Source organism: Denticeps clupeoides, chromosome 4 (assembly GCF_900700375.1).
Source record: "Denticeps clupeoides chromosome 4, fDenClu1.1, whole genome shotgun sequence".
NCBI lineage: Eukaryota > Metazoa > Chordata > Actinopteri > Clupeiformes > Denticipitidae > Denticeps > Denticeps clupeoides.
In genome coordinates this window covers 23,511,422-23,576,561 of record NC_041710.1, presented here as the reverse complement: position 1 = coordinate 23,576,561, position 65,140 = coordinate 23,511,422, and the positions used below count along the sequence as shown (strand labels likewise).

At 40.5% G+C, this 65,140-nt stretch overlaps 4 protein-coding genes, 2 non-coding genes and 1 pseudogene across 9 annotated transcripts; 4 read left to right on the top strand and 3 right to left on the bottom strand.

Annotated features, from left to right (window-relative positions):
• The first annotated feature begins 13,068 nt into the window (after window positions 1-13,068).
• Window positions 13,069-26,578, top strand: LOC114787527 (serine-rich adhesin for platelets-like). The gene is made up of 17 exons (XM_028975125.1): window positions 13,069-15,339; window positions 15,452-15,573; window positions 15,657-15,718; window positions 15,851-15,909; window positions 16,047-16,107; window positions 16,214-16,368; window positions 16,461-16,582; window positions 16,665-16,726; window positions 17,887-17,981; window positions 18,066-18,153; window positions 18,246-18,296; window positions 18,380-18,537; window positions 19,069-19,190; window positions 19,270-19,331; window positions 19,421-19,521; window positions 19,710-19,858; window positions 25,719-26,578. Exons 1-17 carry the CDS (start codon window positions 13,224-13,226, stop codon window positions 25,812-25,814), a joined length of 3,681 nt encoding a protein of 1,226 aa, XP_028830958.1. The 5' UTR covers window positions 13,069-13,223; the 3' UTR covers window positions 25,815-26,578.
• A 1,975-nt stretch (window positions 26,579-28,553) lies between these two features.
• On the top strand, window positions 28,554-32,666 carry LOC114789205 (zinc finger protein 182-like; annotated as a pseudogene).
• A 111-nt stretch (window positions 32,667-32,777) lies between these two features.
• Window positions 32,778-38,629, top strand: LOC114789203 (zinc finger E-box-binding homeobox 1). Of its 2 annotated transcripts, none has more exons than XM_028978368.1 (8): window positions 32,778-33,445; window positions 33,529-33,653; window positions 33,779-33,887; window positions 34,002-34,099; window positions 35,496-35,607; window positions 36,958-37,052; window positions 37,181-37,271; window positions 37,623-38,629. In XM_028978368.1, the coding sequence occupies exons 1-8, from the start codon at window positions 33,145-33,147 to the stop codon at window positions 38,504-38,506; spliced, it is 1,815 nt and encodes a 604-aa protein (XP_028834201.1). In that variant the 5' UTR covers window positions 32,778-33,144; the 3' UTR covers window positions 38,507-38,629. The 2 variants fall into 2 exon arrangements, with proteins under 2 accessions (XP_028834201.1, XP_028834200.1); XM_028978367.1 differs by having other exon boundaries at window positions 33,987-34,099.
• Window positions 38,630-42,493: 3,864 nt separating this feature from the next.
• trnak-cuu (transfer RNA lysine (anticodon CUU)) lies at window positions 42,494-42,566 on the top strand. The gene has a single exon. It is a non-coding gene; the product is annotated as a tRNA-Lys (tRNA).
• A 260-nt stretch (window positions 42,567-42,826) lies between these two features.
• Window positions 42,827-42,898, bottom strand: trnam-cau (transfer RNA methionine (anticodon CAU)). The gene has a single exon. It is a non-coding gene; the product is annotated as a tRNA-Met (tRNA).
• A 1,151-nt stretch (window positions 42,899-44,049) lies between these two features.
• tmem132a (transmembrane protein 132A) lies at window positions 44,050-51,363 on the bottom strand. 3 transcript variants are annotated; one of them, XM_028978705.1, is made up of 12 exons: window positions 51,004-51,360; window positions 50,581-50,675; window positions 50,265-50,479; window positions 49,971-50,180; window positions 48,679-49,190; window positions 48,448-48,600; window positions 48,161-48,356; window positions 47,933-48,076; window positions 46,523-46,725; window positions 46,122-46,347; window positions 45,736-45,927; window positions 44,050-45,267 (listed from the first exon to the last, which is right to left on the bottom strand). In XM_028978705.1, the coding sequence occupies exons 1-12, from the start codon at window positions 51,006-51,008 to the stop codon at window positions 44,455-44,457; spliced, it is 2,964 nt and encodes a 987-aa protein (XP_028834538.1). In that variant the 5' UTR covers window positions 51,009-51,360; the 3' UTR covers window positions 44,050-44,454. The 3 variants fall into 3 exon arrangements, with proteins under 3 accessions (XP_028834538.1, XP_028834537.1, XP_028834539.1); XM_028978704.1 differs by having other exon boundaries at window positions 48,448-49,190; window positions 51,004-51,363; XM_028978706.1 differs by lacking the exons at window positions 50,581-50,675; window positions 51,004-51,360 and having other exon boundaries at window positions 48,448-49,190; window positions 49,971-50,113; window positions 50,265-50,392.
• A 4,915-nt stretch (window positions 51,364-56,278) lies between these two features.
• Window positions 56,279-64,082, bottom strand: vps37c (VPS37C subunit of ESCRT-I). Its single transcript, XM_028977497.1, has 5 exons — window positions 63,623-64,082; window positions 63,212-63,320; window positions 62,398-62,569; window positions 58,792-58,874; window positions 56,279-58,691 (listed from the first exon to the last, which is right to left on the bottom strand). The coding sequence occupies exons 2-5, from the start codon at window positions 63,302-63,304 to the stop codon at window positions 58,008-58,010; spliced, it is 1,032 nt and encodes a 343-aa protein (XP_028833330.1). The 5' UTR covers window positions 63,305-63,320; window positions 63,623-64,082; the 3' UTR covers window positions 56,279-58,007.
• Window positions 64,083-65,140: the final 1,058 nt, after the last annotated feature.

Genomic DNA, 65,140 nt, shown 5'->3' with positions numbered 1-65,140 from the left:
CAACAACGTCTGTTTCTCCCTTCATCCACTTCTGAAGCAACAACACAGCTCAAAACAGCAGGAACTGTTGAACCTACTATATCTGAGACAACCACGGCATCTGCAACAACTTCTGTGTCTACACAACAATTGACTTTGACAACACCTTCTACTTTAGGCACTACTACATCTCAGTTGACTACAGGTGAATCCACAACTGTGGTATCAGCTACAAACATTGAAGATTTGTCTACAACAGAATCAGTTTCCACGACAACATTAGTTTCTCCTTCAACTACGTTTGAAGCAACAACACAGCTCAAAACAGCAGGAACTGTTGAACCTACTACATCTGAGACAACCACTTCATCTGCAACAGCTTATGTGTCTACACCATCATTAAGTACAACTACAGCTTCTGTTTTAAGCACTACTACATCTCAGTTGACTACAGCAGGATTTGCAACGGTGGGACCAACCACTACAACGGAAGCTTTGGCTGCAGCAGAATCAATCAATACTACAACAACCCTTTCTCCTTCAACCACTTCTGAAGCAACCACACAGCTCACAATAACAGAAACTTTGCAACCTACGAAAACTGAGACAATCACATCAACTGCAACAACGTCTGTGTCTACAACACAATTGAGTTTGACAACACCATCAACTTTAGGCACTACTACATCTCAGTTGACTACAGGTGAACCGACAACTGTGGTATCAGCCACAAAATTTGAAGAACTGTCTACAACAGAATCAGTTTCTACCACAACATTAGTTTCTCCTTCAACTATTTCTGAAGCAACAACACAGCTCAAAACAGCAGGAACCGTTGAACCGGCTACATCTGAGACAACCACGTCATCTGCAACAACTTATGTGTCTACACAACAATTGAGTTCGACAACACCTTCTACTTTAGGCACTACTACCTCTCAGTTTACAACAGGTGAATCGACAACTGTGGTATCAGCTACACACATTGAAGATTTGTCTACAACAGAATCAGTTTCTACTGCAACATTAGTTTCTCCTTCATCCACTTCTGAAGCAACAACACAGCTCAAAACAGCAGGAACTGTTGAACCTACTATATCTGAGACAACCACGGCATCTGCAACAACTTCTGTGTCTACACAACAATTGACTTTGACAACACCTTCTACTTTAGGCACTACTACATCTCAGTTGACTACAGGTGAATCCACAACTGTGGTATCAGCTACAAACATTGAAGATTTGTCTACAACAGAATCAGTTTCCACGACAACATTAGTTTCTCCTTCAACTACGTTTGAAGAAACAACACAGCTCAAAACAGCAGGAACTGTTGAACCTACTACATCTGAGACAACCACTTCATCTGCAACAGCTTATGTGTCTACACCATCATTAAGTACAACTACAGCTTCTGTTTTAAGCACTACTACATCTCAGTTGACTACAGAAGGATTTGCAACGGTGGGACCAACCACTACAACGGAAGCTTTGGCTGCAGCAGATTCAATTAATACTACAACAACCCTTTCTCCTTCAACCACTTCTGAAGCAACCACACAGCTCACAATAACAGAAACTTTGCAACCTACGAAAACTGAGACAATCACATCAACTGCAACAACGTCTGTGTCTACAACACAATTGAGTTTGACAACACCATCTACTTTAGGCACTACTACATCTCAGTTGACTACAGGTGAACCGACAACTGTGGTATCAGCCACAAAATTTGAAGAACTGTCTACAACAGAATCAGTTTATACCACAACATTAGTTTCTCCTTCATCCACTTCTGAAGCTACAACACAGCTCAAAACAGCAGGAACTGTTGAACCTACTACTTTTGAGACAACCACGGCATCTGCAACAACTTCTGTGTCTACACTACATTTGAGTTTGACAACACCTTCTACTTTAGGCACTACTACCTCTCAGTTGACTACAGGTGAATCCACAACTGTGGTATCAGCTACAAACATTGAAGATTTGTCTACAACAGAATCAGTTTCCACGACAACATTAGTTTCTCCTTCAACTACGTTTGAAGCAACAACACAGCTCAAAACAGCAGGAACTGTTGAACCTACTACATCTGAGACAACCACTTCATCTGCAACAGCTTATGTGTCTACACCATCATTAAGTATAACTACAGCTTCTGTTTTAAGCACTACTACATCTCAGTTGACTACAGAAGGATTTGCAACGGTGGGACCAACCACTACAACGGAAGCTTTGGCTGCAGCAGATTCAATTAATACTACAACAACCCTTTCTCCTTCAACCACTTCTGAAGCAACCACACAGCTCACAATAACAGAAACTTTGCAACCTACGAAAACTGAGACAATCACATCAACTGCAACAACGTCTGTTTCTCCTTCATCCACTTCTGAAGCAACAACACAGCTCAAAACAGCAGGAACTGTTGAACCTACTATATCTGAGACAACCACGGCATCTGCAACAACTTCTGTGTCTACACAACAATTGACTTTGACAACACCTTCTACTTTAGGCACTACTACATCTCAGTTGACTACAGGTGAATCCACAACTGTGGTATCAGCTACAAACATTGAAGATTTGTCTACAACAGAATCAGTTTCCACGACAACATTAGTTTCTCCTTCAACTACGTTTGAAGCAACAACACAGCTCAAAACAGCAGGAACTGTTGAACCTACTACATCTGAGACAACCACTTCATCTGCAACAGCTTATGTGTCTACACCATCATTAAGTACAACTACAGCTTCTGTTTTAAGCACTACTACATCTCAGTTGACTACAGCAGGATTTGCAACGGTGGGACCAACCACTACAACGGAAGCTTTGGCTGCAGCAGAATCAATTAATACTACAACAACCCTTTCTCCTTCAACCACTTCTGAAGCAACCACACAGCTCACAATAACAGAAACTTTGCAACCTACGAAAACTGAGACAATCACATCAACTGCAACAACGTCTGTGTCTACAACACAATTGAGTTTGACAACACCATCAACTTTAGGCACTACTACATCTCAGTTGACTACAGGTGAACCGACAACTGTGGTATCAGCCACAAAATTTGAAGAACTGTCTACAACAGAATCAGTTTCTACCACAACATTAGTTTCTCCTTCAACTACTTCTGAAGCAACAACACAGCTCAAAACAGCAGGAACCGTTGAACCGGCTACATCTGAGACAACCACGTCATCTGCAACAACTTATGTGTCTACACAACAATTGAGTTCGACAACACCTTCTACTTTAGGCACTACTACCTCTCAGTTTACAACAGGTGAATCGACAACTGTGGTATCAGCTACACACATTGAAGATTTGTCTACAACAGAATTAGTTTCTACTGCAACATTAGTTTCTCCTTCATCCACTTCTGAAGCAACAACACAGCTCAAAACAGCAGGAACCGTTGAACCGGCTACATCTGAGACAACCACGTCATCTGCAACAACTTCTGTGTCTACACAACAATTGAGTTCGACAACACCTTCTACTTTAGGCACTACTACCTCTCAGTTGACAACAGGTGAATCGACAACTGTGGTATCAGCTACAAACATTGAAGATTTGTCTACAGCAGAATCAGTTTCTACTGCAACATTAGTTTCTCCTTCATCCACTTCTGAAGCAACAACACAGCTCAAAACAGCAGGAACTGTTGAACCTACTATATCTGAGACAACCACGGCATCTGCAACAACTTCTGTGTCTACACAACAATTGACTTTGACGACACCTTCTACTTTAGGCACTACTACATCTCAGTTGACTACAGGTGAATCCACAACTGTGGTATCAGCTACAAACATTGAAGATTTGTCTACAACAGAATCAGTTTCCACGACAACATTAGTTTCTCCTTCAACTACGTTTGAAGCAACAACACAGCTCAAAACAGCAGGAACTGTTGAACCTACTACATCTGAGACAACCACTTCATCTGCAACAGCTTATGTGTCTACACCATCATTAAGTACAACTACAGCTTCTGTTTTAAGCACTACTACATCTCAGTTGACTACAGAAGGATTTGCAACGGTGGGACCAACCACTACAACGGAAGCTTTGGCTGCAGCAGATTCAATTAATACTACAACAACCCTTTCTCCTTCAACCACTTCTGAAGCAACCACACAGCTCACAATAACAGAAACTTTGCAACCTACGAAAACTGAGACAATCACATCAACTGCAACAACGTCTGTGTCTACAACACAATTGAGTTTGACAACACCATCAACTTTAGGCACTACTACATCTCAGTTGACTACAGGTGAACCGACAACTGTGGTATCAGCCACAAAATTTGAAGAACTGTCTACAACAGAATCAGTTTCTACCACAACATTAGTTTCTCCTTCAACTACTTCTGAAGCAACAACACAGCTCAAAACAGCAGGAACCGTTGAACCGGCTACATCTGAGACAACCACGTCATCTGCAACAACTTATGTGTCTACACAACAATTGAGTTCGACAACACCTTCTACTTTAGGCACTACTACCTCTCAGTTTACAACAGGTGAATCGACAACTGTGGTATCAGCTACACACATTGAAGATTTGTCTACAACAGAATTAGTTTCTACTGCAACATTAGTTTCTCCTTCATCCACTTCTGAAGCAACAACACAGCTCAAAACAGCAGGAACCATTGAACCGGCTACATCTGAGACAACCACGTCATCTGCAACAACTTCTGTGTCTACACAACAATTGAGTTCGACAACACCTTCTACTTTAGGCACTACTACCTCTCAGTTGACAACAGGTGAATCGACAACTGTGGTATCAGCTACAAACATTGAAGATTTGTCTACAGCAGAATCAGTTTCTACTGCAACATTAGTTTCTCCTTCATCCACTTCTGAAGCAACAACACAGCTCAAAACAGCAGGAACTGTTGAACCTACTATATCTGAGACAACCACGGCATCTGCAACAACTTCTGTGTCTACACTACATTTGACTTTGACGACACCTTCTACTTTAGGCACTACTACCTCTCAGTTGACTACAGGTGAATCCACAACTGTGGTATCAGCTACAAACATTGAAGATTTGTCTACAACAGAATCAGTTTCCACGACAACATTAGTTTCTCCTTCAACTACGTTTGAAGCAACAACACAGCTCAAAACAGCAGGAACTGTTGAACCTACTACATCTGAGACAACCACTTCATCTGCAACAGCTTATGTGTCTACACCATCATTAAGTATAACTACAGCTTCTGTTTTAAGCACTACTACATCTCAGTTGACTACAGAAGGATTTGCAACGGTGGGACCAACCACTACAACGGAAGCTTTGGCTGCAGCAGATTCAATTAATACTACAACAACCCTTTCTCCTTCAACCACTTCTGAAGCAACCACACAGCTCACAATAACAGAAACTTTGCAACCTACGAAAACTGAGACAATCACATCAACTGCAACAACGTCTGTTTCTCCTTCATCCACTTCTGAAGCAACAACACAGCTCAAAACAGCAGGAACTGTTGAACCTACTATATCTGAGACAACCACGGCATCTGCAACAACTTCTGTGTCTACACAACAATTGACTTTGACAACACCTTCTACTTTAGGCACTACTACATCTCAGTTGACTACAGGTGAATCCACAACTGTGGTATCAGCTACAAACATTGAAGATTTGTCTACAACAGAATCAGTTTCCACGACAACATTAGTTTCTCCTTCAACTACGTTTGAAGCAACAACACAGCTCAAAACAGCAGGAACTGTTGAACCTACTACATCTGAGACAACCACTTCATCTGCAACAGCTTATGTGTCTACACCATCATTAAGTACAACTACAGCTTCTGTTTTAAGCACTACTACATCTCAGTTGACTACAGCAGGATTTGCAACGGTGGGACCAACCACTACAACGGAAGCTTTGGCTGCAGCAGAATCAATCAATACTACAACAACCCTTTCTCCTTCAACCACTTCTGAAGCAACCACACAGCTCACAATAACAGAAACTTTGCAACCTACGAAAACTGAGACAATCACATCAACTGCAACAACGTCTGTGTCTACAACACAATTGAGTTTGACAACACCATCAACTTTAGGCACTACTACATCTCAGTTGACTACAGGTGAACCGACAACTGTGGTATCAGCCACAAAATTTGAAGAACTGTCTACAACAGAATCAGTTTCTACCACAACATTAGTTTCTCCTTCAACTACTTCTGAAGCAACAACACAGCTCAAAACAGCAGGAACCGTTGAACCGGCTACATCTGAGACAACCACGTCATCTGCAACAACTTATGTGTCTACACAACAATTGAGTTCGACAACACCTTCTACTTTAGGCACTACTACCTCTCAGTTTACAACAGGTGAATCGACAACTGTGGTATCAGCTACACACATTGAAGATTTGTCTACAACAGAATTAGTTTCTACTGCAACATTAGTTTCTCCTTCATCCACTTCTGAAGCAACAACACAGCTCAAAACAGCAGGAACCGTTGAACCGGCTACATCTGAGACAACCACGTCATCTGCAACAACTTCTGTGTCTACACAACAATTGAGTTCGACAACACCTTCTACTTTAGGCACTACTACCTCTCAGTTGACAACAGGTGAATCGACAACTGTGGTATCAGCTACAAACATTGAAGATTTGTCTACAGCAGAATCAGTTTCTACTGCAACATTAGTTTCTCCTTCATCCACTTCTGAAGCAACAACACAGCTCAAAACAGCAGGAACTGTTGAACCTACTATATCTGAGACAACCACGGCATCTGCAACAACTTCTGTGTCTACACAACAATTGACTTTGACGACACCTTCTACTTTAGGCACTACTACATCTCAGTTGACTACAGGTGAATCCACAACTGTGGTATCAGCTACAAACATTGAAGATTTGTCTACAACAGAATCAGTTTCCACGACAACATTAGTTTCTCCTTCAACTACGTTTGAAGCAACAACACAGCTCAAAACAGCAGGAACTGTTGAACCTACTACATCTGAGACAACCACTTCATCTGCAACAGCTTATGTGTCTACACCATCATTAAGTACAACTACAGCTTCTGTTTTAAGCACTACTACATCTCAGTTGACTACAGAAGGATTTGCAACGGTGGGACCAACCACTACAACGGAAGCTTTGGCTGCAGCAGAATTCAATTAATACTACAACAACCCTTTCTCCTTCAACCACTTCTGAAGCAACCACACAGCTCACAATAACAGAAACTTTGCAACCTACGAAAACTGAGACAATCACATCAACTGCAACAACGTCTGTGTCTACAACACAATTGAGTTTGACAACACCATCAACTTTAGGCACTACTACATCTCAGTTGACTACAGGTGAACCGACAACTGTGGTATCAGCCACAAAATTTGAAGAACTGTCTACAACAGAATCAGTTTCTACCACAACATTAGTTTCTCCTTCAACTATTTCTGAAGCAACAACACAGCTCAAAACAGCAGGAACCGTTGAACCGGCTACATCTGAGACAACCACGTCATCTGCAACAACTTATGTGTCTACACAACAATTGAGTTCGACAACACCTTCTACTTTAGGCACTACTACCTCTCAGTTTACAACAGGTGAATCGACAACTGTGGTATCAGCTACACACATTGAAGATTTGTCTACAACAGAATTAGTTTCTACTGCAACATTAGTTTCTCCTTCATCCACTTCTGAAGCAACAACACAGCTCAAAACAGCAGGAACCATTGAACCGGCTACATCTGAGACAACCACGTCATCTGCAACAACTTCTGTGTCTACACAACAATTGAGTTCGACAACACCTTCTACTTTAGGCACTACTACCTCTCAGTTGACAACAGGTGAATCGACAACTGTGGTATCAGCTACAAACATTGAAGATTTGTCTACAGCAGAATCAGTTTCTACTGCAACATTAGTTTCTCCTTCATCCACTTCTGAAGCTACAACACAGCTCAAAACAGCAGGAACTGTTGAACCTACTACTTTTGAGACAACCACGGCATCTGCAACAACTTCTGTGTCTACACTAACAATTGACTTTGACAACACCTTCTACTTTAGGCACTACTACCTCTCAGTTGACTACAGGTGAATCCACAACTGTGGTATCAGCTACAAACATTGAAGATTTGTCTACAACAGAATCAGTTTCCACGACAACATTAGTTTCTCCTTCAACTACGTTTGAAGCAACAACACAGCTCAAAACAGCAGGAACTGTTGAACCTACTACATCTGAGACAACCACTTCATCTGCAACAGCTTATGTGTCTACACCATCATTAAGTATAACTACAGCTTCTGTTTTAAGCACTACTACATCTCAGTTGACTACAGAAGGATTTGCAACGGTGGGACCAACCACTACAACGGAAGCTTTGGCTGCAGCAGATTCAATTAATACTACAACAACCCTTTCTCCTTCAACCACTTCTGAAGCAACCACACAGCTCACAATAACAGAAACTTTGCAACCTACGAAAACTGAGACAATCACATCAACTGCAACAACGTCTGTTTCTCCTTCATCCACTTCTGAAGCAACAACACAGCTCAAAACAGCAGGAACTGTTGAACCTACTATATCTGAGACAACCACGGCATCTGCAACAACTTCTGTGTCTACACAACAATTGACTTTGACAACACCTTCTACTTTAGGCACTACTACATCTCAGTTGACTACAGGTGAATCCACAACTGTGGTATCAGCTACAAACATTGAAGATTTGTCTACAACAGAATCAGTTTCCACGACAACATTAGTTTCTCCTTCAACTACGTTTGAAGCAACAACACAGCTCAAAACAGCAGGAACTGTTGAACCTACTACATCTGAGACAACCACTTCATCTGCAACAGCTTATGTGTCTACACCATCATTAAGTACAACTACAGCTTCTGTTTTAAGCACTACTACATCTCAGTTGACTACAGCAGGATTTGCAACGGTGGGACCAACCACTACAACGGAAGCTTTGGCTGCAGCAGAATCAATCAATACTACAACAACCCTTTCTCCTTCAACCACTTCTGAAGCAACCACACAGCTCACAATAACAGAAACTTTGCAACCTACGAAAACTGAGACAATCACATCAACTGCAACAACGTCTGTGTCTACAACACAATTGAGTTTGACAACACCATCAACTTTAGGCACTACTACATCTCAGTTGACTACAGGTGAACCGACAACTGTGGTATCAGCCACAAAATTTGAAGAACTGTCTACAACAGAATCAGTTTCTACCACAACATTAGTTTCTCCTTCAACTATTTCTGAAGCAACAACACAGCTCAAAACAGCAGGAACCGTTGAACCGGCTACATCTGAGACAACCACGTCATCTGCAACAACTTATGTGTCTACACAACAATTGAGTTCGACAACACCTTCTACTTTAGGCACTACTACCTCTCAGTTTACAACAGGTGAATCGACAACTGTGGTATCAGCTACACACATTGAAGATTTGTCTACAACAGAATTAGTTTCTACTGCAACATTAGTTTCTCCTTCATCCACTTCTGAAGCAACAACACAGCTCAAAACAGCAGGAACCATTGAACCGGCTACATCTGAGACAACCACGTCATCTGCAACAACTTCTGTGTCTACACAACAATTGAGTTCGACAACACCTTCTACTTTAGGCACTACTACCTCTCAGTTGACAACAGGTGAATCGACAACTGTGGTATCAGCTACAAACATTGAAGATTTGTCTACAACAGAATCAGTTTCTACTGCAACATTAGTTTCTCCTTCATCCACTTCTGAAGCAACAACACAGCTCAAAACAGCAGGAACTGTTGAACCTACTATATCTGAGACAACCACGGCATCTGCAACAACTTCTGTGTCTACACAACAATTGACTTTGACGACACCTTCTACTTTAGGCACTACTACATCTCAGTTGACTACAGGTGAATCCACAACTGTGGTATCAGCTACAAACATTGAAGATTTGTCTACAACAGAATCAGTTTCCACGACAACATTAGTTTCTCCTTCAACTACGTTTGAAGCAACAACACAGCTCAAAACAGCAGGAACTGTTGAACCTACTACATCTGAGACAACCACTTCATCTGCAACAGCTTATGTGTCTACACCATCATTAAGTATAACTACAGCTTCTGTTTTAAGCACTACTACATCTCAGTTGACTACAGAAGGATTTGCAACGGTGGGACCAACCACTACAACGGAAGCTTTGGCTGCAGCAGATTCAATTAATACTACAACAACCCTTTCTCCTTCAACCACTTCTGAAGCAACCACACAGCTCACAATAACAGAAACTTTGCAACCTACGAAAACTGAGACAATCACATCAACTGCAACAACGTCTGTGTCTACAACACAATTGAGTTTGACAACACCATCTACTTTAGGCACTACTACATCTCAGTTGACTACAGGTGAACCGACAACTGTGGTATCAGCCACAAAATTTGAAGAACTGTCTACAACAGAATCAGTTTCTACCACAACATTAGTTTCTCCTTCAACTACTTCTGAAGCAACAACACAGCTCAAAACAGCAGGAACCGTTGAACCGGCTACATCTGAGACAACCACGTCATCTGCAACAACTTATGTGTCTACACAACAATTGAGTTCGACAACACCTTCTACTTTAGGCACTACTACCTCTCAGTTTACAACAGGTGAACCGACAACTGTGGTATCAGCTACAAACATTGAAGAATTGTCTACAACAGAATCAGTTTATACCACAACATTAGTTTCTCCTTCATCCACTTCTGAAGCTACAACACAGCTCAAAACAGCAGGAACTGTTGAACCTACTACTTTTGAGACAACCACGGCATCTGCAACAACTTCTGTGTCTACACTACATTTGAGTTTGACAACACCTTCTACTTTAGGCACTACTACCTCTCAGTTGACTACAGGTGAATCCACAACTGTGGTATCAGCTACAAACATTGAAGATTTGTCTACAACAGAATCAGTTTCCACGACAACATTAGTTTCTCCTTCAACTACGTTTGAAGCAACAACACAGCTCAAAACAGCAGGAACTGTTGAACCTACTACATCTGAGACAACCACTTCATCTGCAACAGCTTATGTGTCTACACCATCATTAAGTACAACTACAGCTTCTGTTTTAAGCACTACTACATCTCAGTTGACTACAGCAGGATTTGCAACGGTGGGACCAACCACTACAACGGAAGCTTTGGCTGCAGCAGAATCAATCAATACTACAACAACCCTTTCTCCTTCAACCACTTCTGAAGCAACCACACAGCTCACAATAACAGAAACTTTGCAACCTACGAAAACTGAGACAATCACATCAACTGCAACAACGTCTGTGTCTACAACACAATTGAGTTTGACAACACCATCAACTTTAGGCACTACTACATCTCAGTTGACTACAGGTGAACCGACAACTGTGGTATCAGCCACAAAATTTGAAGAACTGTCTACAACAGAATCAGTTTCTACCACAACATTAGTTTCTCCTTCAACTATTTCTGAAGCAACAACACAGCTCAAAACAGCAGGAACCGTTGAACCGGCTACATCTGAGACAACCACGTCATCTGCAACAACTTATGTGTCTACACAACAATTGAGTTCGACAACACCTTCTACTTTAGGCACTACTACCTCTCAGTTTACAACAGGTGAATCGACAACTGTGGTATCAGCTACACACATTGAAGATTTGTCTACAACAGAATTAGTTTCTACTGCAACATTAGTTTCTCCTTCATCCACTTCTGAAGCAACAACACAGCTCAAAACAGCAGAAACTGTTGAACCTACTATATCTGAGACAACCACGGCATCTGCAACAACTTCTGTGTCTACACAACAATTGACTTTGACAACACCTTCTACTTTAGGCACTACTACATCTCAGTTGACTACAGGTGAATCCACAACTGTGGTATCAGCTACAAACATTGAAGATTTGTCTACAACAGAATCAGTTTCCACGACAACATTAGTTTCTCCTTCAACTACGTTTGAAGCAACAACACAGCTCAAAACAGCAGGAACTGTTGAACCTACTACATCTGAGACAACCACTTCATCTGCAACAGCTTATGTGTCTACACCATCATTAAGTATAACTACAGCTTCTGTTTTAAGCACTACTACATCTCAGTTGACTACAGAAGGATTTGCAACGGTGGGACCAACCACTACAACGGAAGCTTTGGCTGCAGCAGATTCAATTAATACTACAACAACCCTTTCTCCTTCAACCACTTCTGAAGCAACCACACAGCTCACAATAACAGAAACTTTGCAACCTACGAAAACTGAGACAATCACATCAACTGCAACAACGTCTGTGTCTGCAACACAATTGAGTTTGACAACTCCATCTACTTTAGGCACTACTACATCTCAGTTGACTACAGGTCAACCGACAACTGTGGTATCAGCCACAAAATTTGAAGAACTGTCTACAACAGAATCAGTTTATACCACAACATTAGTTTCTCCTTCATCCACTTCTGAAGCTACAACACAGCTCAAAACAGCAGGAACTGTTGAACCTACTACTTTTGAGACAACCACGGCATCTGCAACAACTTCTGTGTCTACACTACATTTGAGTTTGACAACACCTTCTACTTTAGGCACTACTACCTCTCAGTTGACTACAGGTGAACCCACAACTGTGGTATCATCTACAAACATTGAAGATTTGTCCACAACAGAATCAGTTTCTACCACAACATTAGTTTCTCCTTCATCCACTTCTGAAGCAACAACACAGCTCAAAACAGCAGGAACTGTTGAACCTACTATATCTGAGACAACCACGGCATCTGCAACAACTTCTGTGTCTACACAACAATTGACTTTGACAACACCTTCTACTTTAGGCACTACTACATCTCAGTTGACTACAGGTGAATCCACAACTGTGGTATCAGCTACAAACATTGAAGATTTGTCTACAACAGAATCAGTTTCCACGACAACATTAGTTTCTCCTTCAACTACGTTTGAAGAAACAACACAGCTCAAAACAGCAGGAACTGTTGAACCTACTACATCTGAGACAACCACTTCATCTGCAACAGCTTATGTGTCTACACCATCATTAAGTACAACTACAGCTTCTTTTTTAAGCACTACTACATCTCAGTTGACTACAGAGGGATTTGCAACGGTGGGACCAACCACTACAATGGAAGCTTTGGCTGCAGCAGATTCAATTAATACTACAACAACCCTTTCTCCTTCAACCACTTTTGAATCAACCACACAGCTCACAATAACAGAAACTTTGCAACCTACAAAAACTGAGACAATCACATCAACTGCAGCAACGTCTGTGTCTACAACACAATTGACTTTCACAACACCTTCTACTTTAAGCACTACTACATCTCAGTTGACTACAGAGGGATTTACAACTGTGGTATCAGCTACAAACATTGAAGATTTGTCTACAACAGAGTCAATTTCTACTGCAACATTAGTTTCTCCTTCAACCACTTCTGAAGCAACAACACAGCTCACAATAACAGAAACTGTGCAACCTACAAAAACTGAGACAATCAAATTAACTGCATCCACTTATGAGTCTACGCCCCAATTGAGTTTGACAACAACTTCTACTTTAAGCACTACTACATCTCAGTTGACTACAGAGGGATTTACAACTGTTGTATCAGCTACAAACATTGAAAATTTGTCTACAACAGAATCAGTTTCTATTACAACATTAGTTTCTCCTTCAACTACTTCTGAAGCAACAACACAGCTCAAAACAGCAGGAACCATTGAACCTAATGCATCTGAGACAACCACATCATCTGCAACAACTTATGTTGATTTAAGCACTACTACATCTCAGTTGAACACAGACGGATTTACAAATGTGGGACCAACAACTACAATGGAAGTTTTGGCTGCAGCAGATTCAATTAATACTACAACAATCCTTTCCCCTATAACCACTTCTGAAGCCACCACACAGCTCACAATATCAACATCTTCTACTTTAGGCACTACTACCTCTCAGGAGACTACAGCTGAATCTTCAACTGTGGAATTAGCCACGACAAGTGAAGATTTGCCAACAACAGATTCAGTTTCTACTGCAAAACTAAATTCTGCTTTAACAACTTTCCAAGCAACCACTCAACTCACAACAACAGGAATTGTGAAACCTAGAACACCCGAGACAACCACATCAACTGCAACAAATTTTGTTTTTACACCAGAATTGAGTTCCACATCTTCTACCTTAGACAGTGTGACTCATCATTTTACTACATATGAGTCTACAAAAATGGAATCAACCACAACTGAAAATTTAACAAAAACTACTACAAAACTACTATTTTCAATTTTAACCGCTTTCCAAACAATAACACATCTCACAAAAACTGTTGATCCTACAATTGAAAGTATTACAATTGCACATCAGTTGAATACTACTACAGCAGAGTCTGAAACAGTGGAACAAGCAACCCTAACAGCTGAAGCATCAGTTACAACTGACTCTTCAACAACACCAGAAAAAAAAACTAATTTCACAGCATCAGAAACAGTGACACCTACAACTGGAAGTCAAGCAATCCAAATTCATACTAGGACTAAAATACCTAGAAGTACAACAACACCAACTACAGATGGCACTCATACAACAGAATTAAATACTCTTAAAGGTTCCTCTGTACACACTACAGCAACTTTGTTGAATGTAATCCCAGCAGAGTCTACAGCAATTAATCCAGAAACCGCAACTGAAACCACAATAGAATCAGGGACTACAACTTTCATCCATTCATCCACATTTCTAACCCCAACACAGCAATCTGCAGTAAAATCAGCAACAACTACAAGTAGAAGTCAAGCAACCCAGCTACCTTCTACTACATCACAATTGACAACTAATAAATTATCGACAATACTGGAACCAACCACTTTAGCTGAAAATTCAACAGTGGAATCAATGACTACATCAACTGAACTTTCAACTTTATCCTTAACCACATTGCAAGTGACAACCACAGAATTTATAACATCTACAAGTGAAAGACAAACAAACCAACACCCATCTGCACATTCAACCAAATTGTCTACAACAGAAAGGAGTACCACTGTAGCTTCTTCCAGGGAAACTACAACTTTGTTCACTACATCTACAGCAGTGGTGCACTGCCAGTTGATCTTCAACGCTTCCACACCCTTCCTTAGTGAAACCACAGCAGTTAATGCTACACGGTCGCTTCTATTTTCTTTGTCTGCAAACTTCAGTCAAAAAATTCAGGTTGAGAATGTGACATATGAACGTAAGTCAACTATCAGCTGGCAGAGCTACAAATTCTCAGAACTTCATTATAGATTGCATCAAAATGCTTACATTCATTTAACTGACAAATTGATATTTTGTTAACTTCACAGAAGTATCAGACACTTCATATGCAGTCATTATCAGTTTAAGGCTAAACAATGTCAGCATGCCAGAGAAAAGTGAATCTGCAAACGACACATATAGCCAAATTCAGAATACTATTAACAACATGGTAAGTACAGTTTAATGGATGGTACTTATTTGGAAAATTCCTGTTGAAATGCACTTTTTAAATGACATAATATTCCCATGTAGCTGAACACAGTCTTCAGAGAACAGAGACAATATCTTTTGATTTTTCAAAGCGCAAACTTCATGTGAGTCTTGACATTTATTTTTTATCTTGAAATGTCTTTGTTCTTCGTGTAAGCACTATAAACATCTTGCCAAGACAGTTAAATAGGTAATGCCTTTAGATCTTAAATAGCACGATTTTGTTCTCTTATCAGGATAAATTCAGACCATATTGAAGCACACATGGAGTACATTGTCAAGGAAAAGGAAACTGGTAAGTAAAATGTAACAATATTTTTTGGAATTATAGAATTATTTTGTTTGATTATCGAATGTACATGCTATATTGGACATTAAGCATGAGTGAAATTAGCAGAAATAATAATTTTATTTAAATTCCTGTTCTTGCAGGTATGATCAATAACACTGTAGTGCCCCTGACTACAATGTCAATCATCCCTCAAGTCAACATGTATGTAAAGTTACAGACTGCAAAGCAAACTACAAAAATATATAGGCTTGTAAGCCTATGTTCATAATTAATCATAAAACAATCACTGTTTATATTTTATTTAAAGAATGGGGTCAGCTCTTATCTACAGTCGTCTGGTCTTCATCTCTTCCACATCCATCCCAAGTGAAACCACAGCGGTTAATATTACATGCATGCTTCTGAATTTGTCAGTTTCAAATGACAGTCAAACACTTCAGGTGGAGGATGTGATGTATGAACGTAAGTCTTTGAGTTGTCAGGGCTTTTTCCTAGCCTTTCTTGTATCAAAATGATTTAATTGATTAACTTAATTATATTTCATCTGTTATCAGAACTTTCAAAGAAGTCATATGCAATCATCATCATCTTAAGGCTAAGGAATGTGAGGATTCCAGAGAAAAGTGAATCTACAAATGACACATATACCCACATACAGAACACCATAAATTATAAGGTAAGTGCAATTTAATGCATGCAAACTGTTTAACATATTTTAGCTAAAAAATATTTATAAATAACATTAAGTTCCCATTCAGTTAAATGCAGTCTTCAATGAACCTGGACAGCCTCTTTTGGTTTTCCAAAGTGCGAACTTCAAGTGAGTCCTATTATTTCATAATTTATGTTTTATTTGACAATGGCATATAAATGTTTGGGCACCCTTGCTTAAAATGTATGTGACTGTGAACAGTTCACTGAGTGGAAGAACAACTGACCTCAAAAAGGAGTTCCTTAATTAACTCATTTAGCTAGCTTTAGCTTTTCGTTTCAGTTATTTTTCATATGTTGCATGTTTGTGCCTCATTTGCATGACACAAAGCCATGGTGAAATCAATATCCATGGGCTGCTTTTAGCAACACCCTATTCTGAAAAACAATTCTGGGAAACCAATTTCTTTTTTCAGAAATAATATTTAACAACCCCTTGAGTGGTGATACAATGCACTAATATGCAGCAACATCTGATTGAAAAAAATCTTCAGGATATAATCTAAAAAAATCATTCCTATCTTCTGTGAAAATCAGTCTTTTGAATGATGAAAATAGAACCTCAAACAAACAAACTCTTTACTGGATCTATTTCCCTCTACAATGTTTCATTCTGTTTCTCTCAACTTCCTCCCCTTCATCACATCCATCATTGATAAGTCCATATCATCTGGTCTCGTCCAAACAGCCTTGATGGTGGAATTAACCTCAACTAGATGTTAGAACAGCTGAGTAACTAAAGACCTTCAAACACTAGCTAAAACCCATCATTAGAATACTTAGATCAAAAGGGCTTACTACATTTATATATATATATATATATATATATATATATACACACATACATATATATATATATATATATATATATATATATATATATATATATATATACACATACATATATATATGTATATGTGTATATATATACATACACACATACATATATATATATATGTATATGTATATGTATGTAAAACTACTATATATATATATATACACACATACATATATATATATATATATATATGTATATGTATATGTATGTAAAACTACTGGGTTCTGAGTTATTAAGATAATGATATTTACAGATTGGTTCCTAGTGAACCAAATAAGGCATTTCTTTGATGAGCATTTTTAAGCACTCATGTAAATTGCTCAGGATTAACATGTCTTCCAAATGCTGTAAATGTAACACTATGAACACTTGTCTAAAACAGTTAACTTTAGCCCAAACATTTCATAAGTATTATTTTATTGACAATTCAGATCAAATTCAAACGAGATTGATGGAAACATGGAGTACATATTCCAGGAAAATGACTGGCCAGCCCATTATGCAAAACTAATTAAGAATACAAATGGTAAGTTGCATTTGTATCACTTTATATATACTAATTATCTAGCTCATTATATACATGTGATAATTTTCTCATTTTTATTTTAAGACACAACTTTTGCACCTACAACCACAATAGCATCTACAACCTCAGCAAGATCAACTACACCAGAAGCTGCTAGTACAACCATTACAATGTATGTATTATAATGTAGACATACACAATGTAAGACAACTAAAATACTTTGTTTCAGGTAACTGATTATAATTTTTTTGCCTTCTGTCTCAGTCCTTGGTCAAGCGCATCAGTGCCAGAAACCACTACTGTCCCTCAGACAGTGTATGTATGAGATAACTTTTTAACTAGCTTTCGGTGCATGTAGAATATTATGACATTAAAATATTCTGTTTTGTAATTTGTAGAATTGGTACAGTTTTGATCTACATCCAGCTGGTGTTTCAAACTTTGGGTCCCATTCCCAGTGAGAGTGCAGTCCTGAATGCTGCTAACACCTTATTGGACTCTACAGTCAGAACCACCCTGTATACTCCAGTAAAAATCACAAATGCTACTTATGAAAGTAAGTGAAAGTGAAGTGATTGTCATTATGATGCATAGCAAGCAAGCACATGATCACCTGATACTTCCACTAGCATGAGCAAGGGGGAAAATGATCCACTAGTGCAAATTGAACTGAATAGGCATGTAGGATGCCATGACATGATGAATGCTCAAAACCCAAGGTAATTCAAAAAATCTAGCTGGACAATTTCCATGACTCAAAAAGTGGACATGTGTGGAGGAAAAGAGGACATCCTGCCACCCTACATAAGGACACTTCACCCAAAGTATCAAGAGTTTTGGAGAGAGAAAGTGGCGAACAAGTTAATTAATGTTAACCTCTTCTCTGCACATGCATATCTGTGGTCCAGCAGAACATGGGGACAGTGATTTAGAGGAAATGTCAAGATATCTATCATGTATTGCAATATACCTTATAAATATCACAATATAATTTTTAGGCTGTATCACCCAGCCTTAGTTCAGTAGCCAATTTGTAACTACAAATTACCACACCAAAAAAAGTACATTTTTATCCATTTTTTTCCAGGAATAAACAGCACTGCATTTGCGATCAAATTTGGATATTGCATCAGCAATGTGGTAATGTCATCACATTTTGCACTCAGAAATGACACGTACATCTTAATCGAGAATTCTGTCAATAGACTGGTGAGTTATGCATTTTAAATAAGTGACAAAATAAGAATTTCAATGGTTTGCTTTTCTAACTTGTAATTTTCATTCTCAGCTCAACATAATTTTGAACAACAAAAATGCAGCTCCATTTACCTTTGGACAATTAACATTTTTGTAAGACACATTATAGGAAGCATACCTTTTTTCTTTGTACTTTCTCACATACAGCATTTCTTATGTTTTTGATTATGTTTTCCTTGTAGGGATAAGACAAATGAAATTCAGGCTGATGTAAAATATGTTTTTAATGAGAAAGACTTCAAATCACCAAGTCTGTTCCTGGAGGAGATTATCGCACTTAGCGGTATGTTTCTTAGCCGTACATTCCTAACATCAGTTCCTTGAAGTTATCGTGTTATACATGCATATAGTTCATTGGGATCAGAATTATTTTTTTTCCAATCAAACAGACAATCTATGTCAACAATACTGTTTCAAATGAAAAATTATGTTCATGGTTAGCTTGTGGTTTTTCTCTCACTTACTTTCCAGGACTACAGCCAACCACAGCAACTATTACAGAGATGACAAGCAATAATACTACAACAGCAGCATTAGGAGGCTTCCCTGGATGGGCTTTAGCCATCATAATACCCTGTGGTATTGCAATAATCCTTGTTCCACTCTGGATTCTCCTTTGTGTAAGTCACATAACTTTCAATACTGAAAAATTTGCCAAAAAAATTGCCAATTGCTTCTTGATTTTTCTCTTGATATTTTCCTGAGTCAATATTCATTACAACCCTGCAATATGGAGTCTGGGGAATTTGGTTACTTTCCTGCCATATTTAGCAACACTTTTGTAAAAAAGACCATGTGGTGTGGGAGAAGAGAGTGTGTAGAAAAACTCTTTCTCCCTCCACACAAAAACACTGTATTCAACCACTCCAATTTGATGTTATCTGGCAGAAAGAAGCATGGCACAATAGAGGTTAAAAATGAACAGTTTCTAATTTATTAACACCGGTAAATAATTATTGTAGTTACAATAGCTTTTGTAGCTTGTAAGCTTGTAGAACTTGTGTTGAACATTCCCTGCAGATTTGCTCTAGGTGACATTCATATGGCACATATCACCTCAGTAACTGTTGAATACCATATATACCCTGTCATGGGAAGAACAGCTCTGAAGACAATCTGACTTGTCACAATACACAAATATGTTCTGGAAGTATTTGACCCTGGGTGCTTTTTGGAAAGAATGTTGTAATCAATATAAGCATAAATCACGATACGGCGAGTTTAAGGTATGATTCATGAAACGTGTACCTGTACTTGAAAAACTAGTCCGTCATCAGTGCATTTGCTGATGTAGCTGTTGACTGATGTCGTGTTGATGGTGTAGGCTGTTGGTTGCAGCCTACCCGAACATATGCCAGTCAGTGCACTCAAAACAGTATTTAAGAGCAGAGATGGCTCTTGCTGGCCAGAACCGGAGTGGTCTGTATGCTTAAATTAGCATAACAGTAATGTGGTCTGATTGTCCAAGATGGGGCCGGGGCTCTGCCTGGTACGCACTGGCAATAATTGTGTGAACAAGATCTAGTGCAATTTCTCCTCTCGTTGCAAAATGACTTTTTGAATGGTTGAAACTGGTTGAAAAAGTTTAATATTTTTCTGATATAGCACCTAACAATTGTCACAAGCCTGGAATTATCTTCTGCATGGGGAAACCACAGGGTTCTGCAATGCTGCTCTTAATGGCACTCATGCCAATTGTCTGGACTCCTCCCTTTCTTGTGAATAATTAAAAAACAACTGAGATGTCATTACATCAGTTTGATCCAGTGTCTCTTTCCACATTGAGGAAGTGATTTCAATTTCTGAAATTATAACCTGGTCCTACAGATGTTGTCCCACCCCTGTCTCATTAAAGATAATTTTATGGTTTTGAGTCCCTGTATTCAGAAATATATATAATTTTAATTGCATTCACCCTTCCAACCAAGGAAATAGGCAGCTTCCACCATTACTGAATATTTGCTTTAATTTTTTCCTGCAGGAAATTAGCTTTCATGTGAGAGGTACACTTCCTGGTTACTAGGAGAATTTGTTAACCGAAATCCTGAAAAGCAAAGGTGGTGGAGCAAGCATGAAGGAGGGTCATGCTCCACTGCTATGCCTGTAGATGGCATGGGGCATTTGCATGGAGGTGGACTGGTGGCTGCCAGAAAGGGTGGAAGCTCTCTGCTATTGGACTTTGTGCTGTTGGGGAACATCCAAGCAAAGGGAATGTGTGTCCGTGACCGCACCTGGATTGGTGGGTTCCCTGTTGGGCAGGACTTCCCGTTGCCCTCTTCCACCAGTGTACCCCCGCATAGCCATCTTTCTCCTCCTTAATGAGGGACACGAGCCCAGTGGCCTGTAGGCATCCAAAAAAAGACATGTATAGAATCTGATGTAGAATTATAATTTTAATTGCATTCTATTTCCCTTCCAACCAGGGAAATAGGCAGCTTCCACCAGTACTGGCTGTTAAGAGAGAGTTACCACTTTACAGGTACACCGTATTGCCCAAACAGGACAATTTGTTAACCAAAATCCTAAAAGGCAAATCCAGTAATGGTTAGTCAGCTATTGTGAATAGAATAATCTAACTTTTATCCCGATTAACTCTATAACCAGAAAATGTTCAAAGTTAGTCTACAATTTGTGTGGAATGCTAATATTCGGTTTTGTGAGGTAATTGTCTGAATGCGCTGGGTAAGGGCACGTAGTTCAAAGGACCATTCAGTGTTGGCGATGGCATACTGAGCAGCAGCAGCATTCGTGGTTACTGTGGTGTAGCTGTAGCTATAGAATCATATTCAGGCGTTCCTTGATGGCAAAAGTGGTAGGGCTGGGCAGAATCGTGGTCAGGGGACAAGCAACACCTCAGGGGCAGAATGGGGACTAGACAAGAGCAAATGAAATTGCAAGGTTGTTCCAAGGGTCAGTCAGAATAGAAAGCAAGCAGCAACAAATGATAAATCACAATGATGTGCAGGCCCTGGAAAAGATGGCTGTCGGATATTCATATGGGATGCCCAGGGTTCCTATGATCATTAAAAATCTGGAAAAAGTCATGGAATTTGAAAAGAGAATTTAGAAATTTGAAATAAACGTACAAAGTTTTGAAAAAATCATTGGAATCTGATTGACACATGAATGTATAAGGACGTACATAATTCACATAAGACTGCATGAGATACATTTACTACATTTACAACTACAACGTTTGTCTGTAGTACCTTTGATGTCACACTGGAGCAACCAGGAGTTTGGGGGGGGAAACATTCCATAAACTCCAACAGTTTTGCCAAGTTGTCAGTATTGCCTATATGACCTCGGTTTAAAAAAAAATGTCTAGAGCCCTGATTATCTGGATCTTTATCCTTTTTGGGAAACAAAGCATTACATCAGGCACACATTAAAGTGTTTCCTCTGCTTTTAAACATCACCCTTGATGAGCAGTGGGCAGCCATTAAAGGCGCCTGGGGAGCAGTGTGTGGGAACACGGTGCTTTGCTCAGTGGCACCTTGGTTGGATCGGGATTTGAACCGGCGACCGTCTGATTATGGCGCTGCTCCCTTAACCGCTTTGACTGTCATGGTGCATGGGGACATTCTAGAGGAGCAGAAGGGGCTGGGATCAACGAGCTCACTGACTGCTTATTGTATGGTTGTTGCCCTCAATGCTGCTAGCCTTTTCCCCTTGTGCCTTGTCCTTGCTTTCTCTTGACTCTTGTTACGACCGCCTGTTTATTCGACTTTTCTCTCCGGATTATCCTTGAATTGCCTCCATGTCAGAAATGCTGCCGACCCACCGCTCTGCAATACCACAGCGAGAATGCCTTGCCCTCTGATGGAATATCTGCTGACGTGAATGACCCACGCCATCCCCAATTTCTACAGCCAGCTCTGGAGGGGTAACACTTTACCCCTCCTAAAGTACCTATCTTTTTCGTATGATTCGGCATATGATTTGTTTCTGTGATTGGTAAAAGTGTTTCGCATGTTTTAAACCCGCTCATCTTGCTGCACGTATCCTTTCTCTCTTCCCTCTCAGCTGCACTTGTCGGGTCAGATTCTGTCAGGCACAGGCTAAATTTTGTCGATCCAAGCTTCACTTTGCATTACACTAATGTGAAATGTATGTAGCCAGTGGTCTCGTCATCATACAACCTCAAAGTAACACTGTTTTTTAAAAAAAGACCTGCTTATGAACCCTTCCCCCAAAACAACAAAACGAGCTTAACCAATAGGAGAAATTCTGGTCCCGGAAATCACAAGGTGCCACTGAGCAAAGGCCCGTCAACACACACGTCTCCCGGGGCACCTGTCATGGCTGTCCACTACTCACCAAGGGTGATGGTTAAAAGCAGAGGACACACATATCGATCCAATTTGGATAATAAACTTTAAAACAGTAGATGAATGAGGGTCTATGCGGACATAGAACTGAGCAGAACAACAAAAAGTGTGCGCATCAGCACCTTATCCAAAGTTTTGTTTGGTAAAGCAGAGAACTTCTCACAGGTCTGTGAAAATATATTCGGCACCTCTGTATGTGACTAATAATTTAGACAGAAGTCTGAACTTTACCATCAGGCTGTTCCCGCCTTAGCGTTGCATTCGACAACTGTGGAGGGTAGGTTACGGAAAAACTGCATCTTCTTTCCCTATTAAGGGCTTTGCAACCAGTCCAAGCACTTTGTGGAGCAGTGTAAACACAAACACTCATGCATCTTGCATCTTGTTTATGCCGCAGGCTGTCAGGGGAGCTCTGTGGTTCTCCAGGGCCTGGAGAACCATCCTTCTCCATCCTTCATCGTTTGGAGACAACATACTTTCTTTTGTGTAGCACAAGTGTACTTAATCAGTACGATCTTGTTCTGAAAATAGGCAATTTTGAAAAAAGTTGTAGAGCTGCAGTAATACGCGTCTTACTTGATCATCGTCAAGTCTCTCCAATTGTCGAGCTGGTGGTAGACTTCCGCAGGCACAAACATTTACATTTACATTTACAGCATTTATCAGACGCCCTTATCCAGAGCGACTTACAATCAGTATTTACAGGGACAGTCTCCCTGGAGCAACTCAGGGTTAAGTGTCTTGCTCAGGGACACAATGGTAGTAAGTGGGATTTGAACCCGGGTCTTCTGGTTCATAGGCGAGTGTGTTACCCACTACCCACTAGGCTACTACTAAACATCCTCCACTGCAACCACTGGACATCCAGGGTATGGCCATTGAGGCAGTGGAGAGCTACAAGTACCTTGGTGTTCACCTGAACAATAAACTGGACTGGACTCATAACACTAATGCACTTTATAAAAAAGGGCAGAGCAGGCTGTACCTGCTGCGGAGGCTCAGGTCTTTTGGAGTACAGGGGCCACTCCTAAAGACTTTTTATGACTCTGTAGTGGCATCAGCCATCTTTCACGGTGTGGTCTGCTGGGCTAGCAGCATCTCCGCTGGGGACAGGAAGAGGCTGAACAGGCTGATCCGGAAGGCCAGCTCTGTTCTAGGATGCCCTCTGAACCCAGTGGAGGTGGTGAGTGACAGGAGAATGGTGGCTAAGCTGTCATCCCTGTTGGACAACATCTCCCACCCCATGCAGGAAACTCTGACAGCACTGAGCAGCTCCTTCAGTGGCAGTCTACTGCACCCACGATGTGGGAAGGAGAGGTTCAGAAGGTCTTTTCTTCCAACCGCTGTCAGACTCTATAACAAAGACCTCACAGCTGATCACACATACACTGACAAACACACACTTTGGCACATTCTGTTAAATTGTTAACTGTTTAAATTGTAAATTTGTACATATATACAGATACATATTTATCTTGTTTTTTGTGCTGCTATTACCTCTGTTTTTTGCTGCTATTACCTTCTGCTTCTATCCACTTTCTGCCGTGACAAGTGCAATTTCCCACTTGTGGGACTAATAAAGGTTTATCTTATCTTATCTTATCTTTTGTTAAACTTTGACCTCACACTTTGACACACTGACGTACAACAACAAAACACTATGAAGTATCAAAAGAAGCTCTGAAATTAATATGGAGGAAACATTGATAATTTAATGTAATTTAATTCAACCATATCATCTTACTGAGACAGGAAGGTGGTATGCTGGAAAAAAAATATTGGATGCTGCACATCTGCCAGGTGTGTTTTGACAGTGAACGTTGCTTGTGTAGTGTAGAAATAGCATGTGATACCTATATAGCTACGTTTCAGTTTGTTAACGGAAATTATAAAGTAGAGGTGTCCTATGGTTCAAACGTTCTTGCACAGAAACTGGGTCTTGCATGTTTCATAGCGATTCATCCTTACAGAAGTGCCAGCTCATTTTTTCTCACCAATTGTGCTTGGCTTCTGTCCTAGAGGCTGTGTCTGTGATGAAATTATTGACAGATTGTTTTCAGTGGGAGAAGTATCTGGAATTTAATGGTTAATCCAATCAATCATTTATTAGTGACAGATAATAATATTAACTTTGTCTTTATTCTGGCAGTGTATGCTGTGTGGGTGTTGTGCAGCGATCAGGAGACGTTGGAGAAGACGGCAATCTTACAATGTTCAGTACACTACACGCAATGGGCTATTCTAAGTGTATTTAACAATATAATGGATGTATTATTTGAATGTATGGAATAACTGTCCACTGTGTATGATCTTTCTATGATCTGTACAGACATTTTATAGCTTAATCAATCATTTTATTGCTTAATCAATCTGCTTATATTTATACATATTTACTAATTGTGCTTACTGTATTTGTTAATGTACACAGCAGTTTCAGAGAACTTTGTATGTCATATTCTGCAATTAAATTATCTGCATTATAATTTCTTTACACCAATACATTGCTCATTTTCTTCACATCACTGCAGTGGTTAGCCCAGCAGGTAATGAAACAGACTGGTTTACCCACCATCTATAACAGATTTCACCTTTAATGCCCCAAAGCTGAAATGTTATTTCAGAAAGAAGCATTATTTATGTCTGTTACAATATTACAGTTATAAAATGTGTATCATATAGTCTTTTCTATTATAAAAAACATATAAACAGTATATATAAAGTTATGCACTTAAAATGCTGCCTAAAAACACATATGCATGTTTAAAATGAATACGTTTCATTTATTTACCTCTGTTTCTGTCAGGAATTAGGACAGCTTTTAAAAGGCACTGTGCAGCAGCCGGTTGGGGTTGCGACATTCTTTGACCTGGCAACTGTTTGGTAGTGTTGTTTTGAGTTTTGGCAATCGCCACACGCCTGTGGACTAGTTTAAGTTCTCCCCTTGTTTCCCCTGTTTTCGGCCCTCGCGCCATTTTGGTTTCTGTATTTAATAAATCATTGTTTTCATTATGTCCCGCCTCTGCGCTTCCTTCCCCCGTCAGCTCGCCGACATGACAGATTCCAACATAACACAGGTAACTTCAATAAGTTTATAAAATCAAAAATACAGATCAATACAAAAAAATATTGCATGTGTTCGCATCTGTTTGTGCAGGTAGACCAGATAAAAATGTGACCCAACACTGATAGACCATAACTGAACTACGTAATTTCATTTGTTTAGTTGAAATTTATAGTACGTTCGAAAAGTTAGTCAGGGAAATTATCATCCAGGTCCAGTTACTACGAATCAACTGGTGACATACGTGTCACCCGTGTTTGTGTTTCCTGCAGATGTTCATGGCAGCTGATTGGTCCATTTAAGACAGTTGGGAGGCGGACAGTTGTGAGGCGGACAAACAAGGTTCCACTCAGAATTCGAGACACAATCTAAAATGCAGCAGCACTCAGGAGGCTGCGACTTTTGACTCGCTGAAAAGAATCAAGCAAGTCATCGTGATGTGATCCTGCTGGACCTTTACCTGCTGGTTATGGTCTTTTGGGACACATCCATGTTAACCCATGTCGGGTCCCATTTTAATCTGGTCTCATTGTAATCTGCACATACAGACACAAGTACATGCGGTATAAAATATGGTGATGGACACACTGACAGCTCCTTTTTCATTGGGTTGTAAAGATTTTGCTGTTAAACCATACAGAGAATTTCGTATTCCTGTATCAAGGGTATGTCCGTCAGAATGGATGGCTCTTAAGGCTCATATAAGACTCATTACAGCTCTATTAATTATAAGGTGTATGTGGGAAGGAATTGGTGTGGGGAAGGCGGTACTGGCTTATCTTGGACACAGACAGGGCAGCTGTTTTATATTCTAGTTTCTTCAAAATATCCACCCTTTGCTCTGATAACTGCTTTGCACACTCTTGGCATTCTCTCGATGAGCTTCAAGAGGTCGTCACCTGAAATGGTTTTCCAACAGTCTTGAAAGGAGTTTCCAGAGGTGTTTAGCTCTTGTTGGCTCCTTCACACTGCGGTCCAGCTCAACCCCAAACCATCTCGATTTGGTTCAGGTCCGGTGACTGTGGAGGCCATGTAACTCCACATGTGTTCATTCATAGTTGTGATGCCTTCAGTAAGAATCTACCAATGTAAATGGTCATGAAAATAAAGAAAACACATTGAATGAGAAGGTGTGTCCAAACGTTTGGCCTGTACTGTATATATACAACATTAAAATCCCATAAGAATGAGAAGTATAGACACTGCACACTTTAACTTTAAGTAGTGAAAGGTCATAAATATCTTAAAATTCACTTGTGAGGTGAGACCATTAAGAGGATTTTGTAGTCAATCCTAAATTTATTGGGTAGACAGTGCAGTGATTGTAAGACCAGGGTGAAGTGATCGTATTTTCTGGCTCTAGTTAGAACTCTGGTGGCAGTATTCTGAACTAGCTGGAGTTTATTCATGCACCTACCAGAACATCCAGATGGTAATGTGTTGCAGTAATTTAATCTTGATGTAATAAAGGCGTGGACCAACTTTCCCGCATTATGTTTTGAGATCATATTTCTTATCTTTGCAATATTTCTAAGGTGAAAGAATGCCATCTTAGTGATATGACCTAAATGTGAGACCGAAGTCAATAAGGACACCTAGATCCTTTACTTCTGAACTTGTTGGGAGAGTTATGATGTAGTCAGACAGCATATGTCTGGCTGCATGAGGCCCAAGTACAAGAGCTTCTGTCATATCAGGGTTATCAGAGTTTGTGAACATCCACTGTCTAATGTCCTTTAGACAATTCTGACATTGCTGATGGTGGGGCAGTGGTGGCCTTGCGGGTAAAGAAACAGGAGGTTGCCAGCACATTAAACATTGTGCACTGCATTTATTCAGCACTAAATAAACATAAAACCTGTTTGTCCGCCAGACCACATGGCGGCAGCAGCCCTCCATTCACAACTAAACACAACTACAAAATTGAAAGGGGAAGAAAAGAATAGGAAACACATCCACGATCAACGCTCAGACGAACTCTTGATGATCAAACGTGACCTTCTCGTGTGAGACATCATCTAACAGGGCGAATATTTAATTCCATGTATTTGAAGTTAAAGGACGCGGGCTGGGCAAAATGTCAAACTGCCTAGCATTTCGCACTCAGATCGCCTCCATCATGGAGGTGTTGGCAAACGCGGCCGCGGCGGAAATCTGCAAGCTTGTGGACGACGGCTACGCCGTAGGTTCGCTCGGAACTCTCCCAGAACCAGAAGGAGAACCGAGCCCTGAAGCGGAAGGTGCAAACGCTGGAGCTGCGGCTGGCCCGCGACCGCGCCGAGAGGACGATGCGGGAGCGCTTAATAAGCAGCCGTGGTGGGAGCGCCAAGACTCAGGAGCGGAGCAAAGCGTCCAAGGGCAAGGACACTTATGGTGGATACTTACGTGCAGTATGCTTGGTGTTGGTTTATGTTACGCATACAGGTAGCCTATTGGGCCACACACTCGCCTGTGAACTAGAAGACCCAGGTTCAAATCCCACTTTCTACCATTGTCTCCCTGAGCAAGACACTTAACCCTGAGTGTCTCCAGGGGGGGACTGTCCCTGAAACTACTGATTGTAAGTCACTCTGGATGAGGGCGATCTGATAAATGCTGTAAATGTGACTTACAGTCAGTAGTTACAGGGACAGTCGCCCTGGAGCAGCTCGTGATACACAGCAGCACAGCACATAGTGCACACTGAAATTTGTCCTCAGCATTTAACCCATCACACTGAGTGAGCAGTGGGCAACCATGACCGGCGCCCTTCTGATTAACCCTAACCCTAGGCCACCACTGCCCCCCAGATTAGATTTACTCCTTCATCAGCCTGTATATTGGACTATGCTGAGATGTGCTGTCAGACTCGTCTGTCTGCTTTTCCAGAAGGCGCTTACTCGTTGATGCGAGAGAACGGCTTCGATGGACATGATGGCGATGTGTGGCGAGACGAACACCAGATCAGATCGAGTCATTTAGTAGGACAGACAGCAGCATTGGAGAAGGTAAGTTGAAACATCATAAATTGGATCGTTTGTTTAATATTTGCTTGGCATTCTAATCAGTTGTTCTTCTTAGATCACAGAGGTTGAGGGGGAAGGCCCTGTGCCTGTACTTGTTAAGCAGGAACTTAATGAAGACCAGAGGATGGATAGCAAAAGTAAGAGTCATTCAAATTTTATTATTCAAATTTTTATTCTATGTCTGAAAATGTACCACCACATTGTCCCCATTTACTGTGGCTGTGTTAGTTATTCCTTTAGTTACTTCTTTTGGGGCAGTGGTGCCCAGTGCGTTCAAATACCGAACCGCTAAGGTGCCTCTGAGGTGCCCTTGAGCAAGGTACCGTCCCCACACACTGCTCCCCGGGCGCCTGTCATGGCTGCCCACTGCTCACCGAGGGTGATGGTTAAAAGCAGAGGGACACAATATATGCAATGACAATCACCTCACGTTCACCCACTTTACTATTTTATTATCCAATGCATATTTTTTATTTGAAGGTTATAGGTTTCAGTATTTTATATTAATTAACCTTAGATTAAATTTCTGTGATTAATTTTTGCCTAACTGCAATATTTGTTCAGGAGGACATGTTACTGTTTCAAATGGATCTGATGCTCAAAGAGTTACCTCTGATCCCCAAACTGATCAGCAGAGGAACAGAAAAGCTGTTTTGGAGGTAACTAATCTGACAGTGGGGCCACATGTCTGTGTGTGCTCACCGCCTAGGAATGATTAAGAAGTGAGTGACTGAGAAGTAAAATGCAATTTCAGTCACAGAGTCAGTTTCGTCTGCTTTTTTTCGTTGATATTAACTTTTTTTTTTGTTTGTAAGACCATAGATCTAGTTGCTGAACCAGCCCTTGTGAAGATTGAAAGAGCAGTCGAAGCACCGTGTACCATTTCAGTTTGTGCCATATCAGATATTAATGCGGTTTCACCTCCTTCAAGAGCAAACAAGGAGAGCACTGTCCGTCGCTTTTCACACTGTGTCCTAAATGTAAGTGTTTCAGTGATGTACATTTGGTATTTTATATTTTCTGTAGATTAAATTTAAGTACACAGATTATGCATCCTATTTTTGTGCTGATTGGGTTTCAGTAGGTTGAAGAAAAGTATTATCTGTTGCAGCCTATGGTTACAGAGAACAAAGAGCCTAATTCTTGTGACTTGAAAGTTGAAACAGAAGACACTGAATCAGAGCACTTCGAACTAAATGGACTGATTTCTGAAGGTGAGTAACTTCTTCTTTATTTATTTATCATTTTTCCTTACAAATTTCAGGACTATATAGACTCAAACTTTGCTGTGCCTATTTATAACTCATTATTAGTATGGGTGTTAGAAAATATTGATACTGCAAAAAATCATTATCATATTGTACGTGGTGATATTGTATCAATATTTTTGCATACTAATTTAGTCCACTGGGTGGTGCTGTCGATCGTTTTCTTTAGTGAGGTCAGCAGAGGTGTGCGACTACAACCTCTGGTTGGTGCTGTACAGCTGGGTACTTTGAATTACTGCTTGGCACTTAAATATGTTATAAAATAAACTTTTATTTTAACGTTTTTGGTGTCTTCTAGTTCAGTGTGTTACAATGCAAAGTTAAAACTTGGCGAGTTATGTATCTTTGGCTGAATTATTAATGTATAGAAATAACTCAGCCACTGGGGTCGCATGTGACCATGCATTTCTTGGTGCAGTTCCCTAGCTCAGGTAAATGGGGAAAGGAAGGGCGTCTGGAGTAAAACTTTTGCAAATTTTTTTGTGCGGCCAATCTGTCCGGTTGATTCACTGTGGCAACATTTTTTTTTATTGCATCTGCTGAATGACTTTCATAAAAGAATTCCAGTTTATGTAACTTGCTGTTTGTGAATACCTCTCCATAGATGGGCGATGGTCGGGTGCTGGAGAGTGGGGTGCCATTGGAGAATCTGACATCACTTTGCCCAAGATGACTGAGAACGATGGGAACAGGCCAGAAGATCTGGAGGACACCGCAGCAGAAAAAGTCTTCAAGTTACAGACGGAACACATGAAACCGAATACCCCAATCAAAGGGAATGGACTTGACCAGCTAAGCCAAAAGATGGACTGCAGTATGGAGTGGGTAATCAATGCAGACACGGACTGTATGTCTTCATCCAGCTCTTACATGCAGCCTGGCAGTCTCTTGTCGCAGTCCTCTCTCACGGGGCCGTGTAACAGGGTCAGCCTGTCATCTTTGGGAGCTCAAACCTGGCAGCCAGACTCTTTGATAGACCATGTCAGTGATCATGCGCCTGATACACATGTGATGGCCAGAACAACTTCACATGCTCAGTGCCTTCCTGGCACTTCAGGAGCCAATGGATGGAACACTGGGAGCAAAGATATGAGTCCGGAACCAGAGGCTGTGCCAAAGAAGCCATTCTTCTGTTCTTTTTGCGGTCGACCATTTAGGTTTCCCAAACAGGTAGAGATCCACCAACGGGTGCACACAGGTGAAAAGCCCTTTAGCTGCACCTTGTGCCAGGCGAGCTTCACTACTGCTGGCAACCTCAAGAGGCACCACAGGGTCCACACCGGGGAAAAACCATTCAGCTGTCCTCAGTGCGAGAAGCGTTTCTCTCTCCACCATCAACTCAAGAAGCATTTGAGATTTCACTCAGGAGAGAGACCATTTAGCTGCTCATATTGTGGCAAGAAGTTTGCTGAGAAGAGTTACTTGCGGCTTCATCTACAGAAATCTCATGCCGTTTTAATGTGATTAAAGTCTTAGTTCTCATGAATGGAACTGCAGTCTATAGACTTTTAGGTGTAAAACGTGCAATTGGAACTTTAATAGTTGATACCAACAGTTTTGGGCACATATACTCATTAATTTATTAATGTGGAAATGTTTTTCATATTCAAGATTGATGTTATATATTGCATCCTTTCATTTTATACAGTATTAGAACATTTTCGTGCAAATAATATTTAAGTTATGATTATGTTTAAAAGTAAATTAGTTGTAGTAAGAAAGATTATAATCAATGAACAATAAAGTTTGTTGTTTGTCCTTTAGCAACGTTCATACCTATCTGTGTGTAGTGTAGCCATCGTTTTATGTTTTAAGTGAACGCCGCTTCATCAGCGCTTGAATTGTTTTTCACTGTCAGCGTCCACGCGTGACGTCATCATGACCCCGAGACAGAACGCCGACTGTCCCTTTAACCTCACTCACAGGTGGACAAGCTCTCAGCGGTCACCAGAGCCTAGTAAAGGCCCTTGTGGGAGTGAAAACGCCCGGTCGCGAACAGAGCAGGGACGCCTTGGACTCCCGACTGCCATTGAAGAACGGCGCACACGTCACCACGGCTACCGGACAACCGGAAGTGGAATCATTTCACGGGACGATCGCCTACACTGTTGTCATTTGATCGCGCCTGGAATTAAGGTGTACAGTTCGGGGTTTTGCTCCGTTGTGGTCAACCCTGGGGTACAGAGGAAGGGATCGAGAGACGCGTTATATTTGTAGGGACCGTCCGACTGCGGCCGCAGCATGTCGAGCCGCCTCGCGTTTCAGACCCAGCTAGCCTCCATCATGGAGGTTTTGGCGAATGCAGCCGTAGCGGAAATTTGCAAGCTAGTGGACGACGATTACGCGGTTATACATTTGCAAATGTCTCAGTGCCAACGAGAAAACAAGGCTTTGAAGAGGAAGCTGCACCTACTGGAGCTGAGGATGGCGCGGGGTTGCGCCGAGAGGAGGATTCGTGAGAACAGCCTGAACAGCCGTTTGAGCAGAGTACATGTGAACGCGAACATAAGCTTTAATGAGAAGTACCGGGGATCCTCCACCGGTAAGCGCGACGGCGGGCGGGCGGGCGCATGGATGCGTAAAACCACTCCTTTCCTTTTAAAACCTGCTATCTGTGTGTTTCAGTCTCGGAGCATTTCGTTAATGAAGATGATGTGTACGACAAACGTGTGGATGCTGGCTTGTGGGATGATGGACAATCGTCTCGTGAAAATCCCAATGCTCGAACCAGCGTGGCCACGAAAAGCAAAGTATGTTCGTTATAATTACAATTGTCATGGCAAATACTAATTCTATTATTAATGCTAATAAAACATAAAAACCTGCCAGGCTGCCAAACTTTTAGTTACGGCAAGTAATATGTACTTCTATCCAGTATATAGATTCTCAGTCTGGCCAGGAGACACTGCTGGTCAAAGATGAGATTGTGGAGAACGACCAGGACGATGGTTCCACGCAGGACGTCCTAAAAGATAGGGCTGTTGGTAAGTGGAGCTAGTGCAACTAAGGCTCAGGTTCTGAAATTAAATATGCTTCTCAATTGAGCCATGAACATACTTTGTTCTCTTATCTTTAATTCCAAGGCTTTCTTGAACTAGGTACTGAAGGAAAGGGCACATTGGGCTTTGAAGACATCCAGGCTACATCTTCCAAGAGCTTAGAAGAACACAGCAGGATACAACACCATGTAGTGGAGGTCAGTGGATCACCCACCACCCTTAAGTCTGAGCCAAAATTTGAGGTCATTGAAGGGGTATCTGCTTACCCCTCCGAAGAAAGGGATGAGGCTGAGTTTGGTTTTGGTGAGGGTGAAAGTCCACTGGGTACCTTCTTTAATCCTTTAAACAATGAAGGGGGACTGCTATCTTCTTCATATGTCATCCAAGAAAGCAATGGCTTGAAGTCGGGTGCTCCTTCAGGCCAGTCAGAAGTCATTGAGGTTGACTCTGATGAAGAAGGTGTTGGGGTTTCTAAATGGAACAGTGGTGAAGCATCAGTTCATGGTCCAGCACGACAGCAATACCAAGTGGAGTCTGAGAAGGGACAGGATGCAGTCTGCTCAAATACGTTTTCCATAACTCCCCAATCTATGATGACGGTTGGTAACGTATCAGCATCTGCTGCTGTGGCCATGCACGGATTGGAAAGTCAGAGCAACATAAGCTTTCATCCACCACAAAGAGCCAGCAACAAGGCAAACCGTGGGAGAGGTCATGAAAAACTTTTTATATGCACATTCTGTGGCAAGGCTTTCAACCGTCCCAAAAAGTTGGAGATCCACCTACGCGTGCACACAGGAGAGAAGCCCTTTCGCTGCAACACTTGTGGAAAGTGGTTTTCTGAGTCAGGTAATCTGAAAAAGCACCAACGAGTCCACACAGGGGAGCAGCCCTATACATGTACCCTTTGTGGAAAACGTTTTGCTTGGATCCATTACCTTAGGACTCATCAGCAAAGGAGCCATCCGAATGTGTTCAGAAGATGATCTGCCAGGAATTAATCCAAATTACTCTCATCAGGTTTTCGTAATAACTTGTCTTTGTTCTTGGAAGGTTAATAAAGTTTTTTGAGCCTATTTGTAATTGTGATTTATGTAAAGAGACTGTAGTGGTAACACATACAAATACTGTACGTTTCTAAATATATAAATAATAATGATTTTGTGCTTTTAGTTGAACTGCACAGCTGCAAAACATAATCATACCATTATTACATTATTATGTACCTCTCTAAATAAAACAAATTCTTTATTCTGAGCTTAATTTGTGTGTTTCTGTGGGTTTTTGGGGGGGATTTATTAGTCAACATATAAATAATGACCACTAAAAAATATACATAAAAACAAAATACATAGCAAAATTCTATTATATAATTCTTTTGGCACTTTATATTGATTATGTAAAATAGAGGGAAAAAATGATACTTGTCAGATGTGGATGATGTCTAGTAAAAGTACTACACAGATGCATTTCTAGTTCCTCATAAACCTTCTATAGGACATAAGGCCCTGTATAACACTACAGAAATTCTAATTGGAATATAATGCTTTTCCTGTTACGTTCTGAAGTTTTCAGCACGTTTGTGTCCCACAGCCTGAAGATGTGGAGGATGGAGATCCCGATGTGCTGTTCATAAAAGAGGAGAATCTGGAAGAAGAAGAGCTGAAGAAAAGAGACATGCATAGAGGGATGAGTGTGCAGGAGGGTGAGTGAAGATTGATTTTTATGCCTCATCTTTAAAGCTTGTATTTCCAAAATAAAGCCTGTCTGCAATGTGGGCAGAGATTTTGGTATTTGTGCAGTACAGCATAATCTGACAAAATACTTGTTGACTGTAAATATACAGTCATATATACCTTGAACGTGTTAGCCACTGTGCACTGCTCATAGAGTGTATGCCAGAATTCAGAAATCAGTCTCTAATCATCCTGTCCTTATCACCTCCTTTTGTCCATTTGGAATAAGGAGCTTTATTTAAACGTCAGACTGTTCACAGACTTTAATCACTGAAATGAGCAGTATGCTCTGAAAGTACCACAATGGATGGCCACAATGGATGATAAGGGTTTTTGCTTCCTGCAAAACTTCCTGGTGTCTTTCATGCTTTGCTAATCAATTGTAGACAAGTATCCCATGTAAATTGTAACAGTATTGCTGTCTTCCAATATATATTCAGAGTGGGGACTGGCCTAAAGTATTCTGGTCTAAACTGGGACTAGATCTGACATCCATAGGACAAAACATTACATTGTCATAGTTTGCAAAATCAGGATCGTTTCCAGTGCTTCCAAACATATATCACATCTACAACATCTGTTTCTTGTGATCTTGTCCATGTTTGATAGCCTTCACGATCACCTTGCAGGATTATCTGTGTATATTCTATGTTGTTAAGATCAACCTGTGTCACCACCACATTTGTGGCCAAATGGCTCTTTGAGCGATAAAGGTTTCGGACCCCTGGTATAGATGTAGATTACTAACCGACCACTATGGAGTATTTAACGCTTAGTGCAATATTACTGTTACTATGGGTGTTAGAAAATATGGTTACAGCCATGTAATGCAATATTTTACGCGCCAATATTGTATCAATACAAGGACATCAAACATCGATATTTATTGCATACAAATTTAGTTCAAAATTCAGTTCTGCATTATGTTCTTTTGACTGAATTATTAATGTAAGGTGATCCACACAGATTGTATACAGCAACTGGTATATCAGCTCTGTTTTTACATTTTCAGTGAACTGTAAAATATTGCAATGTGTACAGCATCACAAAATATCATGATATAATCGAATCGTGATAATCGTATAATCATACGTCTCGTATTGTGAGATCCATGCAAATACACACCCATATCTGTCACCTATACTACATTCCTCATATCCTTGCTATATAAAGACCTACTTTTTCAGTGTTGCATGGTCACAGGAGAGACTGTGCATTTGCTTAGGAGGTTAAGTGACAACATTTTACTTATAACCCTGTTCTCAATGCTTTCGGGATTCCTTTTCAGTTGTCAGTAGGTTTTTCGTCTCTTTTCTCAGAAGTGGTAGAGTCCAGTACAAATGATTGTATGGCAGGGATCACCTCAGACCAGAACTCACCATCTGAACCAGTAGTGGCATGCAGTACACGGGAGGTGAGTACCATCATAATATTTTAATCTGCTTAAGAATTTCTAGCATATTTGGAAAAAAGTTTTAAATAAATAAAAGAATAGTAATAGTAATTTTAAAATAATGCAAACTTTTATACCACCATCAATAGTTTTTGGACCAAGAGCATTCCAGAGCGGACGAGGAAGATCAAGATGAAATCAGCATAATATCTCAAGGAGGAGCAGTAATCAGAGCAGATGGTAAGTGTTGAAATAAAAACATAACAGAAAGAGTATGAATGGTGTTGTCTTAATCCAAAATCAAGTAAGCATTCCGTTTATCTATAATTCAAATGTAGGCCATTTCATGCATGCAGACATGGTGTTTAACACTATAACACTATACATGGTGTTTTAACACTCTATATGATTGTATTCATCGTTGGGGGTCCTAATGAACCAGAACTGATCACTTCATCGATGGTAACTTGAAAGCACATTGTAAGTCCCTCTGGATAAGGGCGTCTGCCAAGTGCCTTAAATGTAAATGTAAATAACACAGTATTAGAGAGAGTCTTCCCAAATCTAACTCAGAGCTTCACCATTTTGCAGATATTAAGGACACCATGTGTCCCCAGGAGGGCACACCCAGAACATGTAAGTCATCAGTTACACAAGAACCTGTGTGGGACCTCACAGAGACAGACAACACCCCAAAGGAGACACAAAATAATGAAAGTGTGCATCGCAGGACTAAAGGAAACCACAGGGCTGCTTTGGATTATTCACTTTACGAAAGACCTGGGAAGACCACTTGCTGGACTACAAACAGCCCAGCACCACCTGGTCAACCCTCTTGCACCTACAATTCTTCTAATATAGAGCAAGACCAGGAATGTCTTATAGTTCATGCAGGGACACAGCCACGGGCACAGCTAAGAAGAGTAGATGATGTCTCTTCTTCCCGTCCACTGGGAATCACCAGAAGCAATGTACCTGCAGCCAGACTCAGTGGGTGGAGCAGAACATCATTTCTGAGTGGTAGCCACACACACATGCAGGGCTCTGACCAATCAGAGCAGATTCAGTCAGAGGGTGCTACTACCACATGCCATCCTTCACAAAACACTCAAAGGGTTGCATTAAACTCCCTACCTGGAGTGGGCAGCTTTGCCCAGTTCAACTCACCATCTCTGATGACACCACTGCTTCAACACACTGACCGCGTTAAGACCAAGAGGTTTGTTTGCCGATTCTGTGGGAAAGGCTTTGCTGGCCAGTCAAACCTGGAGTCACATCAGCGAGTGCACACTGGGGAGAAGCCCTTCCGTTGTGCAACCTGTGGAAAGCCTTTCTCTGAGGCAGGCAATCTGAAGAAGCACCAGCGGGTCCACACCGGTGAGAAGCCCTTCACGTGCACACGTTGTGGCAAGCGCTTTGCATGGATCTGCAACCTACGCACACATCAGCAGTCGGTGGCCTGTGGAGGACTGTGACATTGTTTGTAGCAGGAATTTCAGGGACTGTTCCACTTCCTTTCAGCGGAACAGTAGTATATCATTTTATCAGAAAAATCAATGTTCAAATTAATATATTTAATAAAAGTCCTGTTAAAGCTCTTGAGCTTATTTTGTTATTTCAGTAGCATGTTCAGTTTCTCATAAATGTGAGAACTCCCCTCACATTTTTGTAAATATTTTTAGTTGAACCCAATTATCAGAAGTCTTGCTTCTTCACCAGCTCTACTGATCATTCCTGGTACCCAGGATGACCTGATCATCCTTCTCATTTACACACATGTATTCTGTCTCAGCCCTACTGACCTTCATTCCACTCCTCTCTAGAGCATATCTTCATATCTCTTCCACCTGCACCCTATTCTCGCTGCAGAGCACAATGTCATCAGCAACCATTAAAGTCCACATCGGTCAACCTGTCTGTCACCATAGCAAACAAGAACGTGCTCAGAGTTGGTCCTTGGTGTAAACCCACCTCCACCTTGAACACATTTGTTACTCTTACTGCAGGCCTCACCGCTGTCACATTGCCCTCATACATGTCCTGCACTGCTTTTACATACTCCTGACTTCCTCAGGAATAAATGATTATGGGGCCTACTGATCAGTTCTTCCAGTTAGATCATTGGCCTACAGCCTGTTTCAGTTTTTGTCACAGTGTAGTTACTGCAGCTCTGGACATCACCCGTATTCCTCTCATCAGGCATCCACTCACTTTTCAAGATTGTATTAGACAATCTGGTTAAAAACTCCTAAACACCTCCATACTTCCAGAGATGTGTCATCTGGACCAGCAGCCTTTAAATTCTTCATCTTCCTCATAGCTATCCATACTTCCTCTTTGCTAGCATTCTTCACTTCCTGGTTCACGATGTCCACCTCATCCAACCTTCTCTTTTTGCACATCGTTCCTAGCTCTGTCCCTCTGCTCAATCTCTTCTTCTGATTACTCTCCTTTACTTCCTCATTCCACCACCAGGTTTTTGTGTCCTCTTTCTTCTGTCCAAATGTCACAACAATCTAGGGTTGTCAAAAAAATCGATTCGCAAACATAAATCGATACAAAAATTTAGTAATTAAAGAAAATCCAGTTTTGCATCTGCCAGTTCATGTAAATTGGCGGCAGACTACAACAATTTTCAACCTTGAGGACCCAATGTTTACATGAAAGACAATTTAAACCAAAGAACATACATAATGTTTCTGTAACATAATGAAACATAAAACAAACATAAACATGCTTGCTAGTGTAAAAACAGTGAAGACCATGTGGTGTGGGAGAAGAGAATAGAGTGTGTAGAAAAAAACTCTTTCTCCCTCCACACAAAGCACTGTATTCAACCACTCCAATTTGATGTTACCTGGCAGAAAGAGGCATGGCACAATAGAGGTTAAAAATGTACAGTTTCTAATTTATTAACACCGGTAAATAATTTTTGTAGTTACATGTGAATATTGAAAGTAAAAAGGTACCAATGTTGCAGAGAAACTACACATGAGAAGAAAGAGTAAAGAGGGAGAAGAGAAAGAGAGGGGGAGAGAAAGTCTCAGAAGCCTTCCGGCTTCCGATGGAAAACCCCCTGAGCAAGAAGCTCAGAGGTCCCTTTTTCCACATGTGAGCAGACTTTTATACCCCTGGCCTACAGGAAGTTGTCACTGACCAATCAGAACCTGTTGTTTCTGATGTCACGCCCCCGGTGCCTCCCATTTGGGGAAGACAAAGAGGGTGGGCGGTCCTGACGGCTGATACTTCACACGTTGCCGTCGGACAAAAGGCATGTAAAAACCGGGGTGTCGAATCTTCGCCCACAACCGTCGACACAGGATTGTCACACCTCCCCCTGCAGACATCTTTTATGCAAGGCAAAAGCAGGCTCCCGTGATGTCCATTCTTACACTAGAAAATAGAAAAAGCAGGAACACTGTTTTAAAGTGTTTCGGATTCGGGCACAATTTTTATCATTTTATCATTTTTTTTATCAAATATATTTTTATCAAATATTCTATTATTAAAAAAAACATTTAATAATTAAAAGTTTCTGTGTTTTGTTTTTTTTGTTCTCCCGCTGTGGTAACGAGTACCATCCTTAGTATTGGTATCGAGCTTGAAATTTCAGTATCGTGACAAGCCTACAACATTCACATTACACAACTTCTGCAGTAATTTCCCAACTATCTGGCAGCGCCTCTCCTAACTCCTCCCTGAACGCCACCTTACAGTCTTCCTTCCTGGAAAATTCACATGGCAAAGGTTCTACACCATATGTACACCCTTCATAGGCGGTGTATACAGTATTTTTATACTAACAGATTACTAAAATGTGTGATTGAAATAATAATAACAACGACAAAAATATAGCTCAGAACAGGAATCAGTCATACTTTCTAAAAGTATTCTTTATTAAAATTGTATTCCTTCCTGCAATCAGCAAATACGAACCTCTGATCTATAGTACCTATGTTCTAGGTACGCATGTTCTAAATTCCCTGAATGACCTTCAGCCCGTGGCTCTTACTTCTCTGGTGATGAAAGCCATGGAGAGGGTTGTAGAGAACCACATAATCAGAACCACCAACTCACAGATGGACCCACTTCAATTTGCATATCGATCCGACAGTGGTGTTGATGACGCAAAATCTGACACAGTTCTCTCCCTGCTGTCAGGGCCCTCTCTCAACCATGGTCCTGTTCTGCAGGAGTTTGTGGACTGGTGTGACACCTCACGTCTGGAACTGAACGTCAACAAGACGTCAACAAAGAGATGGTGGTGACCTTTACTAATAAACAGAGGGATCTGGCTGCAGAAGTTACCACCTCCATCCACGGGAAACCAATAGAGCTACTCGAGGATTATAAATACCTGGGCACCATCTTTGACCACCTACTGAATTTCTCCTCAGAAAGTGTCATCAGCAGCAATACCTCTACGCCAAGTCCTATGGAGTCAGAAAGACATTTGACAGACCTTTTACTACTCCTTCATAGTGTCATTTCATTCGCCATCATCTGCTGGTTCCATTCCACCAGTATGCAGAACAGAAATCGGTTACAGAGCACAGTCAACGTGTGCTCCAAGATTATTGGACTGCCTATGAGATCCTTATCACACATCTGTGACCAGCAGACATGCAGGCTGGGACTCAAGAGCATTAGAGATCCTTCACACCCTCTGAACTCTGCCTTTGCGTGGCTCCCCCTCAGATGCTGGCTGTGATGCCCTGGCTGCAGGACACAGAGGAGGAAGGTCACCGTTGTTCCTAAAGCTGTTCTATTGAACTCAGGACATCCCCAGAAAACAACCAATACCACCTCACACACTTTTTAAATGATGCACCTTACTGATCCTGTTATGTACAGTTATTTATCGTTGTTCATAGTGCAATACAAGGAACATTTTATTTTGTGTCATTTTGTGTGTGTCTATTGTGACAAGTTCCCCCTGTTAAAACAGGGAAACGGCAACTGTGGACCTCAGTACTAACAATTCCACATCAGCGACATGTAATTATGTACAGGAGTGGTTTTGAGTGAGAATCTACCTCAGAAATAAATGATTTCGTTGCCTGCAGATCAGTTCTTCCGGCGAGATCATTAGCCTACAGCCTGTTTTAGTTTCTGTCCGTACTGTACTGAGACGCTGATCTGCGATGTTCACGGTGACGCGCATCTTGTACGAGGATTGGACTTGGTGTTTATATAAATACAGTGAGGAATGTTTGGCCGAAAATGTTTAAATCGCTATAAACGCGTGGATTAAACAGCAACCAAATAGTAACATGATGCCTGGTTTCTGCGATTGTACCTTCTCATTTAAATAATGTTGTTATTATAGCGGGTTTATGGTCACCAGTAACTTAAAAACTAAAAAATGAAAACGTCTCCTGACAAACAAATGCAAAAACGTGTAAAGTAGCGTGTGAATGTTTGGAAATGTTTAGGTGTACAGACGCCGGCATCCTCCGTAAGCCCGGCTAGCTCAGTCGGTAGAGCATGAGACTCTTAATCTCAGGGTCGTGGGTTCGAGCCCCACGTTGGGCGGGATATTTTTTCACCTGCCCTATCGCTTCCGCTAAAACATTTTGCTAATGTTAAATCGTGTAACATAGGCGGTGTATACAGCAGAATAGTATTTTTTATTGTAACTGGTTCTAAAATTTGCGATCGAAATAATGTAAAAACAACGACAAAAATATACTTCAGAACTGATTTTAACGAATCTGATGCGATCCATCAAACAGGAATCAGCCTTCGGTTGATGGAATCGGTTAATACGTAAAAAAATAAAATAAAAAAATTTGTAGCAGAGGATGGTTTCGATCCATCGACCTCTGGGTTATGGGCCCAGCACGCTTCCGCTGCGCCACTCTGCTGTGCAGGAATAAGGAAGCGTGGAGAGATTTATAGACTTCTTAAACTAGTATATTCATGGACTACTATATTCAAGTTCTTCTAAAAGTATTCTTTATGAAAAAATGTAATTATTAAATAAGTTTCTGTGTTCTGTTCTTTATACTAACCGACTTCTTAAATGTGCGATTGGAATAATAATAATAACAACGACAAAAATATAGCTCAGAACTGATTCAAACGAGGAATCAGTCATCAGTATCCACACGCTTGATGATGGTTTTTGGAAATATAATGGCCAGGACGCCGTCGAAATCATCATCGGAAGTATCTAGAAGAGATTTGTAGAAACTTACATTAAAAAAAAAATTTTATGGGGAAAGTGCGCGTCCCCCTAGCGCGTTTTGTGCTACAGTATCACATTTCACACCCCTATGTGTGAAATGTATCCTGAGCCTGTTTGCCCAGGGGAAGTACCGGTTTACCACTCGGACTCCCCTGTACAACAACCAAGTCAGAGAATATGACCTCGTTGGGGGAAAATATCATATGCAGATGTGGCTATCATAAGGTAAGCAATGATTCTATTTCATTTTGACATATAAAACATCACCCGTTGTTTATGAAATGTCATTAGTAAAATGCATACATTGAGTTGAGGGAAGGTGCAGGGAGGATGCAAATTGACCCCACCACTCAGAGCAGCTCAAGCAGTCAGGAAGCAGAGAAGATGGCATGTGCCCTTCGCCCTTTGGAAGTTGATGTCAACAAGTTCTCTGAACATTTATCTAATGTTCATGTAGAGGAATCTTGTAAACGGTGTGGAAGAATTGTTGTGGGTGTAGCACATCAAGGAAGGTCAGTGTTCTACATCTCTGCCAGCACCATCATCATAAAAACACCCACCACATTTGGTTGAGACTTGTTAGTATGCCGCTGTGCCACTCTGCGGCCAAGCAATGAGGTGCAATGAGGTGCAGAGATATAAATGATGTTGGCAATATGTATGTATTGATGTATGTTGGAACTGTAACGCGGCAAAGTATATCTATATAGAAATATTAAACATCCATTTTAAAACACAGTTTACATTTTTCTGTAACACGTGGAACTTTCTAAAATGACGCATGTTCAGGCTGTACTTTGTACAAGCAGAAACAAACTGCAACACAGATTTAAGAAAAAAAAATGAACGTTTATTACAATTAATACACTTGGAAACTTTTAGATTACAACAGATGTTTCTTATTTCTGTTAGTATAATCCATATTTTGAGTTCCTGTTTTGATTCAAATAAATATTAACATAATAATTGAAAGAATTGCATTTTACTGTTAGCTGTGTTTAAGGAAACAAATAAATTAATTATGTGACTGACAAAGAAGAAATGCTAATGCATATTTGGAGACCAAATGTGATCAGAATAACAGTATCAACATTATTCAAAGCATGTTTTAAAATGTGTGTTTCAGTGTATAATCTTAAGAAACCCTTGGAAATGTCCCTTTGTACTGTTCCAAGTGACAAATAAAAGGCGTCCTTTGATGAACCAATGGCACATTGAGTTGCAACACTGCACTCATTCTGTCTCGCCTTTCTGTCTAATTCTGTCTTCCCTCTTTACAATATCTTTATAATTCTCTTTATCATTGTCATTGTCCTTGTCTTCTATGCATGAGTGCATTCTTTCAACATCACTCTCATTTTCCTCTTGCTTCCTCTTTTGTCTCTCCCGCCATACACAGGGCAAGCAGTTGACCAAGAAAAGGAACACAAAGAGACAGAGGAGCGAGGCGACTGCCCCAAACCCAACTTCCAGTTCCTTATCACCCTGCTTCTGCCTTTTTCCTTCTCTTTCTGTGCCAGGTGAGATGTACACAGCCCCTTCCTCATGTTTCGGGGTCAGAACGGCCCTTTCCAAGTCATTCCTGACTATCATGCCATTCCCAGCATTAACATCATAGTCACTGGTTGTGTTTTCAAGGACAGACTTGTCACCAAAATTATTGTAGAGGTCTTTGTCAGATTCCACAAGCATTTCTGAAACATCAAAAATCTCAAAGTCAGAATTTTCACTCCAGAGGTCATTGTCTAAATTCACTCTTATCCACCCAGAGCCCTTTGCCAGTCTTCTCGTCCCATCCGTGTCCCACTCTGTACTACTGTCAATATGGTTAGACGTTGACTCACAACGTGAGACAAAGAGTTCTGCTTTAAGTAATGGTCCTCCTCCGTCCCCTTGGGCATGCACACGATGTGATGGGTCGGGTGTTACAGCGACCACAGTCTCAGCTAAGGAGGAGAGCCTTAACGAATATGGAAGGTCACTAAACGCAGAGATCAGTATTGCTGTGTCATCACTAAACTGGAGCCAAATGCTGATAGCTGCTTCCTGAAAAAACAGTAAGACATTTTAGAACATGAAGTGTATAATGTTACCATATTTACAGATAAAGCACTTTAACACCACAAAGGAACTGAACAAAGTGCTGTACATTCAAACCGAAAAGTTTAGTTAAAAGAATAAAGATATAATAAAATAAAATAAAATAAGCGAGAACATGCAGAAATCTGAATTAAACAAGGGGTCCAACAAAACAAAACAGGAAATATGACAACATAGACAACAAAAGAGGTAAGAAAGGACTGCATAAGAAACCACATAAAACACTGCATAAGAACACCATATAAGAACCCCCTCACGCTGGGTTAAACGGCACAGCATAAGAGTGAGTTTTTAAGTGAGATTCAAATGCAGTGATTGATGGCAACACTGATTGGTATAAACGTGGGGCGGCCACTGTGACCTAATATTATAAGATGAAGAAAGTATTCTGAGTTTGATTTCTGAGCTGCTTACCTGTCCGAGGTTGTAAAGAATGTTGTGGGCAGTTACAGTCGCTGTAACAATGCAGGGGTGAGTTGGGTTCAAATTTACTGACAGGCCTAATCCACCAACGACTTGTACCGAAAGGTCTCCTGCAGTCACAGGCTCAGCACTAACAAATACTTCAGCACTTCCTAGTACACCATCCCACTGGCTCGAGATTATCTGAAAGGGACAGCATTTCTTTTTTAAATCATGGAGAATGATGGAATATATGAAAACTGAATAATGGTACTACAATTTCCTTTTTGGATAGATACACTACATTTTGAGACAATTGATTTCTGTGAATGCTCAACACCAAGTATTTTATTATCTATCTATTCATTTACATATTAATAAAATAGAAACATACGAACATTTATTGATGTTACTCCAGGCTCCAAACCAATCAAATAGCCCTGCTTGTTTATGGCAGCTACATATGGATTCTCAACCCTCAGCCAGTCTTGAACAAGCTCGGTGACATCCACAAACCACTCAGGAGATCCAAGCATGTAAGAGATTTGACTGTCCCGACTAGATGGTTGGGCACTGAACTGAGCCTGAACTCGCACAATGGATCTCTGAAAAACTGGAGTACAGCTGTAATAATCAAAGTGGAGGAAGAGAGTTAAAATACTATACCAATAATATTAGAATTTTACATTTCAACAAGGTATCTTGCGACATGAAACCAATTATATATCAAACATATTATATATAATCCTACCAGTAGAGGGCATTAACAGTTTATTACAGTCCCGAGTCAGGCTTTTACCCGTGTTCAGTGTGGTAGCTCCAGCCATCTATGGTACTGAGGACTGGGTCTGAGAGAGAAATGCGGAGGGGGACTACTGGAGCCCAGACAGAAAGGCAAAGAGATCCACTGAATGTTCCCATATGAAAATTAACGCCAACACAGGTACTGCCAATTCCAGATTCACTTCCGTCCACAAAGAGCAGGGAGCAGTCGCTTGACACCTGCCAATCAATACATTTCAAATGAGACATTAACATTTATGAAATATCAGTGGAATAGGATTACATGAGTGGCCAGAGATTACATATTTCAATGGCAATTTTGGAGGAAAGTCTAATTAACCTCTCTCTATAATAAAAGTGTTTTTTTAAATAGAAAGATTGTTTTGTATGATTGTAATAAGAATATTAACCAAAATATTGTAGGCTGTCTTGCAAACACATTTAACATGTCATTGACAAATAAATAAATAACAATAATGACTGGTTTTGCAGTATATGAAGTATAGGTCTGTGTGATTATTTTTGACTATTGTTTATCAGGTCCTGTCATGGTAATGGGTTAACAGAATAGGATTTTAAAAAAAAATAATAAATTATTAATATTTTAATTAGGTTGGCTTTTGAGCAGTCAGTCTGGAGACCTTTGGGCTACACTGGGTCAAAGGAAGAGCAAAAAAGTTAACAAAGACTTAGCAAGCAACCTACATATACAGAATTTATCAGACGCCCTTATCCAGAGCGACTTACAATCAGTAGTTACAGGGACAGTCCCCCCTGGAGACACTTAGGGTTAAGTGTCTTGCTCAGGGACACATGGTAGTAAGTGGGATTTGAACCTAGGTCTTCTGGTTCATAGGCGAGTGTCTAACCCACTAGGCCAATACCACCCATGACCCCACATCCTGGTCAGGTCACATTTCAAGGATGCTGGTTCTACCACCAAAAGATATTTACCAAAAAAAGAAAACTGAGAACCCCTGGAAGTCGTGGCTTAGTCCCAAATAAGAAAAATGCTATGAAGGAGAGAGAGACTATATGTCTCAAGGATACAAAATGTGCCATGTCAGTTTTCGTAAATAAAAAGAAATCTAGCCATATGCTAAGCGTGTTATGAAGAGTTAGCAATACCAACAAGGATGGAGCATTAGGAGAGAGACAAAACACAACAGCAAGGAGAATACATAAATCAATGGCAAGAAATATAATGATGACACCACCAAAGACCAACACTGGAATACAAAAGTGACTATCATACACTGGGTTCAAGTGCTTAAGGCTCATGTCCATGGTTATCTAGAGCATATGGGTTGACTGAATAAGAAATTAGGACAGTCAACCAAAGTGTCAAATTAGTCCAAAGCATTCTCAACACTTTCATGACATTCTCCCAGCCAAATCATGTAAATGTTTCTGATCAAGGTGCTACCTTTATAATATCTTCATTTTCAGTATGACACAGCACAGCAGATGTGACATCAGATACCTTCCCATCATTCCCAACACCCAGCACAATGACGGGAAGTGACACAGGTTGGCTGGTCAAGATGGCTGTGTTGATAATTGTGTTGCTCTAACAATAACATAGAAACTTAGATTTAGATGACAGATGATAAGACCTCAATTTGAATGAGAATAACATAAAACATTGACCCACCTCTGTAATTGGAGCGATGCCATTCATTTCTCGGTCAGTGAAAGAGATGAAGCTTGTTACAGCTCCATAAGGGGATGCAGCACTGTTACGACTTGAGTACTCCACCCACCAAGTTATAGTCACTGTCATGGCAACTCCAAAGCTATTCTGCAAGCCATCCACCAGGAGACAGGTGACCTGACGAAGCTGGTTGGAACTATAGCACAAAGAGAATTGCAGTCCTTACCACAGGAAATCATAGGAATTACTGAATAGAAATCTGTTCTGTGAAGGCACAGAAGTCATACCTGTAAATGTCTATCAGAGTTCCAATTCTCTGACATATTATAGAGATAGTATCATGTTTGGAACCTGTGGTCCTTTCCAAGTCAACTGCCCAGAGTCCAGGCATAATTGATGGTTGTGCATCAAAAGCTAGCAAACCTTTTTTAACTTTAAGCCTAGAGCAGCAAATCAGACAAACAGGGGTTAAATCCACATTCACTGACAGTAAAGTATCAATGTTCATGAATATGTACCTGATAATTATGGAGTCGCCCGTAAAATTGGATCTCAAATTTACAGACATCCTTATTGGTTGACCAACACGGACAGGTCCTCTGTGATGGCGAACCATCACATTGTAATCTAACTTCAGCTCCTCTTCTTCCTGCTCCCCTGAACACCCTGTACCTTGTCTAGTCTTGTTCATCTGGTCCCCCTTCTCCTGTATAGGTACTGAGCCTATGTAGTAGAGTTTACTCTGTGACTGATCTGGTTTGTTGGCCTCACAGCCGGTGGGCAGGGGTCTGAGGTTGGACGCAGTACCAAATGAGGAGTAATAGAGCTGGATATGTTGTGTATGCTGATTAGGATTGTTCCTGATGGCACCGGCAATGTAGTTTTGATGTCGTCTGTGGTTGTGGCTGTGCGTATGGTGTCTGTTTCCATGCCTCTGCCTGTGATTCTGGCCATGGTTGACGTGCCACTCTTCGGATTCAAACCAGTCTTTGGGCAAGGTCAAGGAAACTACACACAAACCTAACGGAGGCTAAAACAAATAAAGAATAAAGTTAACACAAAATGCACCGGAAATGCATAAAAATACTATTAAAAATCCTAGAGACTCTGTAACATACAGTTATTTCCTTTTGGGTTGTGGTATAAAACAGGGTAAAGATGAGAGGATTACAGGTGTGACCCAGTTTTATAAAACTCATAAGGTGTCACTTTATTTAGGTGACCTTTTAATATATTTGTCTAATTCTTTGGAGTCCATTTCAGTCTTTATGGATCTATTACATTCATATGGTGAAATGGGCAGCAATAATTGTCAAATTAATATTCTGTCTCTCTACTTGGCATTACAATCTTGACCCTGTTTGGGCCTACTTGGAGCTGTGCAGTAACCCTCCTCTTTCTCCTGTGTCATTAATGGGCTGTCCTGCACTTACACAGCCATCCCCACGCATCATTAATCCTGTAGTGAAACTCTTGCATAAGATCTGGTTCCAGTTTAGGAAACACTTTCGCATAAACAGTTAAGCTTCTTCTCTTTTCTTACCATCTCAAACTGATGCAGCATTTTAAAACTGAAGGAAAATTTTTTTGACATTACAAAAATGTCACAATATTCCCAAATCTATTTTTTGACAGCTGATTTTTGTTCTATTTGTTGGTGAGAATTGTAAAATTGAAAAATAAAACATTGAAATAAAGACTAGGAAAACCTCTGAATGTAATTACTGTCAGGTTCAGTAATGTTACAATTGTTCTGGCATTACAGAAGTGAACAAATATATTTTTTAATAGAAATTAAACTATATTTTACCTGAATGATACAGGAGCCCCTCTGATTCTCTGTCTCTTTGAAAGCATGTAGCGTGACACAGGACCCTCTGTTGGCACTGCCGCGCATATGAAATAACACTTGCACGTCAAACTTCTCCCTTTTGTACTCCTCCCTATCGTACCCTACATATTTTGTCAGAAGAGATGCAGACAGAAGAGGGGAAAGGGCTGGCACAGGTTCAGACAACAGCTGAAAGAGAAAAAAAAGAGAGCAGCAATAAGGCAACTGGATACCGTGCAGAGACAGGCAGAATTTAGATTTTTTTTATTGTACCTGCGTGACAGAATAAGGGCCAAATGAAGCCCGTACTCCAGCTTTAGAATTTTCTTCAGTAGGAGGTAAAAGGAGCAAGGACTGAGTGAAAGCAAATGGGCTGGAGTTGGAGAACAGGTCCCCTAGATCTGAGTGTAAAAGGGGGAGGGCATCCCATGGTGAAGGGACAGTGATATGGGCAGGGAGTGAAAGAGAGGGTGGTGGCTGGGAACAAGCTTGAAATGAAATAAAAAAAAAAAAAAACAGCATCATTATACAATGATATCCAAAAATAACATTAAAGATCAATGTAAAATATATATTTTAATAACCTCACCAAGTGCACAGAACCAGTGTAGAAGGATGAATAATTCCATGATGTCCTCACTCCTACAGGGAGATCGGCAACTGTCAGCATCCATTACAGTATCCCTGCAGCACAAACACCACATAATACCACAAATGCTACAATGACATTAGGTAGAATTGCAAACTAACCCAACGACAATTGCATATATTGTTTGCACATACTGTGCAATTGTAGCACCAGTTATTTCCTGTGTAGTCTTGCAGTGCATTACTCATTAAACAAGAAATATGCATGCTGCGTTCAAAGAAGATAATATGATCCTTTATTTGTCCCACAAGTGGGAAATTTACAATAATGCATAAATTAATATCTATGTTTCTGTCACTGTTTTAGCTATGTGGGATTAAAAAATCACATAGAATTGTCCTGTTAATATGAATTATTACTTACCTCATTTGTAGTAGTCCCACAAGTCTTTCTACTTTTGCACTTCAGTGCAGTTTTGTGACAGTTTGGTTCAGTTTGGTGACTATTCCGTTTCATCCTCCGTCAAAAAGAAATAAGATCAAAGGTCTTTTCTTTCATATTAAATAAATATTTCTTGATGTTTTTATGTTTATATTTCTAGAAATTCTAGTTTGTGGTCTATTCATTCAATTTGATATATTAGTTGTGTCAGTGTATGTATCTCCTCCTCTCTTTTCATTTTTTGCCCCCTCTCTCTGTGGCAGATTAACACAATACGGATTTATTCATTTAAATGGTGAATAATCCCTACTCTAGCACTCCCTCCCACATCACCTGATTTTCAATCTTCCTTTTTTCTTTTGGTTGTCTGCCTTTTATTTAAATAGAATTATTTTCAGTGTGATTAGTCACCTTCATAAGAAAGCAAAGTTAACTCCCTCATCCTCATCACATTTTTACAACGTCGAATGAATTTCCCCAGAGCAGTAAAGATTCTTTGTAAATCTATTTATTTCAAATATAATTTATTGCATGTTTGTGTGTGTATGTGTGTGTGTGTATATATATATATATATATATATATACACACACACACACACACACATACACACATGGTTGGCACTTTAGTACACATTCCATTGTGTTTAATGTGCTTGACTTCATCTTTATCCTTTATCTCTGCCACTTAACTCCATTCTGTTTTAGTTACTGCTGTTTTGCAAGATTTTTAAGACTACACATTTATTATTTTTCTTTTGATATCTGTCCTGTACACAACCTATTATTTTTCTTTCATTTTTTATTAAATAGATTTTTTCTCAATAACTGGGTAGAATTACTAAAGAGTGCTGAAGAAGGATACTGAGGGGTATGGGGACATAACAGAATATTTGCTTAAAACTATCTGTTTCATCAACCCTCACCCCGCTGTGACACACTTCTGTGCACTGATACCCATAATAGGGCAACAGAAGGAGCTTAGACACAATGTCCTCACCACTGGAGGCTTAGCGTAAAACCTATAGCATTAAATTTCACAAAGCATCCCTTACACTCATATTAAAATTTGTCTCTCTTTCATTATTATTTTTTTTATGTTTTCCTACCACATTTTATGGAAGCTTTGATGTCCATTTCTGTCAACATTTTTTATCTTATATATTTGAGAAGTACATGTATATGTATGAATTTGTATGAAGCATTAATTCTAATAGTATGTTATATTTATTACATTTCATAACTCTCTGAAGATTAGTGTTATTACTGCATGCAGCCTGATGGAAGCATGAGGGGAAGTTGGGTTGCATTCATTTACCTCTGTTATTTTGATTTGCACTCCCTGTCTCCATTAATCTGTGTATGTGTAATCTCCTGTCATCTGTCATTGTTCTGTGATGGAACCTTATTCAAACCAGAGTTTTTAATCCTTCAGTCTGACTGACATGCCGTAGCCCGCCACAGTCATAAAAACGGAATAAAACATGGAGGTATACACATGTTAATGCATAATTCAAGATTAATTTCTAAATTTCTTTGCAATGATAATAAACACAATGGAAAAGTACAAATCAGAACTTGCCCATTAATACTTATCACCCAAACACAGATACACAGAAGAACGCAGTTCTATACATGGAACGACAGAAACAGTATATCAATATAATGTTGGCACTTAATGAAAACAACTAATCCACATGAAAGGTGGGACTGGAAATGGAGAATGACAGAAAAATATAAATGGGGTTAACAAGGGGGAAAGGGGTACAATGAGTATAAATTTAGAGCGAGAAAGAGCACATGGGTGACATAAATAACGCGAACAGGAAGTTAGTAAAAACACAGCAGGAAACCACATTTCTGCAAAATTCTGCATGTTTTACATTATGCACATTTATTCCCAACCTGCTTAAGTGTTCCTTGATTTTTCAAGTCAAATCAATGCATGTCATTGCAACCATAATCAGCAGTTGTGGCCACACGTATTTAAGGTTTGATGATTTAAACCAAGAGAAACTTTATTTATCAAGAAAAATACAATGCATTGAAAAAAAGACACCGATACATAAAAAGTATTGGGAGTGAAACATGTTAAGACTTATATTTAATACAACTTAATATACAGGGTGTTTTATATTTATTTGTCTTCTTTGGAAACTAATTAAAAACGGTGGTTATGATGGCCGGTCAATTAATTATAGGAGTAGTCACTATTCCTGTTAGATGAGGGCTCTCTGCTCGAGTTCACAGTTAGTCTTTCCAGCCCTGTTCAGGTATAAAATGCAACCCAGTATAATACAGATAGATATTAACAGGTAAGGCTTTTGTGTGTTTGTAACTGACCTGGGAATGAGTGTCTCTTGACGGTCTCATTGTTTGGATATAATCCAGACTGTTGGTTTCTATGATAGGACACTAGAGACAATTTTAAAATGTTTTAATTCCTTCACTGTAATCCATTTCATCTTGAATATGTATGTAGACACCTTACCACTTTGACTTTGCATAGGGCCAATCCATCGATCTTGTCTGTTCTGTAACACTGAATAATACACAGAAGACACATGAAATCAATCAATACACTGAACACTGAAATGTACATGGTACTGTAAGTGCCACTGTAAATGCAGTTATCTGTATGTTTAACTTCAGAGTTATTCTCACATCTTTTACGTAAGGCTGAATACGTGGGTCCACCGAACCGTAACAACAGAACGCCGATGATAAAAATGCATAACAGAGCAGTAACCACTTTATAGGCCACCACTTCTTCTCTACAGTCTGAAATGAGAGGAAAAGCACAAAATTTCATACAGCTCTTGTAATCCATTCAAATATAATCTTCAATATGCATAAAATACATGACAATCAACAATATAACAATTTTTTATTACGATTTCATAATTAAATAAACATTAGAAATGAATTGTCTTGAGACTAGCCAGATACCAGAATATACTGTATTTCTGAGCATTAAGTATACACTGACTTGTCCGCTCAGCAGCCTTAAAATTACCTGGACATTGTCTTGGTTTGCACTTGGACTGGGTAGACTGCTGAAGAGTGGGCGAGCAGGGAGGGCATGTAGTATTAGCTGTAGTAGTAGTAGTAGTAGTAGTAGTATTGGTAGTTTCTATTAGGCTGTTATTCAGAGATTGTGAATTGTTCGCTAGTGCTTTCATAGGTGTTAATGTTGAAGACTCTATAAATAAGAAAAAAATATATTTAGTGCAACACCTCAATACATTTTTGGCAACTAAACAGTTAGACCTAAGGTATCACGGCACCCAAAAGAGCGGTCAAGTTTTAACTCCAGGCCTGAATTTGGACAATTATTACTTCACAATGGCTTAGCATGCAGCAGCTGTATAAAAGAACATTTGTGACAATTTCCGGATATAGATTATATAGAAATGACATCAGATTTGAAATTTTTATTCTATTAAAATTGTATTCCTGAACTATTTGTTTTCTGCAATGTCAATGTGCAGGCACTAACAATACTATAATTTGACAATGCCAAATACTGTTAGAATAGCATTTTTTTATTCTGATGCATTTTGGGTGAATTTTTGTGGAAGTATAGCAGGTTAAGAGCACTTTTCCAAATACTTCTTCAGACATTATATAACACAGAACGGGTGTAAAGAGCAGAAAAAAGCTTACCAGCAGTGATCAGCCAAAGGCCCACAACGATCATACACAATGTGTCAGCCATCACTGGCCTTAAGAGTTAGACAGACAGATTGTAATTAAATTCTTTCAAATTAGTAGTGAAGCGCTGATAGTAAAGTGTGGATACCGCTAATCAACATGAGCATCATATGCAACATGGTTCAAAAATATGGCTTCACCGAGCCTCAAAAACAAACACGGCCATGACATGCATACAGGGAGGAACTGCTGTCTTTCCAACAACAGCAGAAAACACTTTATCCCCACAATATTTTATATAAATACTTTGTATAGGAAGTGTGTGTGTGTGTGTGTGTGTGTGTATATATATTTATGTATGTATGTATATGTATATGTATATGTATATGTATATGTATTGTATGTATGTATGTACAAAGATTCCACTTTGGTTGAACGATTAGTGTGTTTTAAACCGCAAATTCTTCCTCGCTGAAAAGCTATTTTCATAGCACAATCACATTTATCATAAAACAAACAAATAGAGCATACCTGTACCGCGACAAGTGGAAGTGACCAGAACACCAGTGGAACTCAATGTGAAAGGAAATGTGCAGAGGAGTGAGCTTTTCTGCTCCGTTCTCGTTCTTCCCCCTCAGTCTTCTCTCAGTCTCTCCATACACCACTTACTCCATCTTGGTGTTTTGCCGTGCTGTCTTTTTGCAAACTGCAGAACTTCCTTACATCAAAGTCAGAAAGAAAAAGAACCCCCCCCCCCCCCCAAAAAAAAAGGTTTTTTTTTTTTCTAGAATGGTTTAAAAATGTTTTAGTATTGTTAGCAAATGGTTTCATTTTTTTACCGTTCGAATGTACATTTTGCAGCCCAAACTGTCACTGTTTCAGGCTTTCATCTACACCCATTAAACCCCGCAAAACTAAACATGTACCTGAGGTATTGAAAATACAGGGCCGTTTGCAGTCACTTTCATGTGACTGTTAGTCATTTCTTCTTCTCGCTCTACACTCCTTTCCCAGCCACCCTACACCATCTCTTGCTCCACATCTTTCTCATCTGTCGCCTCTGGTTTACCAGCGTCGTAAACCTCATAAAAAGCCCAGCTCTGCTCTCAAACACCTCTTCATCTCTGAATCAGTCGGCCCCACCACCATCTTCAGCCCCCTCGTTGCACACACTAGCTGATTCCAGATACTTCCCGGCAGCTTCCTGAGCTGAAAGGAAAGGACTGCATTTAGACAAGGGCCTTTTACTCTGGATTCATGAAGAGTCCACAAAATTTTTTTTTTTTTTTATGTATACATGTTTTAAATGAAAATGAATCATGAATTCCATGTAAACTCAGATTTCTGTGCCATCTCCTACAGTCGCCGCTGCTGCCCACAAAGCATGAAGCTACTTGAGGTGTTCTCAAAACACAAATATTACACCAGAGATGGGGAGAACCAGGTTGAAATTTTGAGAGTTTTTCTACGCTTCACAGAAGAACATGCAAATATCTTAATGATGCACCTTTTTGCAACAACCAGTTTACGGTCAGACAGACTGATGTGTCAAAAGATATCACACAATGCCATTAATCATATATCAATTTCAGTGTTTATTGTCCACAAAAAAAAAAAAATCACTTTTAAACAGGCTACAGTCATCACCAGACCTATAAATTATTTTTTCCCTCATTATTCTTTCTCTTCTCTTCTTATGAGGCACGTTTTTGTGCTTCTAATATTGATATCTCTGGATTTCTCCTTTCGCTCTCTAGCAGTTGGCCTCAACCCAGCTCTCGCCACATGCATCCAGGTGTCTGGGCTTCACTCCACCTGAGTCTTAAATTACTGAGTTTAGAAATGAATTTATAACTTCATTAAAGCCAGCAGGGGCTTGATTGAGATGCCCCTGGTTTTTAAGGATTGCTTAAGAGTATAAAAATAAAAGAGCCAGACGCCGGATTTAAGACAGCTGACTGATATGTACTGGTCAGCTGGGGTTCTGGTGGAGACGGGTTAGTTGACAGAACACGAAGGGTGAAGTGAACGGCCTACGAGTCTGCTGTGACAGTAAGCAAATTAGCACTCTTGAACAGGGCCCAGATGCCAGTGCTACGTAACACCTTCTTGCATGATGCATAGTGCACATACAAGCAATTCTAATGAACATTTATACATTTAACATTTGTTGGGTTGCATACTAAATTTTAGCTAAAAGTTGGCAAAGCCAGTCAGCGCTTCCTAAAGCCTTTCTATACATCTGGACAATTATGGTTGCATGAAAAACCAAGTACTATCTTTCTTGCAAGTAATCTGCTGGCAGTCAATGCAATTGTTCTGCATAGAAATTAACTGCGAAATCAAGTCAGCGGTTATAATGTGTGTCACATAGACTTTTCCCCTACTACACACGTCACCTGGGCCCAAACACAACAACACCAATTTCTGTAATTCCCGACCTAAAGGTGGATATGTCTTTATTTCCCTTCTTTCGTTATCCCATTGTTAGTATCTTTTTTGTAATCATACAAATCACATATTTTTCAAGCGGTAGTGAACTTCTATGTCAGTTGAATCAGAAAATAAAGACCTAGGTACAAGAATGGGGAAAACGAAACATTCAAACAGAGATTTAGAGGAAGCTGAGTGGGTCATGGACAAACAGGAAAAAAAATCTGCTATCCACAAAATGGGTAGAAGGGTGGGCAGTTTGTAAAGTGAGTGGATAAAAGCAGAACGGCTTAACTCTAAAATAGATAGTCCCTGGTCAAGGCAACCAATCGTATCTTTAATGCTATATTTTGCCATTGTAGTGTCTATTTTTCACAGAGAAAGATAAACAAAGTAATGCACAGTATGAACCAAAAGCCCAAAACAAGACATGATGTGAGATTTTTGTTGCTGTGGGCAACCGAACAGGTGAACTGATCTTCAGATGCCACCTCCAAGAGCAGATCCAACATGCTTTATGCTGATACAGAGCCTTGAGCCAAGAGTCCATAATGTCATTCATAAGACTGAACAATTTGTATGAGCACCACACAACCACCCAGTTTCTAGACTCGGGCAAAATAAGACGATAACTCGATTAGCTTGAGTGTTGTTCGTAGTGCCAGACAGGAATAGGAAGTGACATGGGTGTAGAGACTATAAATCTGAGGTTAAGAGAGACAGTGACAGAACAGTGACATCTGGAGAAAGGAAGAGAGGTAAGGTTGAGGGGAGAAGGAAAGAGACTGCAAGAGAGAAGAGAGAAGTGGCAAAGACACAAAAAGAAACGAAGAGTGTAAGATGACAGAAAAGGACAATGACTGGTAGGAGATTGCACAAGAGAAAGAGATTGAAAACTGGATTCAGGAAAAAGACTGTGGAACTCCAAATCCGGGCGGGTACAGTGGTCTGCCTGTGGGTGCCTGGGTGTTGCCTGTGGGGTAACCATAACCCCCAGGATAAGGATAGGCTGTGGGGTACGGGGCAGGACTGGGGCCAAAATGCCCAAAAGGAGGAGCTGGGGCACCCTGTGGGCCAGGGAAGGTGGGCTGGGCAGGATAAGGGCAGTTGCCTTGGCCAAAGCTGGGCCGAGAGGCAGCAAAGCCACCTGTGGGGGTGAAAGGGGAGCCTGTGCTGGGGTAAGGAGGAAAATGAGCTGGAGGATTAGAAGGGCCTACCACAGAGACAGGTGTGGGTTGGGCAGCAGCTGAAACAGGGAAGGGGCTATAGGGCAAGGCTGAGCTGGAGGGGTTCTGGGAGTTTGGGAAGCTAGCATTGGGCTTTGAGCTGGTCTGCTGCGGTTGGTTTGGCTGACTTGGTTGCCAGTGGGATGGGGCTCCAACCCCTCCTGTGGGATCCTGATTGGCACAGGGTTGTGTCGTCATAGCAGCAGCTGCATCACCGTCCACTTTGCTCTTCTGACGGAGAATCTCCTGTAGCTTTTCTATCCTCACTCGTCTTTTGTGTGCAAGGGAACGTAGGGATAGGAAGCGCTCCAAGAAGGAATCCAGAGACAGGGAACCTTCTAGAAATTCATCTGCCAGAGTCTACAAAAAGCACATAGCAAAACCAGAAAGTGAGCATTACCATGAGTCCAAACCATGAGTCAAAGAGTCATACAGATGGCTGTAACCGAACCTCACCCACCTCTGACTCTGTCTCTGTGTTGGCTCCCTCTGCCTGTAGCCGAGAGAATAGACCTTCAGGAGACACCTGGCCCATTATACTATCTGCAAAATAAGAGAACAATTGGAGACATTCTCAATTATAATATCAGAATTATAATGCAAGTGAACAATTTAAAATAATGATTATTATTAGAATAGTATCACCACCCACTATGGAGCACAACATCAATAAACGATTCAAGAAATCTGAAGGAAATGTGTAAAGGCTGAGGGCGCAACTAACACTGAATTACAGTGATCTCCAATCCCTAAAAACTACATCAAGAACCAGTACCAATTCAAATACCAATTAAAACTTTGCTATGGCAAATACAGAGACATCTGTGTTGCTGTTTATGCTTATTCTTATTCATGTTATTCTTGTTAAAATAAATACTTAAACATTGTTTTTATTTTAAACATAATGGGAAATTGTTCATTAACTGTAGACAGATTAAAGTCCTATGCATGTAGGGGAAGAGATGAAATACAGTGAATCCTTAAACTATTCACATTTTCCCACTTTTTGTTAAGGTTACAGCCTTATTCCAAAATTAATTTCTCAGAATTTTACACACAACATGAAAAAAAGTTTATCCGAGGTTTTGGGAAAAAAAAAAAAAAAAAACCTGAGAAAGCACATGTACATAAGTATTCACAGTCTTTGCAATCAAGCTAAAAGATGAGCTCAGGTTGCCTCCTGTTTCCCCTGATCATCCTTGAGATGTTTCTGCAGATGAGTTTGAGTCCACTTGTGGGAAAAAAATGGTTGACTGGACATGATTTATGAAAGGCACACGCCTGTCTATATACAGGTCCCACAGTCCATGTCAGAGCACAAACCAAGCAAGATGTCAATGGAATTGTCTGTAGACATCAGAGACAGTATTGTCTCGAGGTACAGATCTGGAGAAAGCTACAGAAAAATGTCTGCTGCTTTGAAGTTCCCAATGAGCACAGTGGCCTCAATCATCCATAGGTGGAAGAACTTCACTCAGGACTCTTCCTAGAGCTGGCCGGCCACCTAAACTGAGTGATCGGGCAAAATGGCCTTAGTCAGGGAGGTGACCAAGAACCCGATGGTCACTCTGTCAGACCTCCAGAACAGGACTCTCCGCCCATGAGAAAAAAAATACTGTGTTCTGATGAGATAAAGATTGAACTCTTTGGTGTGAATGCCAGGCATCACGCTTTGGAATGGGAAACCAGGCACCGCTCAATACCAGGTCAATACCATCCCTACAGTGAAGCATGGTGGTGGCATCATCATGCTGTGGAGATGTTTTACGGATGGCAGAGCATAGGAGACTAGTCAGGATAGAGGGAAAGATGACTGCAGCAAATGTACAGAGACATCCTGGGTGAAATCCTGCTTCAGAGCACTCTTGAACTCAGACTGGGGCGATGGTTCATCTTTCAGCACAACAACAACCGTAAGGACAACTCTGTGAATGTCCTTGAGTGACCAGCCAAAGCCCAGAATTGAATCTGATTGAACGTCTCTAGAGATCTTAAAATGGCTGTGCACTAAAACTGTAATGTAACCCCGCAGAATTCGGCCTGTGAATTTTTTAAAAGCCTGGCTTTCTTTATGCACGCTATGAACGCTAGACTTAAGCTGGGCATACACTGTGCGATCATTCCTGGTTGTTTCCTGTCGAGGGGGAAACACCCAGCTCAAACTGTACAAATAAATCGCATGCGGAAAAAAAAGAAAAAGCTCACGATTTATGTGCACACACTCCATGGTCCGATGCTCGAATGCGACCTGACTGCTCATACTACACAAGCAATACAAACACATTAGAACTGGAAGCAGAGGAGTCCACATCAGTAGTGGGTCCACATCATTTACATTTACATTTACGGCATTTGGCAGACGCCCTTATCCAGAGCTTAAGTTACCATCGATGAAGAGATCAATTCCGGTTCATTAGGACCCCAACTATAAATACATCTATTTTATTCACTCTGTTGTAGATTCTGTACACAAGTTCGACAATAAGAAAGTTACAATTTAATCTAAATATTCTTTAAAGAGCTGTCATTTGAAGGTGCTCAGTGACTGAGCTGTTCTGACCTCGAGGGGAAGTTCATTCTACCACTGAGGGGCCAAGACGAAGAAGAGTCTAGATGAATGTCTTCCTTTTACCTTCAGAGATGGAGGGACCAGTCGAGCAGTACTGGAGGATTGGAGTATACGTGGTGCAGTGCGAGGTGTAATGAGGGCTGTGAGGTAGGATGGTGCTACTCCATGTTTGGCTTTGTAGGCCAGCATCAGTATTTTGAACCTGATGCGTGCAGCTACTGGGAGCCAGTGGAGGGAACATAGCAGAGGGGTGGGGTAGGAGAATTTGGGAAGGTTGAAGATTAGTCTTGCTGCTGCATTTTGTATTAGTTGTAGACTACACATCAGTAGTGATGCTGATGTGCTGCTCTGGCCATTCGGTGTACAGAAAAAAATACATTTGATCTACCACTATAAATAACTTTTTAAAAAAGGTTTGCTTGTGTCTGTCACAGCTGAACAAACCAAGATTTACATTTACATTTGCAGCATTTATCAGACACCCTTATCCAGAGTGACTTACAATCAGTAGTTACAAGGACAGCCCCCCCTGGACCAAATTTAGGATTAAGTGTCTTGCTCAGGGGCACAATGGTAGTAAGTGGGATTTGAACCTGGGTCTTCTGGTTCTTAGGCAAGTGTGTTACCCAATAGGCTACTACCACCCTAGATTCCATGTGCTGCTACTTGAACTTCAACTCTGTGTTTGCACATGTGCAGTGAGGACATAAATCATGATGGGCAACAAATTTCAAATAGTTTTGATATTCTTTTGACCAGTGATCGATGATCATACATCATGTACACGGTGCACGACCAAGCTGCGATTCGTCCGGACCCGAGGAATTATCGCACAAGTGCAAAATCGTCTCTTAAATTACACAGTGTGTGTCCAGCTTTAGAGGGAAAGATAAACGGCCTTGAAACATAAGTCTAGCCTCCGTTTCACCTCAGCATGCTGTTTCACATCTCTCTTGTGATAATTAAAACGAATCATCTGACAATGGTAATTAATTAAAATTAACTGTTAATAAAAAAAAAACATGTGAAACACTTTTACCAATTACCAAAAGCAAATCATACAGAAAGGTACTATAGACCATACGTTCAGGCTTGCTGACCAGTCAAGCTCAAATAGGAATGGGTGAAACTGGCCAAGGACAGGTGTGCCAAGCTTATGGCATCAATGTACTGTGTGACTACTTATGTACATGTGACTTTTTTATAAATTTGCCAAAGCCTTTCACATTATCGTCATGGGGTGTTGTGTGTAGAATTCTGAGGGAAAATTCATTTAATCCATTTTGGAATAAGGTTGTAATATGACACTATGGGAAAAGTGATGTGCTGTGAATTACTTTGTATGTTTACAGAGGGCCTTTTTTTAATTCATTTGTGAAATAGCACTGCTCAGGCAATGACACAAAGACAAATGGTACATATCTGACCAGTTTTAATGCTTCCTAAAGCACAATCTTCCTAAATACCTCAATTTGCTTGTATTTTAGGAGTTAGTACCTCGCAGAACACATCGTTCCTTGTAACGTTCCCTCATTTCCTCCAGCTCTGAGTACTTCGCCACCAGACGCTCTCTCTCTCTCTCCAGCTTTGGCTTCATGTCCAAGTTCCGTTCGGCCAGGCTGCGGTTTGAAGCCAAGGCCATTTCTCTCTCAAGCTGAATGTTCTGGATCTGCATTATAGCACGGGGGAACACCAAAACAATAAAAATTCAAAATGTTATTGTACACCTCTTGCTAGTTTTTAGATCACAATAATTTACATTTGTATTCAACAATAATGGTTTCCCAGCAATAATGTTATTAAAATAAAATAGAAATAAGATCCATTATTTCATCAAGAACTATACAATGTGTTCAAGTACAATATGAATGATCAAAAGATCTACAGGGGCACAGCTGGAAAAAAAATCAACAGCTGTAATAGGTGTGTACTCTTTTTATGTGCAGTATGATATGTAATATATGAACAGGATGGGACATACTGCAAGAGACAGGATTCACTTTGAGCTGGGAGTGCTATGGGAGTGAGAGACTAGAGTTCAATACGAATTATGGTTATTATGGTGACAATAATTACTATCGGGTGGTAGTTGCCTAGGGGTTCAAATCCCACTTATTACCATTGTGTCCCTGAGCAAGACACTTAACCCTAAGTTGCTCCAGGGGGGGACTGTCCCTGTAACTACTGATTGTACGTCGCTCTGGATAAGGGCATCTGATAAATGCTGTAAATGTAAATGTTAATTTACTAAATAATCGGAAATTTGAAAATTGTCCAAAATGAATATTGTAGACTGCATTAAATAAATCACCTCATCGGATTCAAGAGCCATCGACTCGACCCGCTCAGTGTTGTCCAGCAAGTCCTGCAGTTCAGACTGGCTGAGGTCCTGAAGTTTCTCCATCAATTTGCCAGGGCAGCTGTAAACATAAAACACAGGAAGTTGCAGTGCGAAATATGCACTAGTCATCTAAATGATGCAGTTTCATTTCTCAGACAGTCCACTGTCAGATGGGATAAGATGCAGAATTCCTCTGACTTTCACACCATCTTTTTGCCGACTTAGGGGGTGACGGTATGTGACAGCACTTGTCATCATTTCCAGTCGCACAAAAACAATAATAATAACAAAGGGAGCGGCTTGATGCCACAGAACCTAAAACCAACGTAGATATTGCTATTTTTATCGCAGTATCATGAAGAAAACATTAGGACTACTTACGTGAGGCTAGCAAACCAAAGACGCTTTGACGGGGAGCACGTTGACTAACATCCAACTTGACTGGAGGTGGGGTGACGTGGAATCAACACGGAAGCGCTAATCTCGGTGTCAAAACGTAGTTATTCGAGAAATCTGCTGCGCCCCAAACACCTCGGGGGACGTAATATGATATTGTGTCCCGAACCTAGTTGGTAAACGCGACCAGACTGTTCTGTCGAATACGAGATAATCATTAGAGTCACTTGCGTGCGTTAAGGTTAACTTCAGGAAAGCCTACCCCTTACGCCCAGAAATCCATGGGCAGCAATGCCGATGCGCTGGGGGAACTGCGCTATTCCGAGAGTCAAGCGACACACACTGAAAACTCGATGATAAACAATCCACCGAATGTCAGAATGATTAAGCGGTTTCCTTTTCTTAAGGGAAAGTTTCACTTCAGACTGACACAAACCAGCGCCATTTTAAGAATGGACCATTGCGACAGACGGAGGGTGTGTACGCTACCGTTTCACACACTGCTTTCACTCAGCATATACACATAAGATAATAAATATATATATATAAAGATATATATATGCATCACACATGTGTGGCTAATTGAGATTACTGACATTTACTTAGTTCAATTTAAAAGACTTATGAACGCTTTTCACGTTTTCCCCCGTTGGAAATGAATGGTCTGGCCCGCTGTTCAGCTGATTTGAAGGGAAACCCCGACGTGACGGGAATATTTCACATAAAACTGACAGCAGGCAACTAGAGTTGGCAAAAAATGTGTGTGTGTGTCAACCTCCTCTGTCGTTTTTTTGACACTGCGAAAAATTCAAAATGTTAAGATGTGGAAGCGAATAAAAATTTTATTGGCAATTTACAGATACATCAGGAATTGCGAAAACAGGAGCAATCCATTAGCGTTGCGTTGAGCGGGCGGGGTTAGGAGGTCTCCATTCAAGACGGGATACCCGATGCTAATCATGTACGAAAACCATTTACTATCATTAGACTTATTCAGCATGGCTAGTACGCAAATATATAGTTTCAGTAGCATGTATACCGCAAATCATATTATAAACCGTCGTCATAAGCTGAGAGCCGAAGCAGTAAGAAGCAGATGCGGGAAAGAGGGACGAGCTGTAATCTTCGTGTTGTTGAGTTAGACCCTCAGTCCTTTCATTGCAGAAAAACAAAGAAGAGAATGGAGGGGTATCGCTGCAACGTCGTACAACAAAAGCAAAACGATGACGCCAACGAAGTAGCTCTGTTAACAGAACAAAAATAAAGGCAACATGAATATCGTATGAAATGCACTTCACGTGGCAACATGCGGAATTATTCGAGGTCTTTTGCAGACATACAAATCCACTCACTTCCAACATGTCATGTGCATCGTGGTCAATGCACAGCACGACAGTGTAGGAGCAGAGGCCACACAGCGCACCCAGCAGTCCAGCAAGGTTAGTGTAGGCGCAAACTTTCATCTGAAAAATAAGAAAAGAAATGAAAAAAATGACCAATCCA

Excerpts from the sequence above, each read along its gene's own strand:
- tmem132a (XM_028978704.1), bottom strand. Across the intron at positions 50,181-50,264 it reads GCCCTTATTCTGTCACGCAG|CTGTTGTCTGAACCTGTGCC; the intron begins GTACAATAAAAA and ends TTTCTCTTTCAG. Across the intron at positions 48,357-48,447 it reads ACTCTGATAGACATTTACAG|TTCCAACCAGCTTCGTCAGG; the intron begins GTATGACTTCTG and ends TTTGTGCTATAG.
- LOC114789203 (XM_028978367.1), top strand. The coding sequence starts at position 33,145 with ATGTCGAGCCGCCTCGCGTTTCAGACCCAGCTAGCCTCCATCATGGAG. Across the intron at positions 33,888-33,986 it reads CCTAAAAGATAGGGCTGTTG|GCTTTCTTGAACTAGGTACT; the intron begins GTAAGTGGAGCT and ends TTTAATTCCAAG. Across the intron at positions 37,272-37,622 it reads AGCAGTAATCAGAGCAGATG|ATATTAAGGACACCATGTGT; the intron begins GTAAGTGTTGAA and ends ACCATTTTGCAG.
- vps37c (XM_028977497.1), bottom strand. The coding sequence starts at position 63,304 with ATGGAGAAACTTCAGGACCTCAGCCAGTCTGAACTGCAGGACTTGCTG. Across the intron at positions 58,875-62,397 it reads GGAACGATGTGTTCTGCGAG|ATAGTATAATGGGCCAGGTG; the intron begins GTACTAACTCCT and ends CTTATTTTGCAG. Across the intron at positions 58,692-58,791 it reads ACACAGAGACAGAGTCAGAG|ACTCTGGCAGATGAATTTCT; the intron begins GTGGGTGAGGTT and ends TGCTTTTTGTAG.
- LOC114787527 (XM_028975125.1), top strand. The coding sequence starts at position 13,224 with ATGGAAGCTTTGGCTGCAGCAGATTCAATTAATACTACAACAACCCTT. Across the intron at positions 19,191-19,269 it reads AGAATTCTGTCAATAGACTG|CTCAACATAATTTTGAACAA; the intron begins GTGAGTTATGCA and ends TTTCATTCTCAG. Across the intron at positions 19,522-19,709 it reads GGAGATTATCGCACTTAGCG|GACTACAGCCAACCACAGCA; the intron begins GTATGTTTCTTA and ends CTTACTTTCCAG.